A 60,948-nucleotide genomic window follows, 5' to 3' on the forward strand; every position below is an offset into this window, starting at 1 on the left:
CTTAAGTTTGATAAAAAAAAATGAGTTTACTATAATGTGATTATGTTTGGATATTTTTTGTTCAAAAGTATGTTGGTAAAATGAAATTTGTTTGGATAAAACTAATTAAAAGTACTTTTACTTGATGTTGCTATCAGATAAATACTTCAAACAGAAAATGAGTTTTCAAAAGGAACCCCCAAGTTGCTTACGGATGAAACTCAGTTTGGAGGCAACCAACATGAAGCATAGAACGTTTGAGGGTCCAAAAGCATGTTTGAACCCACCAAATGATGAATCAAACATACTCTAAACATATCGCCAAACTGAGTTTACTGGCCAAATGCAAGTTGGCAAAGCAAATTACCTGACTTTGAACAGCACTCAACATGGCCGGACCAATCCTCTCACGCACAAGTCTCCCACTCAGTAAGCTGGCAATAACATCAATCTGTATAACTCAAAAAGATCAGGTTACACAACATGCAATTATAAATGATAAATAAAACTCAGGAGGTTACAACACAATAAGTTTACAAGCCAACAGAACATTCCATTGTAATCATGTAGCTACATCATGAGCACCATACCCAACAAATGTTCCCAATTTGACAAGAGTCAAAACTTACATGGCATTTTCAAATGTTTTTTTGTCTTGTTCTTCAATAAGAATTGAAATTCCATCTAGCTAACCCCAATGATAAAGGTTTGCATCAAAGGATTACGCAAAATACTACGGTAAAACTCCAATTCTAATTGAACAACTGCATTTAAGTTTTGTCCTTTGCCCTGAAAGCTGAGCAACTCACCAAGTATAAGACACAGCCAATCCCAGATTCATCAGATTGCCAGAGAACAAGAGAGGATTCAAACACTTCAATGGAAAAAACAGCTCCTGATATGGCACCAACAGCAGCCCCTCGAATGAAGCCACTCTCAGTTTCTTGTCCTATCAAAGCTCCAGTCAAAGCCCCCAACAAAGTGCCAACTGCAGAAGACAAAAACAACCTTAAACAAAGCACACACCACACCTTAATGGTTAAAACACTAGGGTAGGGATATAAGAAAAACATTAACCAAACTTTGGACGTTTTTGAAAAATATGAAAATAACCAAATAAGACAACCTAAGCAAAACAATCCAGCCAACAAATAGCAGACCCCCACCCCAAGTTTCAATTTTTTTCAAACAAATTATAAAAAACACACATTTTCTGTCTTAATTGAAAGCACAGAACATCGTACAACACCAGACAATGACAACAATCATCCCCCCCACCCCCAAAAAAAATGATTAAAAAAAAGGCCAAACCCATGATACGAGGTAAACAGAAGCAGATCAAGCGTTTGAGCGAGAAATGCAACGAATGAAAATGAAAATGAATAAAAGGAAAAGACGAATCAAACCTAATGCGAAGCAGAAGGTCAAGATCGCGGAGAAGATGTTCCCAATGACTGCAGAAAAGGCGAGGGTACCAAGCTGTTTAACCCTCTCGACGAAATTCACGAACGTAGAAGATCGCAAAGGACACGGATTCAGCGCAAAATCCATCTGGGTGTCGCAGAAATTTGCACGAATTGAAAACCCACAAAGGAAATAAACAAAAAGGGTACGGTTTGTGATGTCACAAGATTTGGGTTTAAGAAAGAGTTATTAATATATGTTAACAACAAAGAACAATAACAATAATAATAATAACAAGAAGAAGGATATTGAGAATAAAAAACGCGCTCTTGGGCAAATGCTTAGTCCATAAGCATTAGGAGAAGATTGAAAGGAAGCTACAATCAACCAACTCGCATTTAAAGCTTCTGTGCCTTAAAGCGACCCTTTCTCTCTCTCTCTCGCTCTCTCTCTGGCTAATTTTTTTTCTTGAAGGAAATATTTTGTGTTTAATTTTAATCTATATGAATAATTAAAAAAAAAATCACTTTCAACTAACACGGGACGGTGACCGAAGAAGGGCTAAGAAGGGTTCTTTTGACAAGTTGGCGTGAGACTCATCTCATCTCAGGCTCAGGCGTGCCAAACCAAGTACCAACTACCAAGGAAGGGTCACGAGAATTTTAGTTTGGTTTTTTCTAAAATTTTGATTTTTCGATCACTCGTTTTTATTTTTGGTCAGAGCGTGCTTTCGAGCTTAGACTTGAGAAAGGAGTGCCTTGGGGTTGTAGTTTCATTGGCTACGCTTTTCTATGCAAGTGGTACGACCACACTACTTGTTTTTCACATTTTTTTAATATGTTGATAATAACCGGTGATTGTTTTTTTTTTATTGATTTTAATCTCCTGTTGTTGAGAAATTTATTCATTATTTTTAAAGAGATTCTTCCTTTTTATTCAATTTTTTTTATCCGACTCAAACTTGAACTCTTACTATCAAACTTGTTGTTTTTATAACCGAACTTGTTTTTTTTTTATTATTTATTTGGTCCCTATGATGAAAAAAAATATCTGCATTCGATGGGTCAAGTAGGTGGGTAGCAGGAGACTTTGTTGGGAATGGGCCATGGGATAAATGTGTGTGACATATTATTGCCCTCACTCATCCCAATCCACTCACTCGAAGTTATCGATTGCTAACAACTGAGATCCATTCCATTGTCACCTTAACGCCTCCATGAACTTTGTGCCTCTATAATAATTAATATATTCAAGATTATAAAGTTGATTTCTTATAACTTTTGTATACTTTATTTATATTTTGAATATTGAATCCTTAGGACTAACACAGTTAAGATTATAATGTGTTGTCTAAAATTATTAGAATATAATGGAGATATCTCATTTTGATATACACTTTTTATTCGACATTTTTATCTTTAATTTCTATTAAGTAATTATCATATGATTAATTATTCACTGTCTTGTTTTATTTAACTCGTCTTCTTTCTCTTTTTCGTCCTCTTTTGAAAAATGCAACAATAGAAGTAATATATAAAAATATACTGCTACCTCTTCAAACAGTTTGGAACATTATATCGTGCCTTTAGCTACTCATGACATGCAGAGATCGAACATTAATTCCAATTCTTATTCATGATTGTCATGGCAAAAATGCTTTACTTTTATCTACAAAGCGAACCAGCCAATAGATATAATTTATTGTCTCACAGACCAACCAATAATTTATATAAAAATTTTAAAATTTCTGGGAGGACCATGATCCGCCACTGACTTTTATATTTGATTAACTTGGCCTTCAAACTTTAAAAATATGTGAGTTTAGTTTGTTTTTTTATCTAAGAATTCATTATGTTTTTTTTTTAATTTAAGAGAATACAATTTACATGTACGTTTTTTTAAAGATTGAAGATAAAATTTATCAATTAAAATGTAATAACCTTAATCACGTTTGACCAAAAAAGAATAAAGACAAAAATATATTTTTCCTTTAATAATGACTAACGTACATGTGCAATATCCGATCATTGTTGATTATTGTTTAATTTGTTTCAGAAGTTCTGATGATGGAATTGCCTTCGTTTCTATCCGAAAATTACATAATTAATACATACACATCGTGCATCACAAATAAAAAATCCACGTGTAATTATTATGTAAATTTATAGCTAGAGGTGTTTATAAACAACGGAAAAAATCGATCCAAAAATCAAAAACAGAAAATTGAACGATAAAAAAATTGAAAAATCAAAGTATCGAATCGAATTTAAGATTTAATTTTAGAAACGGATCCAAACCCAACTTATAGATACGTATATATTTTTATTCATATATTTATAGTATCATTCATTTTTATTTTTATTTCTTATATATTTATAAAATTGTCATATAACTTATATTTATTTATGAAAAATATATTAAAAATATTTTTAATAATTATTTAAGTTAACAAATATTCTATTATTAGTTATATAATGAGATATAAATAAAATGTTAGATATTTTAAATTATTATTTATTATGTATTTTTTTATTTAATATTTTCAAAAAAACTAAAAATAAGATTAAAACCATCAATCTTATTTAAAACATTTTGAATTAAATTGAATCAAGTCGAATTAATAATTTAAATTAAATCAATTAGATAATAAATTAATAAAATTAAAATAATCAGATCAACTAATTTTTTCTTCAAAATTAATTTAATTCAAATACCCTACTTATAATAAATCGGACATGAGCTATGTCCCGCATGAGTACGTGTTACCAAATTGAAGATATATCTATAGTAGTCTTTTTTATGATATAGTATGCAGTAGTCTTAAGTCTTAACAATCTAATAGACCGAATCTCTGAATCAAATTTCAAGTAACTGTTGGATTCCTTGGAATAAAACTTAGCTTATAGTATGATTTTTAACGAGTCAAACAACATTTGTAAACCTATATACTAACAAATGCAGGGACGATTCTGGGGGTGACAATCTCTCTCTCTTGTTGTTAACAATGGATATGCAAACTTTATTTCTCTGGCTATTTTTATATAAATAAATATACAATTTTAAAATTATTAATATAAATTATATATGTTAAAATTTATTTATTTTTGTCTCTTACAAATTGACATGTCCTGATAAATGATAAAATTTATTATTATTACATTGTTGTTATTGTTGTCTATTATCAAATTAGGACAAGTTTAGTTAATTAATCGTTTAAAAGAATTTTTGGATGTTAAATATATTTTTAGAAAGTTAGTTTAATTTTATGAGATGTTTGGTTATTTTAAAAGTATATTTGTATGTTAAAATTTTGGCTGAAAATGCAATTTATTATGCATTAGACTTGAATATCACTTTTATAAACGGAAGTTTTCTCAAACTTAATTTTACAAATTTTAATCTAGATATACACTTAGATTCACCTTGATTTCACTGTTTCAGTACATGATTGCTTGCTAATGGTAATTAATTAATTAAAGTGGTTTATACCGTGTAAACATAGTTTTACACTCTCATCCAATTATAAATTATAAATTATAATTTAAATTATTTTAAGATAATTATTTTAAAAATCAATAATCATTTTACATAATCATATAAATTATAAATTATAATTTAAATTATTTTAAGATAATTATTTTTAAAATCAATAATCATTTTACATAATAGATTGAATAAATATGTAAAAAATTTTAGACCATGTATAACTTTTTTTTTCTTTAAAATTTCCTTTAACTATAAAAATGTTACATTATATTTATTTTATTTCTGATTTCTATGATTTGTGTAAAAAAATAGTTTTTTCTATGATTTTTAATATTTTATATTCAAATATTTGAAAATAAAAAATTGTGTGACATCCCCCATAATTAAATAAATGAAAAAATATTTTTCTAAAAAAAATGAGTGCTTACAGTACTTATCAGTTGTGATGTCAGATTGTCAGTACTGTGTTTGATTCATAAAAAATATATATATATAAATTGTTAAGTTTCAAATGTGAATGAAACTTGGATGCAACCGCCACATAAAAACAAATAAATAAAGTACAAATTGTATAAGTAAAAAGGACATGTAAATCTGATGTTGAAATATTTTGATTTAGTATATAATATTAAATTCATTGTCTTTTTCATTTACCTTCATACTTCTTCTTTTTCAAAATAAAAGTAGTTTAAAATTGTAATATAGGTATTAAAAAAATAATTAATTTATTAAATTTCATAAAATAATATAAATAATTTTTTTAATATATCATTTTATCTCTAATTAAATAGTATTCTTACTCATTTATTCTCACTACAACGCATAATTCTAATTAATAATAACAAATTCACATATATATATATATATATATATATATATATATATATATATATATAAACTTGATGGATCAAAATCTTTTCACTTCACCCAACTCTATTGTATCATTTGTTACTTGCCGAAAAAAATAAGAGATTTTTAGAATTAATCAATAATATAAATACATAAATAAATATTAGTGATTTAGGAAAAATAGTTCATGAGAATTAAAAAAAATATATTATATTAATGCATAAAATATTGATTGAGAATAATTTTAAAAAATATTTAATATAATATTGATTTTGTAAAACGACTTGTATTTTAGAATAATTTTTTTAAAAAAAATGACTTATATTTTAAAACGGATGGAGTATGACTTTGCATTTTGCATCACACCTGACTAAAACATAACTCTTCTCTTATTTAGAAGAAAAAAAGAGTCAAGATTTCAGCAACATTAATTTCACTGATTAAAACAAGGCAGCTTTTCTAACACATGCAGTTAATTAATTCCTTGGGAGAATCTATCTCCAATTTGCCAAATATCTTGTCATTTAAGCTTGTTGGTTAAGGCATTAAAGTCTAAAACAACTACACCTAATGCTAGATGCGAAGGTTTTCTATATACTAATGCGTTATTTTGATATTTTCCTAAACGAACACGACTAGAATAATGGGAAGTTGCAACGTCAATTTATACACATTGCCTATTCCCGTAAACTTAGGTTGCCAATTTCTATATTTTGACAATAATGTATATGGATGAGATTGCACAAAGCAACAAATACTTTGATTAGTTCGGGAGGCTCCCAGAAGAACATCAATTAGAACTTAGGAAGTAAAATATAAAATTTGTTTTCTCGAGCTAATTGACCAAGCATGCAGGCATATATATCTACTGCTTTCTAGACTGCTGGTGTCATCAAATCTAATGTTTGTCTATGGTGCAATCCTTTTCTTTCCACTGCACATTGACCTTCAAACTCAGTTATTAGATTCTATGGCGCATTAGGTCAACTAAGAGGGCTTCAAGAACAATAACCCAGCTGCAGGGAGTATCTTTTTTGTGACCATCATTTCAACTTTCTCAAGTGTTCTTATAAATTATCTCACATGTAGGGGCACATGATGTTATCAACTTTGCAAATAATGTAAGACGTGTCAAATAAGTATATGAAACTAATCAAAGGCAATGCCAGCTTAACTTAAAGTCCTCGCTTTAATTAGGTCTTAAAATATATTTTATTTACTATTATAATTATAATTATAATTTTTTCAAAACAAATTAAAAAAATGATTTTTATTTGGTAAATAATATTTAAATATTTTTCTTAAGAAAATATCCCTCGTATATAGTACGTACGTACGTAGTATTTGATTCACTTTAATTGAAGCTTCTCTATTAGTTTCTGTTTGAAATAACTTCACAAACGCGAGGACGTTAAAATATATGCTGCAGAAGCAATTGTAGGCGGACTCTTATAAATTTTCTCTAAGCCTGGGATGGAACCGGTTAATTAACTCTCATCATCTCAAATCGTAATTAAATAATTAAGGACGGGTGGGTTTAGGGTAGAAGAAATATTGATGACAAATTTAATTTCAACCTCATTTTCGTTAAGGAGAAAATTAATGTTGTATCGGTTTGAGAAGATACATGCTTGGTTGCTAAATGAAGAATGTGAAGACATGCATTGTGCAATTTGTGCTTATATCATGGCGTCAGGGAGGTAGGGTGGAGGCAATAATTTGGCAAGAGCTGCCAAAGCGAATTAAATAAGCAAAACTAAAAATTGGCCATCTCCAAAAAACACCAAAATTCTGAAAATGATGTTAAAAAATCTTATTGAAGCGGAAAAGTTGTTCCACGAGAAAATTATATGTGGGTACAAATGTCAAGCCTCACAAGTCACAATGAAATAAGCCAAATAGAATTATAAGATTAGTATAATGGTAAAAGAAGAAAAGAAAACAAAATTTGTGGATTTGATTTTTTCTACTAATAAAATAATTAACAATTAATAACTAACATTTTTTTAAAAAAAAAAAGCGAAATGCCATTAATCATATATGTAAATGATATGTTTGATAAGGAAGAGGATATCGGGTATATGCTGTTTGTCATTATTTTTCAAAGTTGTTTACTTCATCCAATCCTCAAAATATTGATCATGTATCTAGCCTGGTTCAAGGTCGGATGGCTCGCGTGCTTTAAAAGAGATTATTCTCAATTGGGATTTTACAAGAGAGGAGGTTTTCCAATCTCTTAAGCAAATGCATCCTACCAAAACAGGTATTCACGGAACCCCTACTTTATTTTACTAAACATTTTTGGGAAGATGCAGCAGAAGGTGCTAGAAATCCCAAATGAGGATGGTGATCCAAAGGCTGTCAATGACAACTTGATTGCCTTTTTTTTATATTATTTGTTTACACTGAGACTTTGACTGCTTTGATACCCAAAACGAAGAAGCCAACGCATCTAGTGAATTCCGGCTCATTAATTAGTTTATGAAAATGAACTGTGCTCTTCAAATTGGTGACAAAGATGATAGCAAATAAATTGAAGAAATTTCTTCCATATATTGTCAGTGAACAATAGGGTGCTTTTGTCATTACTCACAAGCAAATGACTGACAATGTCTTATGTCATCATAGATCATCCTTGGACTGAAAGATGATTATTGTTGTGTGCAATGGAGTTCTTGTCCTCTCCAAATTCAGTCCTTGGTGTTTGCCGATGCCCTAGTCATTAGTTTTGTTCGTAATTAGTTCTTTTTCCTGGTTTTGTTTTGTAGCTTTTTGACAGATAATAAAAAAGATGATTATTATTGTTGGCACTCTAAAATTGGGCCGAATTTTTAGGGGCCTGAATTGGTAGCTGAATTGCTAAATTTGGGCCAGTCACATTCATGGCGTGGCTTGATTATTTCATATGAAAATCAGAATTTAAGAGGGTGGAAAAGTAAAGCCTTTCTAATGGTATTCAGCTAAGGCAGTCAATTAGCTAACAATTATAACTCAAATATGAATCATAGAAACAACTTTTAGTTGCTTTTGATACATCTTGATATGAAAATTTGATCAAACATGAATCATGGATGTCAAGCTAAACATGCACTGAGTTATGTGGAAGGTGTTGGAATTAATTCAAAGTTGAATTATTGTTATCGGCTTAAGATCGAGTAGTGATTCTTTAAAAATAAGAACTAGAGAAAGCGGTAGTGTGCTTTTAAAATTTAAAGAGAATGACAACTATATTGGTTGGCACGAGTGTCTTATAGATAATGAGCGCGGGTCAACCAATGTGTTTAAAGGATGAAACATTGAAGCCACTTAAAATTAGTTGAATGTAGATGTTTTAATTAAAAAAATTCATCGAAATCAGTCGAAAAGAGATACACCAACAGGTAGAAGTATGTTTACACTTTATAGGCAGTTATCATAATCTATGTTGATGTATTGAAATATAAAATATGTATTAGGAAACTATAGATAAGATCTTTTGCCAAAATCACAATTTAATTACGTTAGTTTTAGTGTGTTTTATTTCTCATTTCCTTACTGCTTTTGTTTATAGTTTTATGATGTTATTTGCTTTTTAGCAAACTTAATTGTTCCAATTAGGAGTGTTGATAGATTGATTTGATTCGGATTTGAAAAAAAAAATGATTGAATTTAATTAGTTCAATTTAGTTTGAATTTCATGATTTTTTTGTCTAATTTGAACTAAACCAACATGATATTGATTTGGCCTCATTGACAATTAAACAGGTGAAGTATTTGAACTTTTATATTAAGTGGGAGGGGGGCTAAAAACCTATGTGAACCTTGATGTGTTGTAATAAATCAAATAAGACCTATTTTTGAAGGCCAATAATGGCTGGCCAAAAGAAAATTCGTACATAGTCAATGAAGTCATAATCAAAACACCAATTGGTGTTTCTCAAGGAAACCATTGCGTGACATGGTTGTGTCCATTTGGAATATTGGAGTGCGTGGTTGCGGAAACCATAATTTGCATGAACATCATTGATTGCCCGAGAGTTTGATGTGGTAAAACTTAAGATTTTCATATATTCAAAATTTCCAGCAAATGAAGAAGTCTAAGAAGCCACGGAATTCCCTTTCATGGGCAATGTGAAACAAAATTGATTTTGGACCAATGTACCATCGTCACGGATGAGGATCTAAAAAAGAGGAGGGAGACAGATAAAATAATAGAAACTAGAAAATATGTGTCAATTTACCTTATTGGTATAAATTGTGTCAGTTACTACTTTTGAGTAGGGATGGAAATGAGCCAAGTCACTTGTCAAGGGCTTTTGGCTCGGCCTATTTAAGGTTCGGTTCGGTTTGGTTTGTTTACTATAGAGGTCAAATGCATGTTAAAAATTTTCAAAAAAAAAATTTCAAGTTAAAAAGATAATGCAACCAGATTAATACTTCCAAAGAAAAAAATGTTTTGTAAAGATATTTTCAGACAATTTAAATATTTTTATTTGGCTATATTAGTATAAATCATCTCTAATACATATATTTTTTAATATTATGCTTTTTTTTATTTTCTTTTGATATACTTTGTGTTTTAACAACTTGAATTCCATATGATTTTCTTTATCAATTATTTTTGGATTTGTACATTATTTATATGAAAATTTATAAGTTTTTTTTTAATTAGTATTTCACTAGGTTTTAAAACAATTAATTGGTCAAAGACATTTTTAAGCAGACTTTTAAATAGGCTTGTAAGCCAAGCCAGACTTTTATGTAAGTCGAGCCTTTAAGAAAAATCTATAACAGGTAATGGACCAAATTCAAGTCTTGCATATTCAACTCAAACCAAGCTCAAACCTAATAAAACTTGACTTGACTTGCTGATTTCCACCCATACTTTTGAGCAAAGGAAAAATTGTGAAACATTTGGTGGACACGCCTTTGCCAAGTGGTTTCAGTTGGGTTTAGTTTTACTGGGAGGAGACTTTGGGCCAAGTCCGGAATCGTTTTTGCTAGTAGGCTTTCGTTTGCATCCACCTTTACAAGGAGGAGGTGGCTTTGGGCCGAGAGCTAGTACTCCTTGTGGAACGAAAGATGGTGGAGGATCGAGTCTTTCATAATCTGTTATGTTAGTTCTTAGAACCATCTCCTGGATACCTCTTACTCATTTAATGGATTCATTGATAATTTCTAGCAAATTAACAAGCAATGTTATATATATGTATATATAGAGAGAGAGGGAGGGAGGGAGAGAGATGGGGTAAAAAATAACTTAAAAAAGTAAAATACAAGTAAGCTAAAGAAATGAAAAATGAAAATTCATAGCCATATATACCCAGTGTGGATTAATTAAAGAAATTATTAGGAAATAACTTTGTGTTTTGTGAGTTGCATCAAATGGCATGAGCATTAGAGAAAAACTGGCTGGTTGGATAGAACACGTTACTACCGAGTGGCACCAAAGACCAATTAAATATTTGTTTTTATGAGTTGGTTTAATTTAAGTTTGAGAAAAAAATGAAATTTAGTCTGATTATATTTAATTAATTTGGTTTTAATTTTTCAGATAATTTAATTACATCAGTTTGATTAAATTAAATAAATAGTTTGGTTTAGATCTTTAGATTAAATTTTAAACTATTATATATTTTCAATCCTTTTATCTACATAGATTATGGATTATCTTCTTTTTATAAAGTGTCTTGGATAATTAAGGAAAAACGAAAAAAAAATTACAAGTTTGATTCTCTCCTGCTCCTGTCTCTATAAGTTTTTATCTTTTAAGTTTTTAATTGTAATATTACAAACTAAAAGAAGTTTTTAATATTCAATCATTTCAAACAATAAAAAGAGTTTAATTTATATACACGATTTATGTAAAACATTTTTACAAGATATCTAATAAGAACTCACTTTATTATCAGAGCATGTGAATGAATGAGAATATGAGATGACACGGTAAAATAATCAACTTCTATTGAATGCATATGTAAAAAGAATTACACTAATAATTCATATAAATTGAATTCATATTTAAATCAATTATAACGATTGCTATTGTTTTTATTAATATATAAATTGTTTTAATTATAAATTTTTTATAGCCAATTTTTTTTATAACTTTACATGAAATGATGAAAGTATGTTCCGTTCGTCTGTTTGTCTAAAATATGATAAATACTAAACTTCATAGGAGAAATGACGAAAGTATAAGACTACTGAAATACTAAAATCTAAAATGTATAATTTTAAAACTAAAAATTTGATTGGGTGATCAGGTTAAAAAGATAAGTTTGAGAACTAATTAATTATAAATAACTTGGTTTGAATTTAAAGTGAAATGAACTAATTAAAAAAACATAATCGCTTAGATTATGCAAATACAAAGTTTAGTGCTAAATTGCTAATAATAAAAGAAAAATATTAGTATTATGCATACTCCAAGGATGGCGTGCGATATTTTTCTTTGTATTCATCTTGTAGGATAATAGCTACTACAACAAAACAAGGAATAAGGCAAAGATATTCGCCAAAACAAAAAGGAACAAGATAAAGATGCTTTCTACGAAGGTTGTTTGAGGATATACACTGAATCATGTGATGTGATTTGATGTGATTGCGATAGCACATGATGAAAATTCAAACGGATATTTCAGAATTCAGACTATTAAGCTAACAAAGGTTGAATAATTGCTAAGAAACCAATCCTTATTTTAAAATGAAGGGATCGATTTTCGGAGTAATATGTAAGTATATTTTAAGTTTATTCTGACTTTAATAACTATAGATTTAACTCATTTAAACTTCTTTTTTTCATAAAAAAAAAAGAATTCAGACTGTTAACAAACAAAAGAAAAAGATATTTGAGACGACTGCATCAAAATGGAGACAATTAAATAATTGGAGAACATCGCAATCCCAGCAACATTTCCACTTTCTCACCCACCTACTCTTCTCCTTTCTCTTCTTCTGCTGCTCGATCGATCGATCGATCTCGTCACTCTCTTAGCTACCATGGGTAACACAACACGATCCTATTTCATTCTCACTTCTTACTCTTTTTTTCCTCGGTCAAACACGATTCGATTATCTGTTTTTTTTTTCGTATTTGGTTTTTGAAATGTTTGTTTTGCTGCTGCAGCGACTGAGAATCCTTTCAATAGCATTTTGACGACGCTCGAAAAGCCCGGTGGTGCTGGCGAGTTTGGAAAGTACTTTAGCTTGCCTGCTCTCAACGATCGTAGAATCGGTGAGTCACTGATTTTGGTGTGTGTGTTATTGATTGGTGTTATTTTTCTTTTGTATTTTGCTTGTGTCTGGTGTGATCTGTTGCTGTTATTTCATTGCTATTTTTTCGGGGAATGTAATGTAGCAATTTCAGTGATGATTGATGAGTTAAATTTGAATCTGGGGAGGTTAAGAATTGATGGTGACATTCGTGTGTTTGGCAATACAGATAGACTTCCTTACTCTGTGAGGATACTTTTGGAATCTGCAATCCGGAACTGTGATGAGTTTCAAGTTAAGAGTAACGACGTTGAAAAAATTATTGATTGGGAGAATACCTCTCCGAAGCTGGTGGAGATTCCATTCAAGCCAGCTAGAGTGCTTCTCCAGGTGAGTAACATGAAGATGTTGATGCCTAGCGGTATTGCTTTTGTGAAGTTCTTTGAGTGTTTGCTGTATTTTGTGGTGTTCACTGAGGTTTTTTGAATGTTAATATCAGGATTTTACTGGCGTGCCTGCTGTTGTCGATCTTGCTTGCATGCGAGATGCCATGAACAAACTTGGTGGTGATTCTAATAAAATTAATCCCTTGGTAAGCCCCATTCTTGTGAACATTAATGAATTTGGATTAACATTGATTTTTTTTTTTACATTGGGTATGTGTGATGATTTTAAAATTGGTTTCCTTCAGGTACCAGTTGATCTTGTCATTGATCACTCTGTTCAAGTTGATGTGGCAAGATCAGAAAATGCTGTCCAGGCAAATATGGAACTTGAATTCCAAAGAAACAAGGAAAGATTTGGTTTCCTCAAATGGGGTTCTAATGCATTCAATAATATGCTTGTCGTTCCTCCTGGATCAGGGATAGTTCACCAGGTAATTGCATCATTCCATGACCAGTGATACTGAAATGTGTATGCGTGGATATGTAATATTTTATCTAATTCTGTAATATTTAGAATAATTTTATTTTCACATGCAATGAAATTTTTTTTCATCCCGTGATTCAAGTTTGTCTTCTGAATCAAGTTTTGTGATTTTAATTTTGCAGGTTAATTTAGAATACCTTGGTAGAGTTGTGTTCAACACAAATGGTGTGCTTTATCCTGACAGCGTTGTTGGAACTGATTCACACACAACTATGATTGATGGCCTGGGTGTTGCTGGATGGGGAGTTGGTGGAATAGAAGCAGAAGCTGCAATGCTTGGCCAAGTAAAACTAACATGCTAATTTGTATTTGTTATAGAACCCTCTGAGTTACTTTTAAAATTAGAGAATGAAATTAATTTATTCTGAGTATCTCTGAAAAATTCCAATTCTCTCCTTTCTTTTAACAGTATGCGTATTGTTTGTAATAATGTATAGACCTGTGTGGTTTTGACCATTGGAGAAGTTATTGTAAGAGATATTTATTTATCTCATATTTTTGCAGCCCATGAGCATGGTCCTACCGGGTGTCGTTGGGTTCAAATTATTAGGCAAACTACGAGATGGTGTCACAGCTACTGACTTGGTGTTGACTGTTACACAAATGCTAAGAAAGCATGGGGTTGTTGGCAAGTTTGTAGAGTTTTATGGTAAATACTAATTTATGCAAATGATGCAATCATATCTTCTTGTAGCTTCATCTGTCTAGCTGATTAATCTTTACCTGGATAATTGCTTTTTACCAATGCAGGGGAAGGCATGAGTGAACTGTCTTTGGCAGATCGTGCCACCATAGCAAACATGTCTCCTGAGTATGGTGCAACCATGGGCTTCTTTCCTGTGGATCATGTCACTTTGCAATATTTGAGACTGACTGGCAGAAGTGATGAGACTGTAAGTAAACACCTGTGTCATTGTATTTTAGTGTGTCTATATGTGCTGACATGTCTTTCTTACAGGTTTCTATGATAGAATCGTACTTACGAGCAAATAAGATGTTTGTGGATTACAGCGAGGTATGCTATGCATGTATAGTTTTTGGATAGTATTGGAAGGACCTGGTCTGATTGGGATTTTGCTTTTGTACAGCCCCAAGTGGAGAGAGTGTACTCATCGTATTTGGAACTCAATCTTGAGGATGTAGAACCCTGTGTCTCAGGTCCAAAAAGGTAATGAGTTCTTGTGCTTTTAACTTAAAAGCAAGGGTAAACTTTTCTCCCATTCCTTATATTTGGCATTTACTACACATGCCCTCTCTATTAAAAAAATTGTTAGATTACCATTAACTCCTAATTGCTATAAGATCTTACAAATTTGTTGAAAATGTCATTCCTACCCTTATTCTGTGTGTATTCTGACAAAAAAAAAAGGAGAGGGGGGGGGGGGGACACATTCATTGGCTTGGCAGAATTGATGCTTAAATTTGACTGCATCTGTAAGCTACTCAGTTAACAATTATGTGATGTCTAACAACATTGTGGAGTGTTGTGTTTTTTTGTATTTTAATGAGTTTTTTTTATTTTAAATGAATACAGTGGTGTTTTGTGTAGGGTTTCAAAATGGAGGGTCTATGTAGTAAGCACGAATTAGAAGGGTGGAGGAAATATTTTATTACATTTTCAGTTTTTTAATGCTGTAACCCTTGCTTAAATCTTTTCAGGCCTCATGACCGTGTCCCTTTGAGAGAAATGAAGGTAGACTGGCATGCCTGCCTCAACAATAAAGTTGGATTCAAGGTATGCATATTATTTTTAATGGCTAAATATATAATAGCATAGGTTATCTGTTCCATCTATAGTGTTGAAGTTTTCATATCTCCACTTTTCCAATATGATTTTTCAAAAGGCGTTGCACTCTTAGTAGCAGCATCTGTGTGTGTGTGCACACACATGCCTGCATGTGGTTGGGGTGGGAGGTCTGCCATGAAATCACCCTTCAAATGTACTAATCCAAGGCCAGAAGGGTACAGTAGTGACTAGTTTTAGCATCTTAATGGTTCAGATGAGGAACACCTCTAGCACCTTACTGATATATTTATATAAAAGAAGAAACTAAAAGAGGCCAGCCATTTAACTTTTGTGATTCTAAAGGTCGTAAAATAGTCAGAAAATAAAAATATATGTATGTTATATTTCATTTGAATATTTTATTTTTATAATGAGTGAGCTGCTTATTCAATTAATTCATATGGAAATTAATACAAAATAGTCATATATTTTACTTTTTTATTTTTTAATTTAATAGCTATCTTATGTGAAGTGTGCATGTTTTGGCCCCTTACTTCATGGGTGTTAAAAAAAAAACCTTTAGCGCCTCAAGAATGCCCTTCACCTTTGACTACCTTGGGTGAAATTTGAATTTACATTCCTGCCGATCTTTGACCAGGAAGTCAAATTGTGCGATTGACTATATACTTATACTAGTGATATGCTTTTAGTATTTTGTGGCTTGTGCCATATTACAGCCTTGGTCGTTTTTGTGGTTCAAACTGTATAATATTGCATTGTTACAGGGTTTTGCTGTACCAAAAGAATCTCAGAATAAGGTTGCAGAGTTCACATTCCAAGGGACACCAGCACATCTTAGGCACGGTGATGTTGTTATAGCTGCTATCACCAGTTGTACAAATACTTCAAATCCTAGCGTAATGCTTGGAGCTGCATTGGTTGCAAAGAAAGCATGTGAATTGGGATTGCAGGTCAGTAGATGGCTCTGCATTTTGTACCTTCATCATTATAACTTTATGGTTTTACTCAATTATGATATGCTTGCACAAATTATATGCATAAATCCTACAAGAAGGTTTGCCCCTTGCTATGCTCCAGTGCCATAATTGGGCTATATGATATAGTGTTGACAAGCATGATCTGGGTTTTACATTTGGTGTCTGATTGCATTTATATCTATATAACATTATTGTCTTGGCTAATGTAGCACCTCATACAGCTTTGTATTCTTGTTGCTTTCCCATTTCTGAATAATGTTGAAGTTACACTAGCAATTGTTTTTAGGCTTCCTGTTGTTTTTACAGTCCAGTAGTTAGATACATATTTGATAAAATACATGATGAGATTTATTTTTTTTCCCTTTGCCCAATGTTGTTTGTTGCTAATTGTTTGCAATTGTTTCACAATTTGATATTGAATATTAGGTGAAGCCATGGATTAAAACAAGCCTTGCCCCAGGTTCTGGTGTTGTGACTAAGTATTTGCAGAGGAGGTATTCTTTAGAATATAGTCAAGCGTATAAATCCATAACATGGTGGAATTCATATTTATGTTGCTAAATTGTCTTCATTCCTGAATTGCTCCTGGCGCTTTCAGTGGCTTGCAGAAGTATTTGAATGAGCTAGGGTTTAATATAGTTGGGTATGGATGCACCACATGCATTGGAAATTCAGGGGATATTAATGAAGCTGTTGCATCTGCAATTACTGAAAATGGTACATATCCTTTGGTAAATGGTATTTTTTCTTTGTACTCACTTGTGAATCTCCGAGGTTACCTAAGCATTGGTTTTCTGAATATTCCAGATATAGTAGCTGCAGCTGTACTGTCTGGAAATAGGAACTTTGAGGGCCGAGTTCACCCATTAACAAGAGCTAATTATCTTGCTTCTCCTCCTCTTGTTGTTGCCTATGCCCTTGCTGGCACAGTATGTGATTTGTAAATTGTTTTCAATTTTCTAGTATGCATTTCAAAACTTGCTGTCACCTTCTAATTTGGACACTCTATTCTGTAGGTGGACATTGACTTTGACACTGAACCCATTGGGATAGGGAAGGATGGCACAAAGATCTTCTTCAGGGATATTTGGCCATCCAGTGAAGAAATAGCAAATGTAAGTGGCTCAATGTGTTTAAATATGATTTTTTCATCAACTGTGTATATTAAATTTGAGTCATCACTCTCTTTAGAGTGTGGACTTCTCTCATTATACTATCCCTTTTAACATGCTACATGACTTCTCCTACATCAATCATCTCATTTTTACCCACTCCAATACTGTTGTTTAAATTTAGTCAATATCAAATTTTCTTGCTGTTAATTTCAAAACTTTCCATATTTGTAGATTTAAAATTTGGCACATCATATCAAATTAATAATTGATTCACACAATTTACTCTTCAATCCTGTATGTCTAGCCTCTTCAAAACTATTCTTATATAACAATAACAATTCCAAAAATGGTATATTTTAATTTAATCCTATATGTTGAGATTTTTCATGATTTATATGGATATTATTTGTGATTTGGGTTTTAACAACTTAGAATAAGGGATGGGATTCTCCTTGTACAGATTTCTTCTATAAATCAGAGTTGAAAGGATCAAACAAAAGCAATATTCATACAATTCTGAGTTTCAATTCTATATAACAAAATATCATCTTAACAATGAGGGCATTTCCTATTATATTTTATTCCTTCTTAAGGCATGTAGTTTTATCATTATTTAGTAACAGTGATATTATTCTATAATTTTTACCTAAATTTGAAAATATCTGTGCAATGCCCCAGAAACATTTTAGTTTAAATAAAAATATGTTGCATATAGATTGTTCATATTGTCCAATTTTCAGGTTGTACAATCAAGTGTGCTGCCTGCTATGTTTAGGGACACATATAATGCGATCACCCAAGGGAATCCCATGTGGAATAATTTATCTGTTCCAACTGGCACTCTTTATGCTTGGGACCCTACATCAACTTATATTCATGAGCCACCTTATTTTAGAGATATGAGCATGTCTCCCCCAGGCTCTCATGGAGTGAAAGATGCTTACTGTTTGCTCAACTTTGGAGACAGTATCACAACTGACCACATCTCTCCAGCTGGCAGCATACATAAGGACAGTCCTGCAGCCAGATACCTTATAGAACGTGGGGTTGATAGACGGGACTTCAACTCCTATGGAAGTCGCCGTGGTAATGATGAGGTGATGGCCCGAGGAACTTTTGCCAATATTCGCATTGTCAACAAATTTTTGAATGGAGAAGTTGGACCTAAAACTATTCATATTCCTTCTGGGGAGAAGTTATCAGTCTTTGATGCTGCAGAGGTAATTTTTCTAAACTATGTAATATGTAGGCATATTAGTCAATAGTTTTTACTTTGCTTCATTTATCTCCTTCACTTACTGTGCAACTGTTTTCTAATTGATTTTCTGGTTGGAAAGATTCTTGATTTTGTGACTGGATCTATAAAAATATGATTTATATCTGATATTTCATTGTTCAACAGAATCAAATAGGCCAAAATGGAAAAATAGAGAAAAAGTCTCAGTGACTTTGCACACAAATAATTTATGATTCCATATCTTTTTCATCCACCTGTTCCAAAGATTGGTAGTTGGTTTCTTGTCAATCTTGTGTGTTGTCTTATTGTCTGAGGTAGATGGCTAAATGGTCCGTCTGTAAAGCAACTTTCTAACACTTTAACCTTCATTGATTCCTTTTGGTATTGCAGAAATACAAGAGTGAGGGGCATGATATGATTATCTTGGCTGGTGCTGAGTATGGGAGTGGAAGCTCTCGTGATTGGGCTGCAAAGGGGCCAATGCTACTGGTACATTTTATAGGCCATTCTGCTCTGACCTATTTTATTTGTGTATGTTTTGTTGGTTTGTGTAATTCTGGATCCTTTCGTTATTGTTTCTAGGGCGTGAAAGCTGTCATAGCAAAAAGTTTTGAAAGGATTCACCGAAGTAATTTGGTGGGAATGGGTATCATTCCATTGTGTTTTAAGCCCGGGGATGATGCTGATTCTCTTGGATTAACTGGCCATGAACGTTACACCATTGATCTACCAAGCAATGTGAATGAAATACGACCCGGCCAAGATGTCACAGTGGTGACAGATGCCGGGAAATCATTTGTATCTACACTGAGATTTGATACAGAGGTAATATTTTATCTTCCATCTTTGCTGGTGTTGGTGGTAGTGATGTGTTTGTTGTGCCTTGCTCTTATTCCTTGACATTCTCCTTTTTCCTACTGATCTTTTTGTTCATTACAGGTTGAACTAGCTTACTTCAACCATGGAGGCATCTTACAATATGTCATCAGAAACATGGTCAATGCTAAACATTGAATCAGATATAAACCAAGTTTGCAGGTTGAATTGATAGCACTCACTGGCGCTGATTCTTAACTTTGGTCTTAATAATCTAGTATGGCCTGCTACAAGGAAATCCATTGCTATTCAGCTATTGTATCAATAAACCAAGGAACTAGATGGCTACTACGAGGAAGAGTTATGACTGTCGTTTGTTGAAGAAATGTGATTTTCTTTTTCAAAAATTCTATTGGTCATTGAGGATGAAAATTCCTTGTTACATTTTTACTGGTTTTACAGTTGAGTTTTTAGGAAACATTTGCCTTCTATTGCTGCCTCCCGACTCTTGAGAATTAAGGAAATCAGGAACATTTTTTGAAATTATGAGCAATGTGCCGTAAATTTCTTAAGGTAGAAAGAAATGGACGCAGAGAGAAATTTCACCCACTGTTTGTAAGGATGGAAAGAAAATGCGGGAAGAGAAAAATATTTGAAATTTAAATTAAAGAGAATAAAAGGAAAAGTTGAATTTTTATTTTTAAAATTCAAAATTTTCTCATTTTCCATTTTCTTTAATGAAAAAATAGAAAGTGCTCTTAGTTTGAGTTTGTGAGAGAGAATGGGAGGGAGAGTAAATACGAAATTGGGTCATAAAAAGTTTACTCAATTTAGTCTTAAAAAATACAAATAATCTCTTAAAATTTGTCTTGTTATATAACAATAATTTTATATTTATAATCGTGAAATGCTCTTTGGGGATGAAAGTATCTCGAATAATTTATACTTTGGTCTTCTAAAAATGTTGGCGGCTCTTCAAATATTATCATTAGCAGACAAACCTAGATTAAGCTTTTGTAAGGTCTACTTAATTAAGTAGCTACTGCTAGAATAAGATTTTGTGTTTTTAAAAAGGTCTATTAGATGACTTATTTATATTTCATATATGCTTAAAATTTTGATACTAATAAAATTTATTAATTATATAAATATTAATTTTATATTTTATATTTAATACAATAATTTCATTAATGGATAAACAGATGTAGAACAGCCATTCCATCGATGGAGTTCGTTCTGTATATACATAATGATAACGATATGTAGTATTCTATATACTTTTAAATTAAAATACAATTGATACAAAGACAGATTACTGAAAAGAAATTAACATTTTAATAATGGTAACAAATGATAAAAAAAAGTTAAAAGTTCTTCCATAAATAAAAAGTCCTAGCATTTTCTTATGTGTCTCCAGTTTTAGGATTGTTTAATTTTAAGTGTATGTCTAATATGCTATTTTTATTTGTTCAATGTTGAAATGTTTTTCTTTGAGCATCATGTACTTTTAACGAATGATCTTTTTGACAAGAAAAAAAATAGTATATGTATTGTTGTGGTAAAAAAATTAAACTATGAACCAATAAAAAAATCATTATCAATATGCGATAATTATTAAGAGAATCAACAAATTTACCATTACCATTTATGTCGATTTGTAATAAATAACATTGTAAAAACTAAGATTATGAAAGCAAGCAATTTATTTTTATTCTATAATACAAGTGTGTATTTTCTCCCATACACGAGAGCTTCATAACAAGAGTCAAGAGAGATACACACTCAAAATAATAGATTTATATTTTCCTTCGTACAACACGAAAATAATATTTGTTTGCGATTTTTCATTCAACTTTTGTTTAATGAAATACAAATGCGTGACTTGAGTATTAATTTTTGAGATACATTGTACCAATAATATGGTTATCCAAAAACAAATGCAAGACTTTTGGATTGATTCTTGCGATAACTGTTTCATAATAAATAACACTATTCTTAACTCAATTCTGTAACCAAAATTAAACATTCCACTCAATAATTAATTAAAGACCTCCCTCTCGAATAGGGATTTAGGGGTAACAACACAAGCTCTGAGGAAAAAAAAACTGGTATACTTGTTCCATCTATTGTTTTTCATACATTTTCTTGAACATCCCTATTGTAAATTAACCGGTACATAATTTTTTATTTTATTTTTATTATATTCGCTGGTATCATAAATGAAAAGGGTAGGAGAAAAAATGAGTTAGCTTAAAACTGAACATCCAAAATTACAAAATGTCACCGCATGCTGTAAATATTTCCTTCCAGATCTGAAACATTATCACGCAAACTTTTAGCTGAGACTCCAAATGGTACACCCTTGGCATGATGAATTCAGACAAGCCTGATAAAATAAGGCAATCAACAGGAAAGCTTATCAGTGACATTTAGCATATTAAATTTTATCAAAATAAGAGCAAGAACTATTCCAAGCAGGACACACTATCGAGCAGTAAATACAGTTCTGCAATCAATGTAAAATGCACACAGATATCAGTTTCCAATTTTAGCAATCTCAATCCTAAAGAATTGAACAGTTTGCAGAAGATTCTAACAAGCATACGCATATATTTTGGGACTAAAGCTATTATCATAACATCTTAAGCTCCATTGAATTGAATCCAAGGACTTGAGAACTTGGTGAACATGATAGTGCAACACAAATCAACACTAAGGATTACATTTTTATAAAGCTGTATTCGGTGCAAGCAATCTATTAGCTAAGTCTCAGTTAACACAAATGTAAAGCGTTGCCAGATGAGCATGAATGTCTTGCCTTTAACTGTAAAGTGTAAAAGAAAATACTTTTTGACAGCACCACAAGAAAAGGAGAGATACATACCTATAGTAATGTATATTCAAGCTTTGTATTCGCTGACACGCATCCATTTGGTACTTGACCACTTATTACCCTTGATCACTGGACAACCACCTGAAAAATAATCAACAGTTATGTTAATTTTTCTCCTTTACTCTCTACTAAAACTTGTTATGTAGCAGCACCAATATAATAAAAAGATTAAGAGAAACTAGCCATGTAAGCTTGATGGATCTAAAGTTGCATCTGGCTTCATGCTCCAAAAAAGTAGAGCATCTCCCCTCTTCGGCTTAATTGAAAGTCCTTTTTTTCCACACTCAGAAAGCTCATTCCACCATGGCACAGAACTAAAATTCCCTTTGGCAGCTGGGAACACTGTCTCACCCCCTTCTTCAACATCAGTACTGCATAAAATATGAAACAGAGCATGAACTCATATCCAAGAGAATTAGAAAATATGAAAGCAACAGAGCATGAACACCTGTCCTCATATCCAAGAGAATTAGAAGTTAACAACTAAGAGAACACATGATGCTACTTACAGGTACATCAGCACTGTTGCTATACGTTGACCCCCATTCTTAGTGTTAAAATCATCAAGAAAGTAGTCGTAGTGAGGCTCATACTTTTGTCCAACTTCATAGTGCAGAACTTGAAGTCCTTCACCATGCTCTGCATATTGAGACAGTTTATGTAATGCTTTATGAAGTAGATAATGAAAAATATTCTACTATCCTAAAATCAAAGACCAGAAAGCCAGATGGCAAAGGCAACAGAAATTATTCCATTAAAGACACATGCATAACATCATCAACTACTCAAAACTTCTCAATCACAGACAAAATGTTCACCAGAGAAAAGAGATTGTATGTCACACAAATAGAACAGTTAGATACTGTCATCGACTTAAAACCCATAGGTGAAGCAGATAAAAGAAAGAAAGAACCAGCAACAAATCTTTGTTTATTAATAATATTTTAAGTTTGTAGAAACAAGATAAGAGGTGCAAAATACTTACCAACAGGAATAAAACTATAGTGAGCAATTCTTTTCTCAATATCCCTGACAATCTTATCCCGACCTCTGGCCAGAAAAGTTCCAGAGCTTGTACGTACTCTAAATGTTAAAGATTGGAATACATCAAGATAAGATTTACCATTTTGGCAGTTTAAATAACGCAAAACAAATCATTACCAATACCAAAAGACTAGAGAAAACCTGCTGTCTTTACTCTTTCCGGTTTCGCTATCAACAACTGATGACTTATGCATATTTGGCTTTGCTATGTCAATTAGATACTCGCATTCCTCCTTCGTCTAAGCAGATCATTTAGATACACTTTAGTATTTGCAAGGTAGAGACATTATAATAAATCCTAGTATTAAATTATTAAAGCTCCAGAAGAATACGAAGCTTAACCAAGATTTACACATAATGTCATCACATCTCGCTAAAGTCACATTCAAACATTGAAATACACCATTTGAACATTGTGCTAAGCATAATTCAGCTAAGGAAAACTCAGAAAATTATAATGATATCGTAACCTTCAAAATACAAAGATACTGAAAGAAAGTCAACTCATAATCAAGAACTATAAGGAGTTAAAACACCATGAACTTCTGTATCAAGATGAAATCTTAGCACTAAACCCCTATTTCCATTCCTCTTCATGCACAATCGTCTTAAATCTTACCCCAGTTGTCCTTGATCCTTAACATAAGATCCAGCGATATTACCAAACACTTCATACTTTCACAAATTTTTAGTAAGTCGGCAAAACTCCACGTTAGGATGCGATTCCCTTTTAATTTCCCAACATTTTCATAACCCACGAGCTTCGATAAAAGTTGAGAACAGAAATCACACAATCACATAACCACAAAAACCGAGGAAAAATAGTGAATCAAATTTGCAGGCGCGAAGAAGCAATTGCTATAACGCGAAACTAACCAGAAAATTGTGATAGACAAAGGCTCTCGGCTCCCACGACACTACTTCAACCCACTGCTCTCCCCTCACGTCGTCATCGTCGGAACTGAACAAAAGAGAAAACATAAGAAAGCCGAATTAAGCAATAAATAACAGAATAAAATGTATTATGAGGGAGGTGAGGTACGTGTGGATTGTGTTGCGAGCAATGGATGCGAGATCGTTAGGTTTGGGCAAATTTCCACGCGAGGAGCTAGGAATGGAGAGGATGCCGAGAGCCAGGAGAATTAGAACGAGGAAGGTGAAGACCAGGAACAGAGTCAGAATCAGCGTGGAAGACGACGATGACTTGCGAGGTGGAAGACGAGAGTACCTTGGTTTCGCCATTGTTTTGAGCTCAGATCGACGAGATCTGAAATTATTCGATGAGACGTAGATTTGATTTTGATTTTGAACTGTTATTGTTATTTTGATTTTGAACTGTTATTGTTATTATGTCAAAAGTCAATGATGGTATATGTGTGACCATTGAGAAAGGGTTAGAGTCCTAAAAATGGGTTCCGGTCCATGGGCTAACCCGATTCACTGTGTGTTAGAGATGGGTCGAGTTTAATTTAAAAAAAAAAAAATAGGTATTGGTAATTTTTCAATCCGCCCCACTTAACCCGTGGGTTAGGTGGGTTCAATCCCGTGGATTGATGGATCAGTTCGTAAACCCACCAAATTTAAATAATATATTATTTTATTTTATTATTATTATAAATTTATAATTGTTAAAAAATTAAATTTTTATTTTGTAACTAGCAACCCAAGTGACAATTCCCATTAAGGCCAAACAATAATAAAGCCCAATTGAATTATCAATTTGTTAATGGTCCACAACACAATTATGCCTACACCTTTTTTAATTTTTTAAAAAACATAATTTCTTAATATTTTATTGGTATTTAATATTATTTAATATATATATATATATATATTAATAAATTTATCTTTTTTTAAATATTTAGTATCATATTAAATATAATTACATTAAAATTGAGTAAAAAAATTAATTATATTTTTAGTTAAGTAGGTATTACCTTCAAACATGTTTAAACCTATTAAAAATTTCCATGATTTGCTGCTTATGTATATAAATTAAAAAGAAAATAGTAAATATAAATTTATAATTATTTAAATTTAAATTCATTAAACTTTTGCATTATAAAATATTTATAAAATAAATTTTTTATTATTTTATAATTTATTATAAATAATTCATTATAAATGAAATTTGTAAGTATTATAAATATTTTTTAAAATTAAACATATTGATGATCAATCTTTTCAATCATAAAATACAATATATCAAATATTATGATTTGTTAAAATAACTTATTATATATTTTCTTATAACCTGTATATTTCATATTTATTAATATTTAAATAAGTAAAAAGAGTAAAATATAAAATAATTAACTTAACTTTTAAATCATCAAAGATATGAGTATAGTTTTACAACATATAATTATTATTATAATAATTGTTCTTAAAATAATCATAACAATAATGTGAGTAAATTTCATATTTATATAATTTCTCACTCACATAATCAATATGAAGTAATGGGTAAAAGCATAACAATAGTTGTTCTTAAAATAATCATAACAATAATGTGTGTTGTTTTATTTATTTGACTTACTAATGATATTGTTTTTTTTTTGTCTTTGTAGATGAAATTAATGGTGTTGTTCAAAAAGAAGAGGAAGTTGTTATGGATTTTACAGTCCATTTCTCTAATGTTTAATTTCAATAGTTTAGAAGTTTATTTTTGATAATATTTAAATTTCAATTATCTTAATGTTGAATGTTTATTTTGAAGACTTCAATCACTTTAATATTGAATGTTTGAATTTGATTTAGTTTGATTTTTATATTGGATTTTATTTTAAGTTGTTTGGAATAATTTTATTTTTTTTTACAAAAAAAAGGTAGAAAAATGAGTCAACCCGCATAACCTATCAATCCATGATGGATCAGGCCAGGCTGACATTTTGTTAGCCCACACAAAAGTGGGTCGAACTAGACTAATCCACTTTTAGCTCAATCCGTTGCGGGCCAACCCACGTGAATTAGACTTACCCGTTTTGACACCTCTAGAAAGGGTGGAAGAAGATTTGTCTCTTTCTCCGCTTCCTATTCACTGCAGTGCTGCTACCCGTTTTTAATCTACAAAAATATAATATTCATTAATGCGCATTTAATTTTATTTATCGTAAGTAAATTCTAAATTTGGCCTGATATTCAACGTTATTTTCTGTTTCACCTCTCACGTAACACATTTATATATTTTTTCATCCCACGATATGATATTGATACGGACTATGGAATAATTTTTGCCAAGATTGTTCCTATTTGGCACAAGTAATGATCGTGAGTGCAGATAATAAGAATTTCTTTCTCTCAATACAGTTTATTTTGTATTCAAAATTAGGATTTAAATATTGAACTACTAATTAAATGACTCAAGTTGTTAATACTTATGTCAATTATTCGTTTCGTTCTAGGTAACAAATTTATATATTGATAGTTGTGAAAAGAAAAAAGTTCACAAATTTATATTCAAAGTTTTACACAAGCCTTTTATTTTTTTTCAATGCAAAATTATTTTCTTATCATTTGTTTCATGGACTAATTAATTATTTTTGAGAATATAAGACAAGAAAAAATTATCCCACTTTTATTATGAGATAATAAACAAATACCTCACTACATATGTATTATCTTAGTAACCATTGTCTCACTGTTCTCTTACTAATCACTACTTCAGTATTCTCTCATAGTTCATTCATGATACATGCTTAATTTTTTTTCAATCCATCAAATTTATTCATGACCAATTAATGTTTCCGCAATTTGATTTACCACCAATTTTATTTCTACATCTTATGATAGTTTTTCATTTTCCTCCTAGGCTCCTCTTTTAATAAAGCTATTGTTGATCACTGGTTTCTAAAAAAGTTATATTTTTTACAACAAAAAGTTTGACACAAGGTGTGGGAAAGGGGGAGGGGGCAAGGAATGTAACATCACTTTTGTAATAAGAATATTTTAGTAATTAATTAATTATAATATATATTTTGATGACAAATTAACTCAACCAAATACATATTTTAATTATTACTGAAAATATAAAAATAATCTCAACCAGTTTTAATAGATAGTTAAACACATTTTTTAATAATACTAGAGAATAACATTCTCATGTTATATTTTTAGGGGGAAAAATATTCTTAAAATGAAAAAAATTATATGTGAAACAAACACCCTTTTAGTTTTATGAATGAGTTTTATGTAATTTTCTTTAAAAAATAAATTAAATATTAGTATGAAATTTATGTAACTTTCATTTATGTTTATATTTGAGAATCCTTAGAACTTTTTTAAGTCGATAAAAAACTCAAGCAACCCTAATGACATCTCTTATGTGTTATTTGACTAGACCTAATAGGGTTATGTCTATTTTATTGAATGTGATTAGACTTAAGGGTTAGAGACATAATCATTTTGAAGAGTCCTCAATTGAATGAATTTTAAGCTCTCAAACTTTGAACCTAAAAGAGTAAGCACTTACTATATTTTGTTAGTTTATCTAGACAATTCATGATTGTAGAAACAAATAACACAGGAAGGGAGTTGAATCGTATTTTTAGAATAATTTTTTTTTTAAAAAAAAAAAGCATGTTTACCGTCTGATGGAAAAAAACCAAAAACACTTAGAGATTAGACTAAGTCAAACAATGATGATAATAGTTTTCTTTGTGAAACAAAATAGGATATAAAATCAAAATAAATTCTAATTCTTTGTCAGTTAAAGCGAAGGAGAGAAGCACGCAAAAAATTATACTCGTTCGTCTCAAACCCGAGACTATGTCCAATTTTTGACAACCACAAAATCTCTACTAACTTATCAAAGTTACAAGTATTGTTTATTGTCGTTTCTGGTTTTTACACTTGCAAGTTCTATCCTAAGTTTAACTTAAACCTAGTATTTTTTGTGTTGGTTCTAAGAAAATCAACAAGATTTGTTAGAAGTTTGCACACTAACTAAAAATATATGATTGTATTACATATGGATATATCACTCAACAATTTTAATCGTTTCTCTCAATGTATATAAGATATTTTGAGAGTTTTGTATATTTACGAGAGTTTATAGAAAAACTTTATAAGAAAAAATGAAAGAATAAATTCATTAGATTGTTCGTATCTTGTTTCTTTAAAGTTTATTATGTATATATTCTTCATTTTTAGGTATTTGTTGTATTACAACGGTTGGATTTTTCGCTCTAATCTTTGTCTAAAGTCTTGAGTTTATTGGAATATTTAATGTTTGCATTAAATGTATGCCCCTTCTTCATACATGCTAAGAGGATAGTGTGTCTTGTACTTATCAGTAAAGTTACTTGTTTAATCATAACATGCATGCAATAACATAGTGCATCTTTTGATGAGGATCAACGTCTTCTAAATTCTGGACTTTATTTATTCTTCAGAGGACTTTAACAACTTTTAGGAAAATTTTCCTGCATGAAAGAATCCCAAACTCAAAGTATTAATGAAAGTCTTAAATGCACTACTTAAATGGTACATCAAATCATCTTGCAAGTGTTTGCTAAAAACTTCATACTCACACATATCAATTATGATCTAATAGTACATCAAACACAACTTTTATCATTTGTATTTATTTACATTTAATTAAAATAATTAGAAATCTTGATTTGTCTTTAAGACATAAATGCCTTTTGACTTAATAATAATCTCTTAAACAGTTAAGCCTAAAAAGTGTCAACACTTAATGAGTTAGTTTGCTTAAACTTATATGTTAAAAAAACTATTTATTTTAATAAAATAAACAATTTTTTTATTGTGTTTATCTAAACTACTTATGTTTAAAGAATAATAATTTTCTACTTATTTTAAAAAGTAAATCCTATATATTTCTTAAAAAAACACTTGCATAAAAATGCTTATTTTAAAGTTATTTTTAAAAATTTAAATAAACTTCCTCAATTATGTTGTTTTATCAAGTGTTGAGCCTAAATGAATAAGTATTTGTTATACTCTGTCGATCTATCCAAACAACTCAATATCTTAAACATGATTTATTACTTTTTCAACGGATTTTCAAACGTTATAGACGAATAAAGTTGATTTTTTCTTCTTCTGAATATCAAGTTGAATTACCAGTAATAGATCGGAGAAGAATAAGTTTTATTTGTTTTACTTTGTTAAAAAGATGTTTTTCTTTAATATTCTACGGAAATATAAATCTTTATTTTTTTAAAATAAAATAATTTTAATGCACGTTACGTTCATAATTGTAATTATTAAAATATTTTCATTTTTCGTAAATAATGTACTTTAATATCCTACTCTTCCGTAAAAAAAAAATATATCCTTAGAGTCCTTCACTTCTCCTCACGTTCAGAGTAATTAAATAATTTTTAGGTTGACGTTAGCGAGCGCCACTGCAGTCTTTTAAGAACAAAAACAAAAAATCACCACAAAATTAGCTGGCACGGAATCATAAGGTAGACAAGAAAAACAACTTCTCTGACAATTATGCATTTGTGTCAACATATTCTTAAACTTTATGTCTAATTGGATGTGTGTTAATGTTTTCATATTTAAAAAGGCATACAAATTCCACGAATCAAACAAATTGCTTGCATCCAACTCTTGGCTACTTCTACGAAGCTGACACGGGAACAGAACATTTTGTGATCAATAAAACTTATTAACTTAACCAAAAGTCATATTACAATTTTTGAAGTTCTATGCACTTAGTAGTGTTTCACAATTTCACCTTCGTCACTAAGAACTTGAGACTACTTAGCTCAACCAGAGTTACATGAAAGCGAAGATTTATCTCACCTTCGAAAAACTCTTTCAAATTATGCTAGATAGTTTCCTATTGTTTATTCAGCGTTTGATGAGGGTGTTAATTTTTTTTTCTTCCAAATGAGGGATTAATTCGAATAAGTCTACTCATTTGAGTTTATCTGTTTCTTTTATAATGTATTTTGAGTTGATCTGATGTGGACTGAGTCAAATTTTGATGGATCGCATAACAGATATCGTTGACCCAACTCATTCTTATGCATTAAAAAATATTTTCTATGAATAATTTAAAATGATTGATTACTTTAATTGATAAATGTTGTAAAAAAATAAATAAAAGTCTGATAATTATAGTTAGTGCTTAGAGATGAAAATGGGATGAGGTAAGTTAGAATTTGTACGAGGATCTAAATCTGATTTCTTTTCTAAATTAAACTGTTTATCTAATTTTTTTTAATACTTAGTCTTACCCTTTTAAATATTTGAATAGTTTTAAAAAGTTCATTTTGTGATAATTTTTAAAATAGATTTATAATTTTTTTAAAATATATTTATAGTCTTAATCTTATATATAAACCATTAACTTCAATTTTTAAATGAGCTAATAATTATATATAATTAAAATTTTGAATAAGCTAATAAATCATGTTTTTTTTTTTTGTTGTTGTACAATAACAACAACAAAGTTAGAATTTAGCACCCTTTTTTTATTAGGGAAACTTAGTACCACGTGTATACTATTGAATGTTGAACCTCTTCACCACTACTAGACCAATCCTATTGAGTTATATAAATTGATACACTTTTTTTTATAAAAAAAAACTGATTAAAATGAAGCGGATTTTGAGAGATTAAACGTGGACATTTTTATATTTATAATAACTAAAAATATATTTAATCCTAATGGATTTTCTTGTGACTTAAATGTTAAAGTCTGTACTTTTTAATTAATCAACTTTTTAAAACATGAATTTAATTTATTTAATAAATATGATTAACATAAATATAAGATCAGCCATAAAAATCTATTTTCATCCTTAAATATAATGATTCATTGAAGTAATTTTAAGCAAAGGATTTCGTTGAAAGTTAGTATAACTCAGTTTAATTTCGTTGATCTAATCTATATTTTGATGGGTTATTTGAATTAGATTATTAAATTCAATCTATTTTAGCACTTATAATTAATTTTTGGCACTTTGTTCACCCTTTTTAAAAAAAAAGAAAAAACAAAAGTTAATTTCCGGTTGAATCCATGTGAAACTCGAGGGCGATATTCTTACATGTTAAGTGAAAAGATTATTTACTCTACAGTAACTTTATATCAATAAAAACATGCTCACATATTTTTCGTTCCAAAAAAGCCCCACACCTATAAAAATAATATATTTAAGTTTATAATTATTGAATATATTTGTTCATGTCAGAGAACATCACGAAAAAATAATGGAAGACCCTAACTCAGAGTCTTCATTGAAATTTCCTTTTAACTTTGTTTAACCATGAACTTGAGGTTAGTCATGCAACTTGTCACTTATTTATACATGATGTCTCCCAACATCGTTGTCTACGTGTCCTGATTCCATTGACCTTCTTGGACACGCCTTTGTGTGTCCTTAAACTGGTCCCCCTCGTACATAATACAGAACATGTTTGTCGTGCCTCTAACATGTTAGGTTACAGGGGTCATCTGACCTTGTCGTCATGTCTCTGCAATACTTTACTTTACATATCACTTCCTATGTCATTCTTCCCCTTTGGTTGCGGTACTAATCGAGCATCGTGCTACTCTCTTGGTGGTGACCAGAGTCATGACTTAGCTAACTATCTTGGGTGTCCACGCTTCGGTCGCTTATAAGAGGTAGTCACCCCTATTCCAAAGTTGGCATTTTCGAGACTTTTGTCCGAATAGAGTACAACCCTTTAAGAATTGAACTTAATGACGTAAATGCTTAAGAGTGTGTCATTTCTTAACCATGTATTGACATTTTTGTGACTTGTTAGAATTAATGTCTCATGTAAGAGACATGAAAATTATGTAGGGACTAATAAATAAATAAATAATAATTAAGGACTAAATTGTAATTGGATTAAATAAGAAATTTTTTTAGAGATAACTTCTACTTGATGAGAGTAATGATTATAAAAAGATTAATATCCACTAATGTGAAACAAGGTTCTCTTCCTAATACAAAAATGTTCTCTTTAACCCATAGTTATCACGAACGTAGAGAGACAGAAATAACAGTCAAGAAAATATAATCTTATTTTTCTCATCTTCCAATGAATCAATGTATACCAGACATAAGTCTCACTACGAAAAAAGGTACGCATTGTTTACCTATTATTTGTGAGAATCATATATTTTAAGATCTTATTGATTTCCTATAATTATTAATCTAAAAAATCGTTAAATTTTATATTACTGAGTGTATGGAGTACAACCCTCCAAGGCCGAAGCATGGAGCCTAATGACATAAATACTTAAGAGTGTGTTGTTCTTTAATCACGTGTGGGTTTTTTAAGACTTATGTTTGCATGGAATATAATCCTCAAAGCATTAAACCTAATGAGGTAAATGTTTAAGAGTGTGTCGTTCCTTAACCATATATGGATATTTTCGAGACTTCTATCTGAATGGAGTACAATATTGTTACTGTTTTTTTTACTCGATAATTCATTTATGTTGTTCCAAGTTGTGGTAGCTTGTGTGCATGGAAGGCATTATATTTGTAAACTAAACCTTTTGTAACAAACATGTAACAAGTTTAATGTTCAGTACTTCAGTAATCCTTTCACTGATAAATAACCTGGAAACGGAACAATAGAATGACACATACAAATTACAAAATACTCGCATGTTATTTAGAATGTCCAGCAATACTTATATAAAAGGACATGGACACGCATTTGAATGACAAATGAAACATTGGACAACCCTCCCCCACAAAAAGAAAAAAAAATGACGAATGAAATGAAAACGTAGGTGAAAACTAGCAGGAGTTCAAGTAATTATTAGTAATTAACAAGCAGAAATGGAATGCCTCCTGTGGCTTAAAAGACACCAATAGCAGAAGGATACAAAGGCTTGGGCTGGTAAGAAAGAAAGTTGGGAACATACGTAGTGGTTCGTTTCTTAGGAGGATCCATGGAATCTATGGCTGGTTGATTCAAATACGCATATTTGCTTTTTGTCCACCTGCACATGTCACAATCGATGATGATATTATTTTCCACAACATTAAATAATAATATAAAAAAGATTCCTATGATAAAATTATTTATAAAATGGAAAATAGAAGAAAAAACTTTAAATTTCTATAAATTAAAATTTTTTTATAAATTTAAAACATGATATGTTTTAGAATTAAAGTTATCGTATGCGCATCATTGTTGCTTTTATTTAGAGGAATTTTACCTAAAATGCTATTAATTGTCCGAGTGTATAAAATGACATCAGAAAAGCTTTTTTTAGGGAGGTGTCCCACCAGAGCAAATCCAAGGCGTGAAGCAATTTTTCTAGTCTAGATACATTGTTATTTGTTAGGATTCGTCCCATCTTTCAATTTCCGATTTTGTTTATTTCTTTTCCTCCAATCAGCCATAAATTAGATATGCTAAAATATGCATGAGTTCAAAGTATTAGAAATAGAAGTCAATAAAAAAGATGCCTAGAATTCAATAAAATGCTCAATTATGACTGTGCTTTATTTTTATTTTTTTCATCATAACCCCATACTCCCACATCAGCCACCGAATAAAAATAGCAACTTGCTGCATCTATCTAGAATGGCAATAACCTTCTTGCAGAATAAATAATTTGTTTTACTATAAATATTTTTTATCAACTAGTTTTTTTTTATATATATATTTCGTGTATTTATACAACTGTAGACTATAGACTATAGATAATAGAGCAGATATTTGGTGCAAGAAAGGAGTAGTAATTTACTAACCAATCCTTGATTCCGATGCGCACTTCTTGGTCCTTAGCAACTGTTTTGCAATAAGCATTTGTCCCTACGATCCACTTCACCGTTTCTTTCTCGGTTTCATCGTAGTCATTATTATCGGTCTTCAGAGACAACTCGAACCTCTCGTACTCTTGCTCCTGTAACACATCAACTTGCCAACTTACTAACAAATAATAATGTACACAGGGTAAACAACTTAATAAGATATGAGGAAGGAAGAACCATAACCATAATTATATCCATTCAGAACACATATTATTACACATAACCAATAATTATTCACCAAAAAAAAAAACACAAACATAATTAATCGGCTTCACATCGTGAAAAAACATACATTAACTACGTGATGCAATTCACTGATCAAATAAATAAGCATCCTATATGAGGAGCTTAATTAAATGCTTTTAATAACGAAAATCTTTATTATGCGAATTATTGAAGTGAAGTTTCAATTTGAATCAGAGAACAAGGTCAAAGGTATTTATTAAAGAGTTGCATCAAAATTTTGTGAGTATTTATGAAACCTAAATTACCGTGAGAGTGCGTGCACGGAGTCTAGCCACAGCCTTGATAGCAGCAAGGAGGTGGTCCTCCTCCACGATCCTCTTTTGCCTCCAAAACTTGGCGATTTCTCGGTTTGTGACACTCTCTTCTGCTCTTGGTCTTGAGAAGACCCTGAATTTTGGAAGTGGAGGAGGTGGTGGTGGTGGTGGTGGTGCTAGTGACCTTGGAACCACTTCTTGCTTCATTATTGTGACTCTGATGAAACTCGATCTGAGCTTTATTCACTTATTGTGACCAGCGTCTTCAGTTTGATCTGTTATATCAAAAAAAGTGGCGATTAATTCCAAGAGCAAGCTAACTCACAATCCAACCTACCTTTCTCCCCACACTACACCGATAGATATAGACTTATTGATTGTGGAATTTCTGAGTCAGACAGAATATTCAATATGCATAGCCCCTCCTATTTGTTGCGTGTGGATAGTGAGAATGGTAGTTGCATCTTATCTTATTATTCTAAATGGACTGACTTAATTGTTTTAAAGTCTTAATTCCTAAGAATAATAATTATAGTACTTACCCTCTTCTCCTCCATGGATTGAATTTCACAGACCTTTCTTTTAATTGTAAAATTGTATAAAAGAATTTCATTTAAAAAAATATTTCTGCGTTGGTAATTAAGATTTTATATGATAAAAGATGTTTTAAAAACAATCCTACTTTTGAATTTGGAATTTCGTTAATTTTTTTTTTGTTTTTTAAGTCTTGAAATATATAGTTAAAATTAGCTCATATTTTTTTTCTTTTAATAAAACCGTGTTAGATATGCTCTTATGCATATAAATTCGAGAATTAACCTTTAAATGATCAGTTACACTCGTAACGCACACAAAAAACTTATCTTTGGCCAAACAACATTTGTACCGTCTTCCCGATAAAAAGAAAGAAAACACGTTTGTATAAGTAAGCAAAAGAAAGAAAAAAAAATTGTTATAATATTTTCCTCGTCCAACATGAATTAAGTTTCCCATCTCTATCAAGAATCTTCAATATGTAATCGTGGCCCCTATACAAACATTGGCTAATAGTGATTTACAAAGCCTAATTCATGGAAAGGGGGCCGGGCAGGACGCCCCTCATTTTATTTTTTTTATTAATAACGAATCACGTACGTAAAATATTTTTGTCAACTGTTAATTTAACATTTCAAGTATTTTGTAATTTTTTTAATTATTATATTTACTATTGTTCTTCCAACAATAGCATTATAATAAAAGAAATTAAATGAATTGTGTATTATCTCTTATATATATATTAAATGAATTGTGTCTATTACATTATTAATTTATTACAAATTTTAGAATAATCTTCGTTACGTCCGTGTTTAACGGAATAGTGAGTCATGGCATATGTAACTTTATTCCTCCTACTTGGCCAAACTTCTAATTCTTTTTTTTTTTTAAAGAAACTTCTAATTCTTTTAATCAGTGATAATGATACGTTAATTAAGTAATATAGTCTTAGTCTCAGTTCAGTTGTTTGTATCAACCCTTGAAAAAAAAAATTGTACCAAACCGCTACACCACGTCCTCGTGGCCCTTCTCCAAAGCTAAAGGTCGAAATCATAGTATTGTCAAATATTTCAAACACAAAACAACTTGTGGCATTAGACCAAAAAAAAAATCACCGAAAAAAACAACTTAATTGTGGCAGTTACGATTGATTTAAGAAGATTAGCTAGGTAGATATATCATATTTCAAGATGAATATATTATAAATACATCGCACTATATAGTATATAGGACTACGATAAATATTTAGTCTAGTAGAGATTTTATCGGCATACAAAGGATTATTGAATCAATTGCACTCTAGCAGTAAATACAACTTATATAAGTTTAAATATATTTTTTTGTCTGTGTAATTTTTTTTCTTATAATTGTTTTCATTTTAATTCTTACAAAATGTATTATTAGTTCTTGTAAAATATACTTATTTTATTTTTTATTCTTAAAACACTTTAATATAATTTTTTTCACTATTTAAATTACTTTTTTTATTGTTTAAAACACTTTAAAAAGACAAAACAAACGAATTTATAAGAATTGAAACTATATATATATTCTCGTAATAACGCCCCCCTAGTAATTGAAAATCGTAACCGCTGATCTAGTTTGAAGTGAATCTATCTTCTCCCTCGGATGGAAACACTCGGCAGTAAATAAACAATTAATTCTTTTCCCTTTGCGTGCACCAAAGCAATGCAATTAATCCTTTACTTGCAACGGCATCGTTTTATATGTTTCAGGTTTATTTTTATATATATTTCACGGGCATGCAAAAATACGCTCTTAATTGCTCTCCCACACAACACAACCTCAAATTAAACAATTTAAAGTGTTGCATTGCATCATCAAAGTAACTTTGACAATGGTGGAACCTATTGTAGTTGACGAGGAGTATCGCAAGGAAATAGAAATGGCTCGACGAGAACTTGGCGTTTTCATCACCAACAATAAATGCGCCCCTCTCATGCTTCAATTTGCGTACCTCACACTACTTAATTACTGCTTTCATGTCTTTCTAGCTAATTCTCTCCATTGTCTCCGGTGGTTCGCAGAATTTTAGCGTGTTTGAATGAAATTTCATAGAATTGATTTTTGATTTAAGTGTATGTTTAATTGGACGTTAGGTTATTTAAAATTGTATTGTTTACCTAAATAAACTTTTACATGTTTGATTCTACACAATTTTATTTAAAATCAATTTTACTTACACTTATATTCAAACACACAAATATTGATTTTAAAGTGAAATGATTTATGGTTGAATGTTTTGATCATTAAAGTAAGTTAATAGAAAAATTCTGTATAAATATTTTTATCTTACATAAAAATGACCTAAAGTTGCGCTAAGCCGTCAACTTATCGATCTTAAACCAAGAACCAATTGTGTTACATACAAATATACAATAAAAAAACATATGAAAAAATTACTTCAAATCTCATCAACTAATATTTTAACGTGAAATCAATCACACAATTAATTAAATTGTGGTACAGGTGGAATGATGCTGCAACTTACGATGCCAAGAGCAGAAGAGGAGGCCCCAACGGTTCTATCAGATTAAGGATTGGACAAGAGTTGAAACACGAAGCAAACAAGGGATTGGAAAAAGCAGTTCAATACTGTGGTCAATTTAATTTCTTCTTTTTCCTTTGACTGATCAAATGATCAATATGTACGTTTTTCAGTCTGTTTTTTTATTACTTTTCTTCGTTTTTATTTTAATGTAATTGGTTTCTTTCCCAAACAGAAATAGTGAAGACCAAACTTAAGCTTAAAAAAGTTTCATACGCGAACCTTTACCAGGTTATTTTAGTTTCTGATCCGCAACTGGTTATATATATAGTGATAATTAAACCACTTAATTAGACAACAGGGGATCCAATCAAATTAAGTTTGATGATATTAACTTGTATACGGTTGGATTTGCATTTCAGCTTGTGGTGCTGTTGCAGTAGAGGTCACGGCAGAAAGGTGAAACAAAAAGAGATAAAAATAAATAAACAAAAAACAAAAAGGAAGAGAGAAAATAAAGTGTGATGAATAACATGATATGAGATAGGAACAAAAAATGAAATAAAAGAAAGAAAGAGTTACTATTCAGATATGGATATCATTGAAAATATTTATATATGGGGTTGTGTAATTTATATAGAGAGAATTGTACTGATAATTTATCATAAGATTGTTTAACTTTCTTTTACTTTAACAACCCCTTTACATATATTTGTTTGGTTTAGAGCCTCTTAATCACGGTTTTCGGTTTTGATATGTTGCTAATTTACATATACTCTATTATTTTCTTTATTAGGATTCAAATGAGTCTCCACGAACTGAAGGGCGCTTTATAGATGGTGAAGAAGGTAATAAATGTGTTGTGTAGTTGAGTTTCCTGTTTTCTTTAGGTTGGCTTCGCTGTTCAAATGTTATTACCATTTTTTACAACAATTTAATTTAGATTTTGCTAAAAAAATTTAACAATATTAATAAACCATAGCAAATATTAAAAGTACATGTACTAGTTTTTTCAATATTTTTTTATATATAATAAACATTTTTTAATAAATTTTTATTTTTGCATCTTTAAACAGTAAGCAATGGCTAAAAAAATCAATTAAATTCTCCCTACAACTTAATTATAGCATACAATGTAATTTCATTACCTTAAACGTTGTTAACTATTCGTTCCGTTTATGTTTATAGCATACAAAAAGGTGAACAGCACCAATAGGTTGTGATTGTAATTTCTTCTTGGTAAAATGCGTAGTTCATTTCTGCCTTATAATCTTGCTCCTTTGAGACACATTCTTGTAGAATTTCCTTAATTTTTCTAATATAAAGTTTAGAAATCTTTTGTAGAAACCTAGATACTTCACGTTATTTAAGTTAGATTTTGCCTCTCATTTCATAATTTATCGACTTTTCCATATAATTGTCGTGTTATATATCTTATGAATGATGAATGATAATAATTTACTTTGCCCATGCATGCATGCTAAAAGTGTTTGGTTGCGCTCCTCTGTTTATTTGTAATTTGGATTTAGTTTTTAAAAACATTTAATAGACATGGTTTTCTTTCTAACCATTACGTATTGTGTCTGAGATCATATCCAAAGTATTTGTAATCTTGACTTACAATTGTTATGAAATTCTTTCACATGGAAAAAATTCAGATGCCAGGAATTTAAGAAAAATCTTCTCTCGTATGGGTCTGAGTGACGAGCAAGACATTGTGGCTCTATGTGGTGGCCACACTTTGATAAGAACGATGTATCCAAAAGTCTCCATGGTAAGAACGATAAATATATATTTATTATCCTAAAAAAACGATATATAATTTCATATCTATTCACTTTATTTGATAAGGGTGAGACACATAAAGATCGCTCTAAGTTTGAAGAAGGAAAATCGACAAATAAACCTTTGAAGTTTGATAACTCCTATTTTAAGTAAGTTGTTTAATCACACGGTGACAATTGTTTGTTTATTTTAGAAGTATAAAAATTGAAATTTCCCATAACACTAAACAGGGAACTATTGATTAAGGACGCATCCTTTTCGAGGCTTCCTATGGACTACGCTTTAGTAGAGGATCCAAAGTTCCATCACTATGTTGAACGGTATGCAAGGTAACGACCATCCTATATAGAAGTTTAATGTAGTTAAAATTGATACATTTGGTAAAATTAGTAAATTACATTCATTAGACAAAATCAAAACAGTTCAAATTTCAATCTCGTACATGAATTCAAATTCTGAATCGTTTAACTTTTATTCAATGATTATGATATCTTAACCTGCATCAACTGTGCTCATTTTTCTACAGTATTTAAGTCTCGATCTTAATTTTCAATTGTGATAGGATGAGGAAATTTTTTTCAAAGAATATGCAATCTCACATAAGAAACTCTCTGAGCTAGGCTTCAATCTCAATAATCTAGATCAGCCCAAGGGACCATATGCGAAGCTAAATCAGCACAAAGGACTCATAGGAATAGGTATAGCATCAGTTGTGGTGACCGTCATATTAGGTTATTTACTGAAGAGGAAGAAAAACCAATTGAAAAATTGATCCAAAACTGAACTTGGGGCTTATTTTCTTCACCTTTTAAAAAATGTAGTATATCTAATTTGTAAACTTCAGAAGTTTGCAAATGCTACTTGAGTTTAATGTACATTCTATTCAACTCTCTGTTTTACTTCTGCCATATTCATGCATTCATCCACCAAGCAGCTTTGGATTTGGTAACTTGTGCAAGCAGAGAAGTTTGGTTTAATTATAGTGGTCAATTGAAATAGCTCGTAGTTCAATAACCAATAGAAAAGAATAAGTTAGTAACCAACAAATTTATTGTTGTTTTAGTGTGGCACTGTGGCTAATTAGCTGACTGAACCAAAACAAATTCCAATAAGACATCAAGATGGCTCGGTTTTCTGGAAAATACAAAGGTGCTCTTACTGTAATGCTAAAAATTGGTTCAGTTTTATTCATATGGAGTACTATAATCTGCCAGTACTCTTACTAGAAAACTGATGCAAATAAAGCTCGACATAAAAGAGTTTCACACCTTCAGCCAGAAACACCACAACAGCAGATAGTTCTAAAGATAAATATGAAATATAACTTCCATAGTCAATTTTATCTCAATAAAAGATGAGAATGATCAAAGTCCTACCCACCACACCCTCCCCATATTATCCACGTTCATCTTTTCCTTCCCGGGTTATAGTAACACAATGCCAAGCTGTCAGAGCAAACAATTTTGAGAGCACCAACAAACATGAAGGAGGCTGACAAATATATATATATATAAAATTGTTATAAGAGGACAAGAACGATGAATTGTTATGATTTTTCTCGAGACCAGAAAATCTCACCTCATCTCACATGATTACTGATCCAATCAGTCACTCACAACCCCTCAATCTATACGAAGCAGAACTTGGTATAGAAATTTTCTTTTAAAATTACAATGTTTTTGTGTATTTTATGCTAGTTATCAAACCAAAAATTCAACTTACTAACAATATACACCATTGGCCTTATATCAAGGGAACCATGACAAAACAAGCACCTACATCTAATCCACCGAGTTACCAAATGATCTCAGATTGTAACCACTAATTTGCAGAGAGAGTATTCTAATTCTAAACACACAAATATCAATCAAGAGCGTAAATTATGTATAAGGAAGGACAGTAAAAACAGTACAATTTCACTCATAAAGCACTTTATTTTAAAGAGAAGCGTGAAATATTACACAAACTACGATGGTCTGTACAATAACATGCGTATGACTATAAAAGATTCTAAAAAGATATTGAAAGAAGCCTTCTAATAACAGTTAGCTTCTAAAAAAGACATCGAAAAAACCAAATACGCGTTAAGTTGAAGTGATTCTGAGGGTTTTGGTCTTGAACCTATATCTTGGCGCTCTGGGGATAACTTGGCTAGGACCCATGTGAAATTGACCGGGACTATTGGTAAGAGGTGGACCATCGTCATAGACGTAGCCAAGGAGACAGTCACAGGTGTTGCACTTGATCTTGGTCCTCTTCCTCTGGATTCCCCAGTAGTTGACGGTTTCGAAGAAGGGGCGAAGCTTGTCCTCCTTCTCGAACTTGAACTTGGTGGGGTCCACGGCGGAGAAGGAGACGGAGCCCTTGTTGCCGGCTTCGAAGTAGAAGTCTGGAGGGTAGGCATGAGCGGAGTTAAGATTCAGGTTGGATCCGCACTCCGTACAGCTGTACACGGAGGCCATGGTTCCGTTGGTGGGAATGTGAATTGTGAAGCTTCTTTCTCTGCTGTGAGGGGAATTACTAAATAGACGACGGGTTTTGTAGGTGTGAGAAGAGGCAGCGATTTCTGAAAAGTCCAAAACGCGTCGTCGTGGGCCTTGATTGCTTCATCTAGATTGTAGCGTAAACAGAGGGCGCCCCCGTTTCCCTCGCCACGTGACACGTGTTTACTTATGGAAGGATAAAACAAATCCTTATTATATAAATAAATAAATAAATAATAAATTTATATAAAACAGTAGTCCGTCAAAAAGTCAAATTCCCCCCTTTCTCCGACGCTGAACACTTGGTATAAACATGAACATTTATGATATTTTCACAGCCACTCTTTAGTGTTCAAAAATTGACATGTGGCTTAATGTTTTGCTTCTGCTTCATCTCCTATCCTTCTACAATTCCTTCTTCACACACTTCCTCATTACTCTACCCATCACATGCTTATAATCTCAAGCAGTGCATTCTTTTGATTTTGTTTTTCTGATTTAGCTCATGGTTTGTTATACTATTTCTCTTTCAGGAGGGGAAAGCCAACCCCACCAATAGAAGATTCTACCTTAGTAGAGCACAAGATGCAATCAACAAAGCTAAACATTTGATGAAAAGCATCAATTGACTACCAATGCATCTGCAAATGTCATTTCTTTTGACAAGAGAGTTGGACTGACAGAGAAATTGACAGTAGGCACTACTGCAATGAACCAGAAAGTCAAGTCTGTGGATCAGAGGTTTCAGGTTTCAGATTAAACGATGGCAACAACAATTACGGCTGAGAGGAAGATAAATGACACTGGATCAACTGTCAAAACAAGCAGGTATGGTTGAATACAATACATGATCTCCATTTCTGCACTTAATCCATGAAATTGTTATGATTTTGTGGTAAGATCCAACCACAAGGAAATACAAAGTCTATTACCTGGATTAATTACGTGTTGGGGAGAATTAAATATGCATGATGATCCTTATGACTTAATTGGACCCTAAGTTTGTATGTTATTTTTCATTCCTAACAAGTTGCAGTGCAAAAATTGCCGCTATAAAAAACAAATTGAAATCCTTAGAGGATGAGAGTTCTAGGACCAAGACAATATTTTTTTAGTCAATTGTGTAAGTATATAATATGCAGAATAAAGGGATAATTCAATGGTGTATGAATTGAAATGTGGTGCAATTGTTTGTGCCCATTAAATTGGAATTCACATATTTAGTTAAGCTTTATATATATATATATATATATATAGGCCATTAGCTAGAATTGTAACTGCAGAAGCATACTGGGGTTTTCTCATAGTTGAATTTCTGCTTTACTTTGAGATCATGTATGCTTTCGCTCCTTAATTTTTTTTTAAAATAGCATTTCTAGAATCCCATGCGGTTTTGATTTAGTTTGTGAAGAATTGTTTTAAGTTCCTTAAGTTTACCATTTTATCATCAGAATAGCAAGATTATGCTCTCAGTTTCAGTTTGAAATTGTGATCGAAAATTAGTGCATGGTATTTATCATGTTAATTCATCATGGTAGTTTGATTGTTTGAGAAATGATACTAAATATATCCTGCTATACAACAAGCTATTATTGCAAAAATGGGTGAATACAATCAATTATCACTAAGAATCTCATCCTTAGACCAAAAACAGGCAAAAGGTGGAATACCGCAAAAAGAAAGCATATCCACTAAAAAAGAAGTTTTTGTAATGGGTACATGTTTTGTTAAACTGCCCATAAGAATCATATTTTGACTTTTAGCTGGAGAATATCTGACAAAAACTTCCATTGAATGAATAATGGATCCGGATCCTAAAAACAACAATGCTTTTGAATAAGCATGAGTAATCAAATGAAATAAAACAACTCGATAAGATCCCATACTGAGCGCTAACATCATATAACCCAATTGAGACTTTGTGAAATAAGCCAAATTTTTGTTAATATCTTGTTGAGCAATAGCTAAGGTAGCTCCTAATACTATTCTTATTATACCTATAAAAGCTACTTCGTTCATTATTGCAATTAGAACTATGAAAAGAGGAAGAAGTCGAGCTACAAGAAAAATTCCCACGGCTACCATAATAGCAGCATGTATAAGGGCGGAAATTGGAGATAGTGGTTTATCAGCTCTGCAGCGACATTTGGGATCAAGTTGCTAGCATTTTATTTTCTTCCTCACCTTTTGTTTGCAGGGAGAAGATATAATAACTGTGATACCATGGGAAGAATGGTGGGACTTTGAAGTGGATAAAGATGATTCCAATCCCCATATTGCTATGCTTCCATTGCACCCTACTTTGCGTGTCAGGTTTAATGAGATTGTTGCATGGGAGTATGCACTGAGCATGACAGGAAAACCATATGGTTACCATAACATGATCTTCAGTTGGATAGACACTTTAAATGAAAACTATCCACCCCCTTGGATGTTCACGTGGTATATTAATTTAATAAATTGTTTTGCTTGAATTTCAATACATCTTTATTGACATATTAATTCCCTATCAAGAAAGGATTCTGAAAATTATTTATACAATAATTGTTATAATATTTTTTTTCAATACATCTCTATTTATGCCACTTAGAATATGTCATGGTAGACGGATAGAATAAATAGTAGTTGGGATTAGTTAAATATAACTGCTTTTATATTATTTATATAATAATTGTTATAATATTTTTTTTTCTTTATCTCTATCTCCATTATAACATACTTTAATTTTATTTCTGTTCTTCTTATTCTTTCCATGACAGTAGAAAAATATAAATTATTGTATATAATTTTATATTTTTGTTTACTGAGGTTCTTACTAATTTTCTTAAATAATATTTTTAATATATACATAAATTTTTATAAAAATTAATATTGAGGCTTTTATTTATATTGCAATTATTATAAAAATTATTTTTAATAGTGGGCCAAAAAAAATGAGACTTTTATTTATATTTTTAAGATACTTATTGATTAATTTCAGGAAGAAACCTAGAATTCTTAAATTATTCTTGATGAAGGAAAATGTTTTTCTTTTTAGGAGGAAAAATGTTTTTGAGATATTTATGTTTTTCTTATAAAAAAAAACAAAATATAATGGAGTGTAACCGAGCTACTAGTGTGCATGCACGATTCAAAAATAGTTTTATTATTAAAAGTTAATTAAAGACCACTTGTTACTCCATACCGCTACCCATTCTAATTATCATGCTATGTTTATTTTAAACAGACAAAACAAATCTAATAAATAAATTAAAGAGAATAATAATTTTATAAAAAAAAATTTATTATTATTAATTTTTTTTTATTTTTTAGTCCATATCATTAATATGAGTAAAAAAATATATTTAATTTTATATTAAAACTTTAAAATAATAATTATTTCGTGATAATTTTTTTATAGGATAAATATTATGAGACCTAAGGAGTATTAAAGATTAAAGACTAGGGAAAAGGTCCGTGCCTCTTATGATTTTTGAAAAATAAAATTAATGAAAAATATACTAATAGAAGTTATATAATAATAGAGGACTTGGGGCTGCCATTGAGTTGTCTTGCTACATTGATTAATCGAGTGTTCGTATTTGTATTTGATCTTTCCAGTTACAAATTGGGAGTTTCCAAGTACATGTCTAAGTATGTATTACTTATTGAGTTGAAATTACTTGGTTTCACTCATTCTAATTATTCGAAATTATTAATGAAATGTTATGATATATTTTCAGTAAAAAAAGAAGAAGATAGTTTATCGAATATAAGTGAAATGTGGATTGATTGAATAGAGTTGAGTAGTTATAGAGATAAAATAAATGAATAAAAAAATATGGAATATATACACCAAAGTATCACTTATTTTTATATATAGTTATACATAAAAATTATAACAATAAATTTACAAATTTAAAATGTAATAAAATCATGTTACTTCTTAAACTTTGAATGACACGTGTCATGATATTTCTTAACTTTTTAATTCACCATATTACAGTATTTTAAAGTCTCCAGGGTCACTGTTCATAAAAAATAACTTATATAAAGAGTCAGCTACACATTGACCTCTCCCCTTTTTGTATGTACCAAAAGAAATAGTATCAGTATATCTCAGCATGGCTCTACAATCCTGCAAAAAAGTATCTAGAGATATGTACAATTCTGGTTACTTCTCTTAGACCAGTTGCTCTGCAACTCCAGGCAATCGTCTCAAAACAAACACTTTGTAGCAATAGTTGTTGCGACACCTTTTGGTATTTTGCTTATCTCTTGGTTCTAAAACTTTGATTTTATATGCGTTACTCACATACATATTTTTACCGTCTCAACATTCAAATTCAATGCCACAGGTGTTTCATTTAGTCTCTATCCCGTTAGAAGTAAGGCATGCCATTGTAGCGGAGTGCCCTCGTGGCTCTGTCTAGCACATTGGCCTTGCAAGCTTCAGGTCAATAGGATAAATTGCAATGGAATAATCAGTTGTAGAATAAATGGTTTCTTTACTTAAAAATAACTTTGCAAGGCGCAATTCTAAAATTTTATTTGCTCTTGAGAAACAATCTCAAATGTAATTTGGTTCAAATTAGCGAGTTATTTGTCCAAGATAGTTTGTAGGTCCCGTTTCTATTTCTTTGCTTGTTGGGTAAGCTTCTATTCATTCATCTTGTCTTCATAAATATATATCATGTCATTGTTAATTCTTGATACTACTACATACTAATTTTGAAGAAAAAACAAACACAAAGTGTGAATGAAAATTTGATAAACTACATTAAATAATCTTATCTTCTTAAACTACATAGATCAAATAAATAATTTCATCTTCTTAGATGTTACTTTTTATTATTAACATCATAGACACATAAGATACTTAATTGAAGAGAATAAAACACATGTCAAATCTTTTTATTTAGGATTCTTTTATTAACCTCTATGACAAACATTTTTTTCCTTTTGTGGGCCAGAACAATGTCAATTAAAGTTGATGCTTAGGCAAGTAAAATGTTAAACCATGAGATAAGAGGGCATTTTTCTATAATCTCAAACTCAAATAGTAAGTATGATTTTTTATCTCTTAATTATTGAGTTTAATTCAAGTTTAAAGAAAATCAACATGAACCATTAGACGAAAAGAATTAAATCATTATAAAAACATTACACAAAACCCCGTTCCTGGAAGTTCTTCTATTGATTTCCCCCAATTTAAATACTTACTTTTATTTGAACTTGAAAGTCAACTATTTTAAATCTAATTTTTTTTATCCAATTAAACATTTATTGTTGAAATTCAATTTAAATTATGATAAATTATTAATTTAAACACATAATCCCATTGGATATGATTTTTTTCATATTTTTATTACTTCATAACGAATTTACACTTATAATTATTCCAACACTTATAATTATTCCGTATCGATCATTTAAATCTTTTAGATAAAATTGTTAAGAACTTAACACAAACAAATAGATATTCAAGGATATAGTCTTGTTTTAATTAGACAATTAAAATTAATATCTTATAACTCAAGATGCAAAACCTCTTCTTTAAAAAAAAAAGACGAAAACATTGAATTGCATGTGTAAGTAGGGTTTAATATTTTATTTAAAACCAAAATTTTAAAAAAGTATATGTTTTAGAACGCAATTAAGATCAAAAGTAACATAAATAACAATTTATACTTTAATATTACAAAATAAAAACATGAATGATTGTTTAAATTTGGGAGAATAAATTAGAAGAATATAGGGAAAAATACACGGAAATTTTATAGTTTGGCTCGTCTTAAAAAAAAAAACAATAGTCTGGCTAAAGTTTGCACGCAGTGCACGGTAGCATATCTGCGCACGATACGAGGGCTCTCCGTCTATATATAAAGCACTAGGGCACTTTCTTCTCCTCTTGTTTCGCGAGGAGAAATCCTGTGACAAGAGAGAAGGTCCTTTGCAGCCGATCTCTTCTAACACTAGTCATACCACTCCATATTTAACCGAGAAAATTTGACAAACAGAACAGCTACTTATCTCTTTAAACTTAATTTAAAAATTTTCCCTCGTAATATCTTTCCCTCCGAAACCCTAGAATTTCGTCACCACCACCACCACCACCATGGATATCCGATTCCCTTTCTCTCCGGCGGAGGTCGCCAAAGTCCGCATGGTCCAGTTCGGAATACTCAGTCCTGACGAGATCGTAATTTCCCCTACTCTACTATCCGATTCCTTCACTTTAAAAATTCTCAATTAGAAAATGGGAATGGGATCGAGTGTTTCTTTTTTATTTTTATTCTTTGTTGTACGTGATGTTGATTGATTGGTTTGTTTGTGTGCTTGCTTTTCAGAGGCAAATGTCTGTGGTGCAAATCGAGCACGGGGAGACTACGGAGAGAGGGAAGCCGAAGGTTGGAGGATTGAGTGACCCTCGGCTTGGAACCATTGACAGAAAGTTGAAGTGTGAAACTTGCACGGCGAGTATGGCTGAGTGCCCTGGCCATTTTGGGCACTTGGAGCTTGCTAAGCCAATGTTCCATATTGGTTTTTTGAAGACCGTCTTAACTATAATGCGTTGTGTTTGCTTCAACTGCTCTAAAATTCTTGCTGATGAGGTACTATGCGAGCGAGCAAGCTTTACATAATACCGACTTTATTAGCTGTTTGTGTCTTTGTGGAAATGATAGTACGAGAATCCGAGTTCCATTGGTTGTGATTAGTGGTCAATTGGATTTTGAACTGTTTTGAGTTGGTTAAATAGAAGGGAGGAGAGTGGAATTTGTTATCTGAATTCTTGCTTAAATTTGTATGTTGTAAGTTTAGGAGAGTGATATGAAATTGTTTTTCTTTAATTGGTTGCGTTCTGTGCAGAATGATCACAAGTTTAAGCAAGCTTTGAGAATCAGGAATCCCAAAAACAGGCTAAAAAAGATTCTGGATGCTTGCAAAAACAAAAGCAAGTGTGAAGGGGGAGATGAGATTGATATTCCCGGTCAAGATACTGATGAGCCTGTTAAAAAGAGTCGTGGTGGCTGTGGTGCTCAGCAGCCGAAGATTACTATTGAGGGGATGAAAATGATTGCAGAGTATAAAGCACAAAGGAAGAAAAGTGATGACCAAGAACAGCTTCCTGAACCTGTGGAAAGGAAACAGACTCTTTCTGCAGAAAGGGTGATTGATCTAAATTCTGAGTTATAGTGTGATCACTTTTATGTTCACTGTTATAGAATCTGATGTAGTTGGTGACTTGTTATATCTGTTAAAGGTTCTTGGTGTTCTGAAAAGGATAAGTGATGAGGACTGTCAGTTGTTGGGCTTGAATCCTAAGTATGCCCGCCCTGACTGGATGATTTTACAAGTTCTTCCAATTCCTCCTCCACCTGTGAGACCTTCTGTAATGATGGACACATCCTCCAGGAGTGAGGCAAGTGCTTTATGGCACTGTTTTATGTGTTTTTGGTTATTACAAGTTTTGCAAGTCTTTTTATTTAATTACAATTTGCTTTCATCATATTGACTGATATCTTTGTGTTATATGCTGACTTTTTTTTGTCTCTGTTGCTTTGTAGGATGATTTAACTCATCAACTGGCCATGATCATCAGGCACAATGAGAATCTGAAGAGACAGGAGAGGAATGGATCTCCTGCGCATATTATTTCCGAGTTTGCTCAGTTATTGCAGTTCCACATAGCAACATATTTTGATAATGAGTTGCCTGGATTGCCAAGGGTATTAATTGCATTTAGACTCTAGCATTTAATACTGATATATACGATGCTTCCTTTAACCTTCATTGAATTTTTAGTTTTTGATAGTGCATAGAGTAATTGCTATTTATTTGTTTATTTTACAGGCTACTCAAAGATCCGGAAGGCCTATCAAATCAATATGTAGCAGGCTCAAGGCAAAGGAAGGCCGGATTAGAGGTAACTTGATGGGTAAAAGAGTTGATTTTTCTGCTCGAACAGTCATTACACCTGATCCAACGATCAACATTGATCAATTGGGAGTACCGTGGAGTATCGCATTGAACCTAACATATCCTGAGACTGTGACTCCATATAACATTGAAAGGTTGTATTTGGATATGCATTTCCTATTGCTATTGGTGCATTCTCCAAATTTTTTTAACAGAAAATATTTGAAATGAGAAAACAGGTTGAAGGAACTTGTTGAGTATGGACCCCATCCACCACCTGGAAAAACTGGTGCCAAGTATATCATTCGTGATGACGGACAAAGACTTGATCTCAGATATTTAAAGAAAAGTAGTGATCACCATTTGGAGCTTGGCTACAAGGTACTGTTTTTAAACAATGATAATATTGTTCTTTTTGGTTTTCTCTTAATTCCTTCTAATAGTTCTTAATGTTGTGGTTTTAGGTTGAGCGTCATTTGAATGATGGAGACTTTGTTCTCTTCAATCGTCAGCCCAGTCTTCATAAAATGTCTATCATGGGGCATAGAATCAAAATCATGCCTTATTCTACTTTCCGGCTTAACTTGTCTGTAACTTCACCATATAATGCTGATTTTGATGGGGACGAAATGAATATGCATGTTCCTCAGTCTTTTGAAACCAGAGCTGAGGTTTTGGAGCTGATGATGGTGCCTAAATGCATTGTGTCACCACAGTCAAACAGGCCAGTGATGGGAATTGTCCAAGATACACTTTTAGGATGCAGAAAAATCACTAAGAGAGATACTTTCATCACAAAGGTTATATTTAGTGAATTTTTCTATTGCTGCAGTTTAGTTCAGCCTCATGGTTCTTGTACAAGCTGTTTAGATCTCTGATAAAAACTTCTTTTTTAACCAGGATGTTTTTATGAACATATTGATGTGGTGGGAAGATTTTGATGGGAAAGTTCCTGCTCCTGCAATATTAAAGCCAGAACCATTGTGGACAGGGAAGCAAGTTTTCAATCTCATCATTCCTAAACAAATAAATCTAATTAGATATTCTAGCTGGCACAGTGAGAGTGAAAGGGGATCCATAACCCCTGGGGATACCATGGTCAGAATTGAAAAGGGGGAGCTACTTACTGGAACACTTTGCAAAAAGACGCTTGGAACATCTACTGGAAGTCTCATTCATGTGATTTGGTATGCAGCTTCAGTATATAATGGGCTACTTGGTGCTATAACTATCACATGGTCTAGGGAAGGATTACAGGTCTATTGTAGGCTGACTTACCTTTCATTTGCAAGAGGTTGATTCCACAATTAAAACATGTGACATCTTAGTCACATGGAAACAACTCTAACAGTTGCACCAATGCTTTCCTTCAGCTTCAGTATATAGTATAATAAAAATTATATAAATATTTCTACCTGAAATTACTAGATGAATTGGATCATGTAATGGTCAATCTACCTATACAGCTCAGCCTCTTCCCAAGGAGAGGGGTTGTTTTCTATTGATCCAAACTTCAACTGTCAAGTAACCTTGTTAAATAATTTTATATTTTAATGTTATGGAGTGCTATCTGATAATAGTTGTGAAACTTTGTGGCTCTGGAAACTGTTTCAATCAGTTCCTTTCTTCTTCGTTTACGTCACTGAAAGTCTACTTGAATACAGGGAAGAGGTTGGCCCTGATGCTGCTCGGAAATTTCTTGGTCATACTCAGTGGCTTGTAAACTACTGGCTTTTGCAGAATGCTTTTAGCATTGGAATTGGTGATACAATTGCTGATGCTTCCACTATGGAAACCATAAATCAGACTATTTCAGCAGCTAAGGAGAAAGTGAAACAACTTATTAGGGAAGCTCAAGAGAAGAAGTTGGAGGCTGAACCTGGTCGGACAATGATGGATTCATTTGAAAATAGAGTGAACCAGGTATTTCATTTGGATTGCTTGTCACATTGTTATATTTATTAAAGTTTTCTTTTGGGTAAATCTGACGAATTTTCATATTTGACAATTTTAGACTCTAAATAGAGCTCGTGATGATGCTGGAAATAGTGCTCAAAAAAGTTTATCTGAGAGCAACAATCTGAAAGCAATGGTGACAGCTGGTTCCAAAGGAAGTTTTATCAACATTTCTCAAATGACTGCTTGTGTGGGCCAACAAAACGTTGAGGGTAAGCGAATTCCATATGGGTTCATAGACCGTACATTGCCTCACTTCACAAAAGATGATTATGGGCCTGAAAGTCGTGGCTTTGTGGAGAACTCATATCTACGTGGACTTACCCCTCAAGAGTTCTTTTTCCATGCCATGGGTGGTAGGGAAGGTCTTATTGATACTGCAGTGAAGACCTCTGAAACTGGGTACATCCAGAGACGACTTGTGAAGGCTATGGAGGACATCATGGTTAAATATGATGGGACAGTTAGAAACTCTTTGGGAGATGTCATACAATTTCTCTACGGAGAAGATGGTATGGATGCTGTTTGGATTGAAACACAGAAGCTGGATTCCCTTAAAATGAAAAAAACAGAGTTTGACAGGGTGTTTAGGTATGAATTCGATGATGAAAACTGGAAGCCTACTTACATGCTTGAGGAGCCCGTAGAAGACTTAAAAACCATCAGAGAGTTTCGCAATGTGTTTGAGGCTGAAGTTCAAAAGCTTGAAGCTGATAGATATCAACTTGCAACCGAGATAGCCACTACTGGTGACAGTTCTCTGCCACTACCTGTTAACCTGAAGAGACTTATCTGGAATGCTCAGAAGACATTTAAGGTTGACTTCCGAAGGCCATCTGATATGCATCCAATGGAGATTGTGGAAGCCATTGATAAGCTCCAGGAGCGGCTTAAGGTTGTTCCGGGTGAAGATCTCTTGAGTCAAGAAGCTCAGAAGAATGCTACTCTCCTGTTCAATATTCTGCTCCGCAGCACTTTTGCCAGTAAAAGGGTCTTGGAGGAATACCGGCTTTCTCGTGAGGCATTTGAGTGGGTAGTGGGAGAAATAGAATCAAGGTTCTTGCAGTCCCTTGTAGCCTCTGGAGAAATGATTGGCTGTGTGGCAGCACAATCAATTGGTGAACCTGCCACTCAGATGACTCTCAACACTTTCCACTATGCTGGTGTCAGTGCAAAGAATGTTACTCTTGGTGTTCCTAGGTTAAGGGAAATCATTAATGTGGCAAAGAGAATTAAAACGCCTTCTCTGTCTGTGTACTTGAGATCAGATGTTGGTAAGACTAAAGAGAGAGCCAAGAGTGTGCAGTGTGCTTTAGAATATACCACTCTCAGGAGTGTGACTCAAGCTACAGAGGTGTGGTATGATCCAGATCCGATGAGTACAATAATTGAAGAGGACGCTGATTTTGTGAAGTCCTACTATGAAATGCCTGATGAAGAAGTTGCTCTTGAAAAAATTTCACCTTGGTTGCTTCGCATAGAGCTGAATCGTGAAATGATGGTGGATAAGAAGTTGAGTATGGCTGACATTGCAGAGAAGATTAACCTTGAATTTGATGATGATTTGACTTGTATATTTAATGATGACAATGCTGAAAAACTTATTCTTCGTATCCGTATTATGAATGATGAAGCACCCAAGGGTGAGATTCAGGATGAGTCTGCTGAAGATGATGTTTTCTTAAAGAAAATAGAAAGCAACATGCTGACTGAAATGACCTTACGAGGTATCCCAGACATCAATAAGGTTTTCATAAAAAATACTAAAGTTCAGAAGTTTGATGAGAATCAAGGTTTTAAGCCTAATGAGGAATGGATGCTTGATACCGAAGGTGTCAACCTTCTAGCTGTGATGTGCCATGAAGATGTTGATGCGACCAGGACCACAAGCAACCACTTGATTGAAGTCATTGAAGTTCTTGGTATTGAGGCAGTTCGGCGAGCTCTTCTGGATGAATTGCGTGTTGTCATTTCTTTTGATGGTTCTTATGTCAATTACAGACATTTGGCTATTCTTTGTGATACCATGACTTATCGAGGGCATTTGATGGCAATTACACGTCATGGTATCAACCGAAATGATACTGGGCCAATGATGAGATGCTCATTTGAAGAAACAGTTGATATTCTGCTTGATGCCGCAGTATATGCTGAGACTGATTACTTGAGGGGAGTCACTGAAAACATAATGTTAGGTCAACTTGCCCCCATTGGCACTGGCGAATGTGCCTTGTATCTTAATGATGAAATGCTGAAAAATGCCATTGAGCTCCAATTGCCTAGTTATATGGATGGTCTTGATTTTGGTATGACTCCTGCCCGTTCCCCAATATCTGGAACTCCATATCATGAAGGCTTGATGTCTCCCAGTTATTTGTTGAGCCCAAATTTACGGCTCTCTCCAACTAGCGATGCACAGTTTTCACCTTATGTTGGTGGGATGGCATTTTCTCCTACTTCATCTCCTGGTTACAGCCCATCATCCCCAGGCTATAGTCCCTCATCACCCGGGTACAGTCCCACTTCACCCGGATACAGCCCCACGTCACCCGGGTACAGTCCCACGTCACCTGGGTACAGTCCCACCTCTCCGACTTATAGTCCTAGCTCTCCGGGATATAGTCCTACAAGTCCAGCTTATTCGCCTACCAGTCCATCCTACTCTCCCACATCACCCAGCTACAGTCCTACATCACCCAGCTACAGCCCTACATCACCCAGCTACAGCCCCACCTCTCCCAGCTACAGCCCCACTTCACCAGCTTACAGCCCCACTTCACCAGCTTACAGCCCCACATCTCCTTCCTATAGTCCGACTTCTCCTTCTTATAGTCCAACTTCACCTTCCTACAGCCCTACATCACCCTCTTACAGTCCAACATCTCCATCATATAGTCCTACATCACCTGCTTACAGCCCCACATCGCCTGGATACAGCCCAACCTCACCCTCATATAGCCCAACCTCGCCATCGTATAGCCCTACTTCCCCTAGTTACAATCCACAGTCAGCAAAGTATAGTCCTTCGTTAGCATATTCTCCAAGCAGTCCGAGATTGTCTCCATCAAGTCCATATAGTCCCACATCACCGAACTATAGGTGAGTAATTCTCTGGATTTTTTAATATTTATTTTCGGTACTGAATGTGATATACAGAACCTTCAAACACTGGGCTATGCCAAAACAATGAATCTCTTCTTTCCCTTTATTTTTAAGTCAAGAACTTGGGTTTTTGGAGGAACCTCAACCTTTTGCAATAGGAGTTATTTTACTTTGTACATTCCATATTTGCTCAAGTCCTGTGTTTTTCGTTTCTCAATTGCATATTTACTCCTAGCATATGTCTAATTTGTTATTTTCCAGCCCAACGTCGCCATCATATTCCCCAACATCTCCATCTTATTCTCCATCAAGCCCAACATACAGTCCCAGCAGGTAAATTAACTTCATTTACTGTCCTGCCTATCCTTTGAACAGTTTATCTCATGTCTGTGACAAGAATAGTAGTAGAATTGTAGACTTTTTTATTCTCTTTTCTTTTTATTTGTTAAAATTTAAGAGTTTTTAATATGTGACTTATTCATTTTTTTCCCTTTTATCTAGCCCTTATAATTCTGGTGTGAGCCCAGACTATAGCCCAAGTTCGCCCCAATTTAGGTATATGCATATATACACCTCATTCTTTTAACATAATTGTATAGATGGAAGGTATATTGCTGAGCACGGTCTGTGTTATTTGTCTGTTTGATCATTTGCAGTCCCAGTACGGGTTACTCACCAAGTCAACCTGGTTACTCACCATCTTCAACCAGCCAGTACACTCCACAAACTAGTGACAAGGATGATGGAGGCACTCGCTGAGGTAAACTAACAGCTCTGCTGAAGCGCAAATTTATGACTAAAAGTTTTTATCTTATTAGGTGGAGCATTTATGATCTAAATAGTTCAGAAATTCTTCACTGGAGAAATGTTGACTGAAAAAAATTCCTGATTCTCCTCCATCTTCTCCTATTGGTTCAAAATTGTGAAATGAGGGTCTATTTGGCCAAAGTTCTGGTAGTGGCCGGAAACTATCAGATTTCTAGAAATCCCCATATTTTAATGAAAATTTGCTGTTAATTTTGGAGGGGGGGAAATATGATTTAGATTTTGGACTAGAAAACTTGGGATGGCTGTAAACAAGTGGTATGCATTTGGCATTTTCCTAATGTATTGAGCATGTGAAAAAGTTCTCAGTTTGAATTTTTAATAGAAAAGTACCTAAGTCCGGTGAAAATGTTCAGGACAACTTGAGGCTGGACAGAGGACTTATGCTATGCTGGGATCAGACATTGAGCTGTTCGAGGGCTATTAGTTTGCATTGTATTAATCATCTGTATCATTTGAGTCTCTGTTGACAATGTCTTCGGAACAGTTTGTCGAAGTATGAATTCAAATTCTGCTTTGTACTTGAACCTTTTTTGAGGCATGTGTTGTGATTGGTCATCCTCTTAAATACATTTATTCAACATGTGCATGTAAAGTTTTGAGGATGATATTGATCACTATAAAAATATACATTTGTAATATGTTACATCGGTTCGAATGTTGAACATAAACGATATCCGGACCTACTTATAATATAAGGGGTATAATCTGGTTCATCTTAAATTTGTTCTTTAAATATGCGGCTCTTATGTTATGTAAGGTCATTACATAGGAATTCGGATTCGTTTATGGCTAGGAGCAAATGAGTAAAATGACGCCATTGAACATGCAAGTTAATTATCTCTGCATTTATTCTATAACACTGCTGATACCCCAACCCACCTTTTACGGATAAGGGTTTTCTAGAAATGCAAGAGCCAATTGCGAATAAAGAAATTATGGTTAAATTACTCAGATTTCAGCAAATTACATCTCAAAGAATATTACTACTAAAAATACATCTCATAAAAATACATAGCAGGATGAGAAACCTTAGATTAGGCATCAATTATAATTAACATAGAACAAATAAAAACCATAAATCGATTTAAAATACAAACCGTAGATTAGAGAGGAAATGCATAGATGAGGAGAGAAAGACTAACCAAAAAGAAACAAGTGAGAGCTCGAGACGATTATTGATCTCTTGTTTATAATAATTTTGTGATCAATTATCATTTAGAATGAATTATAAAAAAATTTATATCTATCATACTCTATAATGATAATAAGTTTTTAATTTTAATTAATGATTTGTTAAATTAACAATTTAATAAAATAATAAATATGATAATGAAATAAAAAAATATTTTTTTTACTAACATTAACATAACGAATTGACTTTTGGCCATACATATCTATAATATTCGTGAATTGTCATAAATTTCTAGTATCTGAATTTAATTATTACTGGAGGAAAAAAAACATTCAATAATATTGAAATATATGATCATTTGTGAAAAAAAAAACTATAACCTTGGGTTGGAGGATCGGTACTCTATCAGCACTTTATGCCTCCTCACACTCATTAAAACATTCTATAATATTGAAAGATATGATCATATGTGAAAAGCTACAACCTTCAGTTTATCAGTACTTGTACTTCATACCTTTTCACATTCCTCAATAACGAAAATTGGTACTTAATTTACTCCAACGCGTTATATTCTTGCATTAAAACTGAACAGTACAAACTTCTCAAAAGACAAAAAGAAAGGAAGAAAAAAAGAATCATACTCTAACGAATTCCAAAATTAAGACCTCATAGATAGGTTGTTTTTTGTTCAGGTAATAACCTCATAGATAGTTTGATACTTTAATTATGCCCAAAATTTCACTTCCAAACAAGTGGACAACGTTAGTGTCACAATGACGCATCAATCTATGAAAGCACGACCAATTCCAAGCTTCATAGTTCATAGCATAATTTTATAATGTGCCGGCAACTCAAGCATGCTGCAAAAAACTTTTCTTCCTCTATTAACTCTACTGCAATAGCACGCCACGCCGCACCATATACGATATCGATGTCAACCAAAATATTTTTTTAATTAGCCTCCTTTGTTTTTTTTTTCTGGTTAGATTAAATTTTAATCATGAATCACACCTTTCATGTACCTCATATGGTCCTTTATATATCATATGTTGTATACTCTAGCATCGCCCTTGTTAATTAGTGTCTCAAGATGGAAAAATTGTTTCAAATTAAACGCAATTTCTTGAAGTTTCTGACAAAACAACCTGCGGCGGCTTTAGTAGTGGCCTTTCAGAACCCAACCATGATGAGTCCATGTCGATCACCCGCACGTATGGTTTCGATAATTCCGAAGGAAGCGCGAAGGAAGCACAAGGGCGAAAGCTTCAGCGCCAGAGAGCCCACATCGCCCACAGTATCGTGCATGGGCCAAGTTCAGGGCAAGAAGAAGAAAAAGGCCCGGAAACAGAAAAGGGCCCAGGCCCATAAGGATTCCATTGGTGAAAAGAAGAAGATTTTGCTTTGGATTCAGAAGGGAAGTGATGAGGGGCGAAAGCATAGGGTGTTGGAAGAGAAGGCAGTGGAAGCCCCGTCATTGAATACGATGAAGAAATTTGCTAGTGGGAGAGGATCTTTGTATGATTTCGATGTTAAAATTGCAGAAAGATGAATGAATGTCTTTCACTTTCATTGGCTGTAAGCAAAAATAATAATACAGTACATGTTTTTTTTTTCTATCAATAAACTTGTAAATTGTGTTTGAATTTTTAAAGATGAAATGAAAACTCACTTATTGAATTGGAAATATTTAATAAAGTTAACTGTTGAAAGTAGTTCGTAAATGTAAAATTTTGATACAATTATATAAATTTATATATTTAGTGAAAAAATATGTTTTTAGGTAAATATAATTTTAAGCAATTATAATTCATTATTTTATTAATTTTGAACTATTATTGAGTTTTTAATAGGAAAAATGAGTTACACGCTTTTAATTTAGTATAATACAATTAAACAACTTCTAAGTTAGAGCAACAAATTTGTATATCAAACAAGTTTGCAAATTGATTAAATAAATTAGAAATGACTTCGAAGTGGGGCTTGGGCCAAAATCAATACAATAAACCCAACCCAAAGCACCTTGACGTACATGATCTGACATTTATCTGGGGACAATTTACACAACAGTCAAATTATTGATACACTCAGCATGGACAATTTCAATATTATTTTTATGTAAAATTGATATAGGTTCGTAAGGTCAAAATTTTAAATAATATATTTTAATCTTATTATAATTAATTTTGATCTACTAATATATTTTTTTACGTATATAAATTTTAAATAAAAATCATAGGTTTCATAAAAATTTATATATGTAAACAAATTAATTATTAGATCAAAATTATTTGTCACAAAATTTATTATGTAAATTTACATGTGCATTAATTATACATTAGAAATTTTAGTGTTATATATAACGACATTAATTATTTTATAACATAATTGACCTATTAGCTTAGTTGGTTTGAGCATCATGCTAATACCTGAAAGTCACATACTCGAATCCATATGTTTATGTAAACTTACCGATTACAAATCCATAAGCTTACTCTCACATATTATGAATGTGTGTCAGCTTTATGAAATGACAATATTAAAATTGCACGTCTTGTGTCTAAGTATACCAGCATTTTGACTGGTGCATAAAACAATTGCCTTATCTAGGTTAACATGGAAATGATGCCATCTCGCTAAACACTTTGTGAGTTGTTAAGCACACCAGAACCTAACTTATTCTGAATCGAAGCCAACACCTTGTGTCTAGCCCTCATAGTATCTATTAAACCTTCGATGAACATGCAGCATAAAATTGTCCAATCGCATTTTGAGATGTAATGTTTCATTAGAAGATTCCATGCACTCCGCTCATCGTGTCAACTATGACTTATCACACCAAGTATTTAGAGAAGATTGTAAAACAATTATTGAACGTTAATTTTGGATGAAGCAACAAACATCCTATGGATCCCTGCATTTTTATGTCAAGATGTGACTGCTAATAACCACCGGCCATGATGATTGGAGCAATAAACATCTTGTACAAGACCAAATGTATAATTTGACCTAAATTATGTTAATTATGAGTGCAAAAATAATTCTAGACTCGTAAGTATTGTTTTTAAATAATTTGTGACTATCATTAGGTTAAGATTATTAAAAACGTCAATTTTAAATTGATAAAAAGACTAAATTGATTAAAAAAAAAAAAGAGACTAAATTGATTATAATTTAAAACAAAAAGGATTAAATTATTATTTTTTAAATGATAAGGGATCAAATTGAATATAAAAAAAATAAGACAAAAAATCAAATGTGTTGTTTAGCCTAAATTATATTATTCATATATTATTATTTTTTATATTAATTTTATTTCTATTGACAAAGGAAGCAACATTAAGTGCATTTATATTTTTTTAATAAAATAAAATAAAATGGGAAGAGAGAGAGAGAGAGAGAGAGAGAGAGAGAGAGAGAGAGAGAGAGAGAGGAGGTTAAATGTAAGTAACTGGTATGAGATGTTCAAAGTTGAAAATGAAAAATGAAATAGTTTGTAGAATGAGTTGAGAGGCAAAAAAAAGTCTAAATGAATATGAAGACCAAGCTAAAGTGCCACCTTTGTTAATAGTTATATATTATGGATTATATTATTATTTTATCTCATATTTTTATTTCATAAATTCTTTAAACACATTTCTATTAATAATTAAATTTATTAAAAAACATAAAAAAATTCTAAATTTCATTTTCTATTTTGCATATTGTCACTTATGATTATGATTTTATAGTTTTTAATTTTTTTTTCAAAGGCAAAGAAATTTTATTGATAATCACAATTCCAAGCAC

The 60,948-nt window shown here is 32.0% G+C and overlaps 10 protein-coding genes across 10 annotated transcripts in view; 5 read left to right on the forward strand and 5 right to left on the reverse strand.

Annotated features, from left to right (window-relative positions):
* Nucleotides 1-1,853, reverse strand: part of LOC100306109 (RING finger protein) — a 2,735-nt gene extending 882 nt beyond the window's left edge. Inside the window, exons 1-3 of the mRNA NM_001250749.2 lie at nt 1,386-1,853; nt 789-967; nt 347-430 (exon numbers count right to left, since the gene is read on the reverse strand). Of these exons, the coding sequence (NP_001237678.2) occupies nt 347-430; nt 789-967; nt 1,386-1,530 (408 nt within the window). The 5' untranslated portion in view covers nt 1,531-1,853. The remainder of the gene's footprint in view (nt 1-346; nt 431-788; nt 968-1,385) is intronic.
* Nucleotides 1,854-12,522: 10,669 nt separating this feature from the next.
* LOC100811955 (aconitate hydratase 1) lies at nt 12,523-20,212 on the forward strand. Its single transcript, XM_003537607.5, has 20 exons — nt 12,523-12,703; nt 12,827-12,934; nt 13,142-13,302; nt 13,412-13,504; nt 13,604-13,789; nt 13,965-14,126; nt 14,347-14,491; nt 14,593-14,735; nt 14,801-14,857; nt 14,931-15,010; nt 15,502-15,577; nt 16,354-16,539; nt 16,993-17,060; nt 17,165-17,283; nt 17,374-17,495; nt 17,583-17,681; nt 18,422-18,901; nt 19,309-19,407; nt 19,501-19,743; nt 19,858-20,212. Exons 1-20 carry the CDS (start codon nt 12,700-12,702, stop codon nt 19,930-19,932), a joined length of 2,706 nt encoding a protein of 901 aa, XP_003537655.1. The 5' UTR covers nt 12,523-12,699; the 3' UTR covers nt 19,933-20,212.
* A 1,613-nt stretch (nt 20,213-21,825) lies between these two features.
* On the reverse strand, nt 21,826-25,044 carry LOC100527885 (probable prolyl 4-hydroxylase 10). The gene is made up of 8 exons (XM_003538844.5): nt 24,714-25,044; nt 24,548-24,632; nt 23,813-23,910; nt 23,613-23,710; nt 23,137-23,266; nt 22,811-22,998; nt 22,619-22,708; nt 21,826-22,120 (listed from the first exon to the last, which is right to left on the reverse strand). Exons 1-7 carry the CDS (start codon nt 24,911-24,913, stop codon nt 22,635-22,637), a joined length of 873 nt encoding a protein of 290 aa, XP_003538892.1. The 5' UTR covers nt 24,914-25,044; the 3' UTR covers nt 21,826-22,120; nt 22,619-22,634.
* Nucleotides 25,045-33,118: 8,074 nt separating this feature from the next.
* LOC100306250 (uncharacterized) lies at nt 33,119-35,432 on the reverse strand. Its single transcript, NM_001249101.2, has 3 exons — nt 34,926-35,432; nt 34,372-34,526; nt 33,119-33,614 (listed from the first exon to the last, which is right to left on the reverse strand). The coding sequence occupies exons 1-3, from the start codon at nt 35,139-35,141 to the stop codon at nt 33,470-33,472; spliced, it is 516 nt and encodes a 171-aa protein (NP_001236030.1). The 5' UTR covers nt 35,142-35,432; the 3' UTR covers nt 33,119-33,469.
* A 1,894-nt stretch (nt 35,433-37,326) lies between these two features.
* Nucleotides 37,327-38,420, forward strand: LOC112998404 (L-ascorbate peroxidase 5, peroxisomal-like). Its single transcript, XM_026124510.1, has 4 exons — nt 37,327-37,442; nt 37,959-38,089; nt 38,213-38,268; nt 38,400-38,420. The coding sequence occupies exons 1-4, from the start codon at nt 37,327-37,329 to the stop codon at nt 38,418-38,420; spliced, it is 324 nt and encodes a 107-aa protein (XP_025980295.1).
* A 148-nt stretch (nt 38,421-38,568) lies between these two features.
* Nucleotides 38,569-40,813, forward strand: LOC112998405 (probable L-ascorbate peroxidase 4, peroxisomal). The gene is made up of 6 exons (XM_026124511.2): nt 38,569-38,604; nt 38,774-38,825; nt 39,636-39,742; nt 39,829-39,911; nt 39,993-40,090; nt 40,323-40,813. Exons 1-6 carry the CDS (start codon nt 38,569-38,571, stop codon nt 40,532-40,534), a joined length of 588 nt encoding a protein of 195 aa, XP_025980296.1. The 3' UTR covers nt 40,535-40,813.
* An 863-nt stretch (nt 40,814-41,676) lies between these two features.
* LOC100500650 (uncharacterized) lies at nt 41,677-42,271 on the reverse strand. Its single transcript, NM_001250436.3, has one exon. It carries the CDS (start codon nt 42,222-42,224, stop codon nt 41,847-41,849), a length of 378 nt encoding a protein of 125 aa, NP_001237365.2. The 5' UTR covers nt 42,225-42,271; the 3' UTR covers nt 41,677-41,846.
* A 972-nt stretch (nt 42,272-43,243) lies between these two features.
* On the reverse strand, nt 43,244-44,478 carry LOC121173021 (NAD(P)H-quinone oxidoreductase subunit 5, chloroplastic-like). The gene has a single exon (XM_041006646.1). It carries the CDS (start codon nt 44,328-44,330, stop codon nt 43,860-43,862), a length of 471 nt encoding a protein of 156 aa, XP_040862580.1. The 5' UTR covers nt 44,331-44,478; the 3' UTR covers nt 43,244-43,859.
* Nucleotides 44,479-48,125: 3,647 nt separating this feature from the next.
* LOC100812506 (DNA-directed RNA polymerase II subunit RPB1) lies at nt 48,126-56,750 on the forward strand. Its single transcript, XM_006590674.3, has 15 exons — nt 48,126-48,426; nt 48,575-48,838; nt 49,095-49,394; nt 49,489-49,647; nt 49,793-49,954; nt 50,079-50,299; nt 50,384-50,525; nt 50,609-50,944; nt 51,045-51,331; nt 51,809-52,067; nt 52,159-55,199; nt 55,464-55,535; nt 55,704-55,757; nt 55,859-55,962; nt 56,384-56,750. Exons 1-14 carry the CDS (start codon nt 48,343-48,345, stop codon nt 55,959-55,961), a joined length of 5,484 nt encoding a protein of 1,827 aa, XP_006590737.1. The 5' UTR covers nt 48,126-48,342; the 3' UTR covers nt 55,962; nt 56,384-56,750.
* Nucleotides 56,751-58,225: 1,475 nt separating this feature from the next.
* LOC100813956 (uncharacterized) lies at nt 58,226-58,839 on the forward strand. Its single transcript, NM_001254004.2, has one exon. The coding sequence runs from the start codon at nt 58,253-58,255 to the stop codon at nt 58,709-58,711; it is 459 nt and encodes a 152-aa protein (NP_001240933.1). The 5' UTR covers nt 58,226-58,252; the 3' UTR covers nt 58,712-58,839.
* Nucleotides 58,840-60,948: the final 2,109 nt, after the last annotated feature.

The sequence above is a fragment of the Glycine max genome, chromosome 11 (genome assembly GCF_000004515.6).
Source record: "Glycine max cultivar Williams 82 chromosome 11, Glycine_max_v4.0, whole genome shotgun sequence".
NCBI lineage: Eukaryota > Viridiplantae > Streptophyta > Magnoliopsida > Fabales > Fabaceae > Glycine > Glycine max.

Coding starts and splice junctions, on each gene's coding strand:
- LOC112998404 (XM_026124510.1), top strand. CDS start 37,327: ATGGTGGAACCTATTGTAGTTGACGAGGAGTATCGCAAGGAAATAGAA. Junction 38,090..38,212: donor AAAAGCAGTTCAATACTGTG/GTCAATTTAATT, acceptor TTTCCCAAACAG/AAATAGTGAAGACCAAACTT. Junction 38,269..38,399: donor CATACGCGAACCTTTACCAG/GTTATTTTAGTT, acceptor TTTGCATTTCAG/CTTGTGGTGCTGTTGCAGTA.
- LOC112998405 (XM_026124511.2), top strand. CDS start 38,569: ATGGATATCATTGAAAATATTTATATATGGGGTTGT. Junction 39,912..39,992: donor TTTGATAACTCCTATTTTAA/GTAAGTTGTTTA, acceptor AACACTAAACAG/GGAACTATTGATTAAGGACG. Junction 40,091..40,322: donor CTATGTTGAACGGTATGCAA/GGTAACGACCAT, acceptor TTCAATTGTGAT/AGGATGAGGAAATTTTTTTC.
- LOC100812506 (XM_006590674.3), top strand. CDS start 48,343: ATGGATATCCGATTCCCTTTCTCTCCGGCGGAGGTCGCCAAAGTCCGC. Junction 48,427..48,574: donor TACTCAGTCCTGACGAGATC/GTAATTTCCCCT, acceptor CTTGCTTTTCAG/AGGCAAATGTCTGTGGTGCA. Junction 49,955..50,078: donor AGTTGCCTGGATTGCCAAGG/GTATTAATTGCA, acceptor TTTATTTTACAG/GCTACTCAAAGATCCGGAAG.
- LOC100811955 (XM_003537607.5), top strand. Junction 13,303..13,411: donor CAGCTAGAGTGCTTCTCCAG/GTGAGTAACATG, acceptor TGTTAATATCAG/GATTTTACTGGCGTGCCTGC. Junction 16,540..16,992: donor CATGTGAATTGGGATTGCAG/GTCAGTAGATGG, acceptor ATTGAATATTAG/GTGAAGCCATGGATTAAAAC.
- LOC100813956 (NM_001254004.2), top strand. CDS start 58,253: ATGGAAAAATTGTTTCAAATTAAACGCAATTTCTTGAAGTTTCTGACA.
- LOC100306250 (NM_001249101.2), bottom strand. CDS start 35,141: ATGAAGCAAGAAGTGGTTCCAAGGTCACTAGCACCACCACCACCACCA. Junction 34,527..34,925: donor TCCGTGCACGCACTCTCACG/GTAATTTAGGTT, acceptor GATGTGTTACAG/GAGCAAGAGTACGAGAGGTT. Junction 33,615..34,371: donor CGCATCGGAATCAAGGATTG/GTTAGTAAATTA, acceptor TGACATGTGCAG/GTGGACAAAAAGCAAATATG.
- LOC121173021 (XM_041006646.1), bottom strand. CDS start 44,330: ATGGTAGCCGTGGGAATTTTTCTTGTAGCTCGACTTCTTCCTCTTTTC.
- LOC100500650 (NM_001250436.3), bottom strand. CDS start 42,224: ATGGCCTCCGTGTACAGCTGTACGGAGTGCGGATCCAACCTGAATCTT.
- LOC100527885 (XM_003538844.5), bottom strand. CDS start 24,913: ATGGCGAAACCAAGGTACTCTCGTCTTCCACCTCGCAAGTCATCGTCG. Junction 23,911..24,547: donor TTGTCTATCACAATTTTCTG/GTTAGTTTCGCG, acceptor TGATCTGCTTAG/ACGAAGGAGGAATGCGAGTA. Junction 23,267..23,612: donor CTATAGTTTTATTCCTGTTG/GTAAGTATTTTG, acceptor CTCAATATGCAG/AGCATGGTGAAGGACTTCAA.